We start from the raw sequence: 60948 nt of genomic DNA on the forward strand, positions 1-60948 counted from the left end.
AGCAGCGCTTCGGTTCTGTCCGCATCGCGTGAGGATGCGAAACAACGCATCCACGCGTGAGTGTGCGTCCCTTCCTCTGCACTGCTTCAAGTGTATAAATACACTTCCTCACTTCCTTCTCAATTCACTCCAGAAAGCAAAGCATTCCTTCTCCCTTGCTTTCTACTTCTTCTTCCTTCTTTCTGAGTTCTGAGGCTTGGTTCGCGATCTGAGGTTTAGTACGAGTGCGACGCTCGTTTTGGAGTGCACCTACGAGCGACGCGAGCGGTTGTCGGATCTTGGGAGGATTTTACCGGAGAGCCTCTGCACCGTGGGCGGCAATCAATTATCTAAAGACAGTCGGCACGTCCAACGCTTCGACCGGAGATACACAATTTCTTAACCCTTACTGTTATTAACGTTTATTGCATGCTCGTCATTTATTGGTGCAATTATAGATTACTGCATTAGTGTAATTAGTTCTATTACAATTACTACAAGTAGTTCAAGCCTCTCGAGAGGTGGTAGTGCAGGCAAGAAAAGGTTGGATGGATAGAGAGACTGCACCAAGGAGTGCACTGAGAAGACGATCCTGCTGCTTCCATGTTGAGTAGGCAAGATTTACAGTCAAGTTACCATTAACAGTGATAGTTGTTGCGAGACTAGGATGAGAACCATCAAGAAAACCATAGAGATCGTATCCTTCTAATAGACTTCGGATTTGGAGGCTCCACGTGATGTAGTTGGAGGTAGTGGTCAACTTTGTGATGTTTGTCGTGTTGATAGTAACAAGAAAATTATTTGGATCTTGAGTATTTTGAATGGTGGTATCAGCAGTGGAAGATGCAGAGAAGTCTCTGAAAGTCATTGTGATAGTAGAAAAACTAAAGAGTTTTGAGAGAGGGAGAGAAACAGGTTAAAGTCATTACTCTGGTACCATGTTAAGATTTAGAATAATGACTTATCATTTTCTTCATAAAGATAAGATATATATACAAGTATGAGATCGTATTGATTTCCCAATCATAGTAAATAATTAATCAAATATTCTAAACCTAATTAGTTGATTAATCTATGAGATTTATTATTATCTCAGAAAATTTACAAATCCACTATATGAAACTAAATAATTATGTAATAAATTAATTGCTCTAATGTCCACCATCCTAGCTATCTAAGGGGTTTTCACATGACCATCATATGACAAATGAGATAAAGGTGAAAGATAAATTATAGTGACATTGAAATCAATTGATGGTAGGCCAACTGACAAAATCCAATATATTTGCTATTGAGTTGAGGGCATTAATATGCAGTTTCTTATCATTTACATAAAAAAAAGTTTTAAAAAAAAGCCTGAGAATTAGCCAAAATTCAATTAATTTAGTGCATTCAAGTAATATTTTTTAAGATATGTTTTTTTACAATAATTTTTTTTTAATAAATTGTAAAATTAATTATTATTTTTTGAAATCAGTTTGTGTTTGAGTTTGAAGGTTGTAATGATATAGAAGTTCATGATTTGAAATTGATGAAGAAATCCTATTTTACTTAAGCTAATAACATCTGAAGTATCAAAAAATTTAAGTTAGTTGGACTTTGATAAAAAAAACTTAGATAATTTACCATCATAGGAAGAACTACAGTTTTTATGTAATTATTGGGAGTCTGGAAATTTTAAAGTTGATTTATTTTTATTACAATTTCTCAATTTGTAATCTTAATTTTATTATATGAGAATTACTAATTATTGGTTGCATTTTTTTAAGATAACTTTTACCAAAAATAAAAGAAATCGAGCAAAACTTTTGATTAGTTGATCTAAGAATACTAGGATGATAAAACGCTTATTTTAAATACTTCCTTATTTATCCTTGTTTTTGATAGAAAATTTCTATAGGATTAAGTTGATCATCCTCATAATTAGTGGGTTAAGTTAAATACTGGTAATAACTAAAAAAATTAAATAAATAAAATCTCACTTTTGGCAACAACAATAACCAAGCCTTTTCCACTAGGTAGGGTTGGCTGTATGAATCCTTTTACGCCATTGAACTCTATCTCCTATTATATCATCATCTATATTTAAATAAATTTTATCTTGTTTTATTATTTTTAATCAAGTCTTTTTTGATCTTCCTCTTCCTCGTTTGATCTACATGTTTATCATAGTTTCACATCACCTAACTGGAACATTTATTGGTCGTCTAAGTACATGTCCGTACCATCTTAAACGTGTCTCTCGGAGTTTTTCCTCAATAGATGCAACTCCAACTTTCTCTCTAATGCTCTCATTTCTTATTTTGTCCATCTTCATATGTCCACACATCCACCTTAACATCCTCATCTCTGCAACTCTCATCTTCTACTCATGTGCTCGAGTCATAGCCCAACATTCAGCTCCATATAACATAGCAGTTCTAACTGCGGTTTTATAGAACATACCTTTAAGTTTAAGAGGTACTTTACGGTCACATAAAACACTCGACGCTCCCCTCCATTTCACTCATCATGCTTATATTCTATGTAAGACATCTCTCTCAATCCCTCCATAATTTTGTAAAAATGATCCTAAATATTTAAATCTCTCGGTTCCGGGCAACTCGTCTTCTCCTATATTAACAATTGTTTCATTACTTCTAATATTACTAAACTTAAATTCCATATATTCTGTCTTTAATCTACTAAGCTTAAAACCTTGACCTTCTAGTGTTTCCCTCCAAGATTCTAGTTTAGCATTTACTCTTTCACGTGTCTCATCTACCAAAATAATATCATCTACAAACAACATGCACCATGGTACTGTGTCTTGAATGTGCGCAGTGAGTTCGCCCATAATTAGTGTAAAAAGATAGGGACTTAGAGATGATCCTTGATGTAACCCTATCTTTATTGGAAATGCTTCAGTTACTCCGCCTGAAGTCTTTACTCTGGTCGTTACATCCACATACATATCCTCAATTAGTTCAATATATGTTACGCTAATACCTCTCTTTTCTAAAATTCTCTATATAATTTCTCTTGGAACTCTATCATAAGTTTTTTCTAAGTCAATAAATACCATGTGTAATCTTATTTTTGCTCCCGATATTTTTCAATTAATTGTCTAAGAAGATATATAGCTTCTATTATCGACCTTTCAGACATGAACCCAAATTGATTTTCTATCACTGTTGTCTCCTTCCTTAATCTTTTTTCTATTATTTTTCTCAAAGTTTCATAGTATGACTCATTAGTTTAATACCCCTATAGTTTGCACAATTTTATACGTCTCCCTTGTTCTTATATAACGGAACTAGAGTACTTATCCTCCATTGATCAGACATTTTTTTCGTTTTCAATATCATATTAAATAATTTTGTAAGTCATTCAATACCTTGTTTCCCTAAGCACTTCATACCTCTATCGGAATATCATCTCGTCCAACGGCTTTTCCATTGTGCATCTCATTTAAAGTTTGTTTTACTTCTGAAGTTTGAATTCTACGATAAAAATTAAAATTTCGATGCTCATTTGACCTAATTAAATTACCTAAGTTAAGTTGGTCACCTAAACCTTCATTAAAACGTTGATGAAAATACCTCTTCCACCGCTCTTTTATTTCTCCATCGTTTACTAATACCCTATAACATTCATCTTTAATACATTTTATTTGGCTAAGATCTTTTGTTTTCCTTTCTCTCACTTTAGCTATTCTATAAATGTCTCTTTCCCCATCTTTTGTATCCAATTTTTGATATAACCGTTCAAAAGTTCCATTTTTTGCTTCACTCACTATTTTCTTAGCTTCTTTCTTGGCTATTGTATATTTTTTAAGTTTTCCTCGTTCTTACAAATATATAATTCCTTATAAGCTATTCGTTTTTCCTTTACTTTCTCTTGTACTTTCTCATTCCACCACCAAGATTCTTTACTTAGTGGTGCATGTGTTAGAGTGTATACTAAAAGCCTAGCTTTTGGTATAAATATTTATCTAGAAATAAGAATCACATTGGTCAAATGTCTACATTTATGATAAATGTAGTTGCTCAATTAATTTATATTGTAGATAACATGGTGTGTGGTGTCACACACAGAAGATCATGTTATTGGTTCCTTATAAATTATAAACAGTAGCTCACGACCAAGATGGAAAGGAACAAACCATTGGAAGGTCGTAGTGTAATTAGGTATTAGTTTATCTTAACTATATAATTACACTAGTACACTTAGAGTGTATTGAGTAGGTGCATTTGAGGTCGTTCCTTTTATACTGACTTTATGAAGGAACAAAGACCTCAGTTATTATGGAAGTGTGTGCTCTTAATCCTAATATAATAACAAGCACATATATTTGATATTTATTTTTTTAATTTATCAATGGATGAGATTTAGTTCGATGAATCAATAAGCCCGATAAGTTAGGAACTGATATCACTTATAGTGTGTGTTGTTGATTATAGAAGGAAACTGTGTCCTAGTAATCTAGGTTGAGAATGTTCCCAAGAGGAGCTCATAAGGATTGTCATGTTAAACCCTGCAGGTGGACTTAGTCCGACATGATGAAGAAGTTGAGTGGTACTACTCTTGGAGCTAGATATTAATTAAGTGAGTTGTCAGTAACTTACTTAATTAGTGGACATTTGTTATCTTAAACACAGGGAGATTAACACACTCATAATAAGAAGGAGCCCAAAATGTAATTTGGGATTGGTGCGGTAGTTCAATAATAGTTCTTTAGTGGAATGAATTATTATTGATGAAATTAAGTTGTGTGTTCGGGGCGAACACGGGATGCTTAATTTCATCGGGAGACCAAAACTCATTCCTCCTCTCGGTCCCTATCGTAGCCTCTAGTATATAGAGATTTATACCCACCGCATACCCACATTCTTACCCATCCAATGGGGCCGGCCAAGCTAGCTTGGAACCCAAGCTAGGGCCGGCCAAGATCAAGTGGATGAGTCATGTAGGTGGCCGGCCAAAGCTTGGGTCCCAAGCTTAGGTGGCCGACCACTAGAATATTAAAAAGAATTTTTATTAAAATTATTTCTTATGTGGATATCATGATTTTAAAAGAGAGTTTAAAAATTAAAAATTTCCTTTTATAGCTTTCTACAAAAGATTAAGAGAAGAGATTAATCTCTTTCCTTATTTGTAGTTTAAAAGGATGGTTTTAATTTTTGGTAAAAACTTTCCTTATTTGTAAATCATCTAACATGTTTAAAAGAGAGTTTAAAATTTAAAATCTTTCCTTATTTGTTGATTAAGGGGGATTTTAAATTTTAAGAAAACTTTCCTTTTTAACCATGTTCATGATTTAAAATAGAGTTTAAAATTAAATATTCTCTTTTATAAGTTTCTACAAAAGATTAAGAAAAGATTTGATAACTTTCCTTATTTGTAGATTAAAAGAGATTTTAATTTTTAGAGATAACTTCCTTTTTATCCACATGTTTAAAAGAAAGATTTTAATTTATTGAATTTCCTTTTATAAACCAATCATAAAGGGATTAAAATTATTGGAGAAATTTTTATAAATTTCTGGAGACAAATTAGGAAGTTTTAATTAATTAAAACTATCCTTGTTTGTAGCTTTTATATGGTCGGCCAAATGAAATTGCGAAAGAAAATTATTTTTAATTAAATAAATTTTCCTTTTCAATGGCAAAAGAATTAAGGAAGTTTTTATTAAAATTTCCTTATTTGCCAAGATCAAGGATTATAAAAGAGGGGGTAGAGGAGGCTTCAAGGCTAACGAATCTATTCTATTTTTCTCCCTCTTTTCCTTGGTGGTGTGGCCGGCCCTTCCTTCTTCTCTTCTTCTTCTCTTTGTGGCCGAACCTCTTCATGCTTATGGAGATTTAATTGGTGGCCGGATCTAGCTTGAGGAAGAAGGAGAGAAAGCCTACATCCCTTGGAGCTTGGTTGGTGGAAAAGATCTTCATCTTTTGGAAGCTTTGTGCTTGGCCGAAATTTGAAGAAAGGAGAAGGTGCTTTGGTGGTTTCTCATCTAGGAAGATCGTTGCCCACACAACGTCCGATGTTAGAAGAGGAATACGGTAGAAGTTCAAGAGGTTTTTCTAAAAGGTATAACTAGTATTTTTTCTTTCCGCATCATACTAGTTATTTTTGGAAATAATATTAAATACAAGAGGCATACGATTCTAGAGTTTCGAATTTGTTTTCGATATAGTGTTCTTTTGTTTTTCTTTTCCTTGTGATTTGATTGTTCTTTTCGGTTAACCTAAAGTTATTTTAGGAAATTAAATATTAGCTTTCCATAAAAGGTTTTGTCTAGTCGGTGGTGGTTGCTCCCATATCCAAGAAGGTCATGTGCCTCGCCACGTCAGTACTGGGAACCAATTATGAAAATTAATATTTAATGGAATTAATAACTTAAGGTGACTTGGGTCGAACGTGTTAAGTTCCGCAGGAGATCCAAGTCAAAACCTAAAAGAACAAATAGATTAAGTTTTGGATCAAACGTGTTAAGTTCCGCAGGCGATCCAAAATTTAATTTAAAAGAACACATGGTAGCTAGGAAAAGGTTCAGACCTTTGTACAAAATTTTTGTACAGTGGAACCTCTATGTTTTCCGAGTAGCAACCAACAGCATGTCCCTTTGACTCCCGAGTACACTCTTAGCTACTATTTTCAACTTTGATATCATCTCATCCCATGTTGTATTAGAGTTATTGTATATTTCACCTAATGCTTGTACTTCTATCTTCTCTTTACATATATTTTGTTTCCCATCCTTTAACTTCCACCACTTAATTCTAGGAATCGTAAATATTTTCTTTCTATTGAGACTATGTTTGAGGCGTATACCAAACACTACTACCCTATGTTGGGTAGTTAAGCTTTCTCCAGGGACGACTTTGCAATCTTTACAAATCTTTCTATCCTTCTTCCTAACCATAAAAAGTCAATTTGTGATTTATTATTCCCACTTTTGAATGTAACTAAGTGTTCTTCTCTTTTCTTAAAGAACGTATTAGCTAATATAAGGTCATATGCTATCACAAAATCTAATATAGTTTTCCCTTTCTCATTTCTCGTTCCAAACCCATAACTTCCATGTACTTTCTCATATTCCTCATTTTTCACTCCGACATGCCCATTTAGATCACCTCTTATTAAAATTATTTCATTTGGTGGAATATTTTGTAATATTTCATCTAAGTCCTCCCAAAACCTTGATTTGGTAGCTTCATCTAATCTTACTTGTGATGTATATACGCTAATTATATTCATAGTTTCTTTCGCTACAATTATCTTAAGGGCTATAATTCTATCCCATTTTCTAACTACTCCTACAACTTCATCCTTTAACAAATTATCTACAATAATACCCACTCCATTTCTTGCTTTACTATTTCCAGTGTACCATAACTTAAAACCCGAGTTCTCTATCATCTTTGCTTTCTCGCTTGTCCATTTTGTCTCTTGTACACACAAAATACTAATTTTTTGTCTAATCATCATATCTACTGTCTCCATTGATTTACTAGTGAGAGTTTCTATGTTCCATGTTCAAAATCTTAGATTATTAGTTTTCCTATCATATTTATTCTTATCCAACCTATGGTGTGAGAACTCTTGCCTATTTAACACTACACCCAAGTTCTCATGGAGATGTAGCGGTCCTTGCTGAGACGTTATAACCCTGTAACGTAAACTCTTGCATATTTATCACTGTTGGTGCAATATTCCCAAGGTCAAGGTTGACCGTGTTGACTGAGCTTGAATTGAGTCAAGCTCGAGTCTTGATGTTGTGGTTTCGATGTTTGACAATACATGTAGTCAATACATGAAGATTGCAGGTGCAATTGTTCATGAGTGAAGAAGAGTCAAGTAGGTCAAGATTGACTGGATACTTGACTGGAAAGTCCTGGTGAGTGAAGCCAGGTGAAAGTCCTAACTGGGAAGTTAGGTAGAAGGAAATCCTGGTGAGTGAAGCTAGGTGATAGACCTAGTGAGTGAAGCTAGGTGAAAGTCCTGGTGAGTGAAGCCAGGCAGATGGAAAGACCTAGTGAGTGAAGCTAGGCAGAAGGAAATCCTGGTGAGTGAAGCCAGGTGAAAGACCTAGTGAGTGAAGCTAGACAGAAGAGAAGTCCTGGTGAGTGAAGTCAGGCAGGCATCAAGTCCTAGTGAGTGAAGCTAGGCAGAAGGGAAATCCTGGTGAGTGAAGCCAGACAGACATGAAGTCCTAGTGAGTGAAGCTAGGCAGAAGGGAAGTCCTGGTAAGTGAAGCCAGGCGAGAAAATCCAGATGGATTAAGGATGATTGGACATTTGATGTTGGGAAGTCCAAGTAGGTCAAAGGGATTGACCGGATACTTGGCACGAGGAAATCCAGATGCGTCAAGGTTGACCAGACATCTGGTGGAAGTTCAAGTGGGTCAAAGGGATTGACTGAACACTTGGTGAGCGAGTTCTAGCAGGTCAAGGTTGACCAGATGCTAGACACGATGAACCAACAGGTCATGGTTGACCAGATGTTGGTTTAGGAGGCTTTAGACTTGATTTTGGGAGAAATCATGAGCTGGATCGATCAACCGATCGATTGGCTCATGCCCAATCGATCGACCGATCGATTGGGCGAGTCTTCGCGACAAGCCTCCTCCCAATCGATTAGTGGATCGATTGGGACGAGTGCGCCGTCGCATAGAACAGTGATGGATCGATCGGTCGATCGATCCAGAGCTCCCAATCGATCAGTGGATCGATTGGGAGTCGCGATTTTACGCGATAAGCCCTAGATCGATCAGCCGATCGATCCAGGCAATTCTTGAAAGCACAGAGGCGCTCTGGATCATTCAGCCGATCGATCCAAAGCCTCCCCGATCGATTGAGAGCAATCCAATCGATCAGGATCCGACCGTTGGCATCATATTTAACTGCAGACGTTCGATTCCTTTGGTAGAACTTCGAGATTTCATTTCAGATCTTCATAGCAACTCCACAGCTTCTCCACTAAGTTCAGATTGCCATTTCTTGAAGGTTCTTGGAGGTTCTTCCAAGTCAAGAGGCGGATCTACAGCTGAAGAAGAAAGTTAGAGTTAGGGTTTCCTTGTGCAAATTTATAAGCTTCTGCTTGTATTTTGTTCCCTTTCCTTTTCTTCTTGTAGTGTGAACTTGTAGGGCTTCTCCACCTTTGGTAGTTACCATAAAGGAGTGTTTTCATAGTGGAGGGTGCGTGAGTGTGTGGATCCTTGGATTAGTCACCTCTTGTGAGGTGGATACCAAGTAAATCCTCTTGTTAGCGTTGTGTATTTTGTTTCTTTGTACTTTCCGCTGCACATCTTGAAGAAACAAGCAACGAAGAGCACAACGAGCGCACCGAGCTATTCACCCCACTCTAGCTACATAATCGGTCCCAACAAGTGGTATCAGAGCGAGGCCGCTCTTCACCGGAATCATCGCCGGAAGGGGCTAAGAGCTAGAGGGTATAGAAGTTGGAGCAAATTCTATCAAGTCAAAGACTTCATCATCAAGCTCAACTTCAAATGGAATTCCAAGATGGTCTTCGATTCGATACAAGGGTGCCTCCACCATTCACAATGATGAGCTTTGATCTTTGGAGATCAAGGATCGAGAATTTCTTGATGGTGGAGATAGAGCAATGGTTTGCTCTAATGGAAGGCTTCGAAGCTCCAAAGAATTCAAAGGGCAAAATTCTCAAGAGGAGCAAGTGGAACCAAGATCAAATCCAAAGATGTGAGGCCAATGACAAAGTGACCAAGCTTTTGGTCAATTTATTGCCGAGCAATATCTTGGAGTAAATTGGAGATGTTGAAGATGCCAAAGAGCTATGGAGCAAATTGGCCAAGATTCATGAGATCCCCTCCACTGTACCAAGCCAAGAAAAATCCAAAGATGGTGACTCATTGGAGCAAGATCAAGAGGAGGAGAATTCCGAAGGTGAGAGATGCTCATCTTCCGAAGAAGAAGTCCAAGAAGTTTCATCTTCAAAGGAATGCAATGAAGAGGGCAAGGAGATGGCATACTCCTTGTTCCATGTACAAGATGAAGATGAAGAAGTCTCCACCTCTAGGATTGAGGGGGAGCAACCTTTGGTGACGCCGGATCAAGAAGAAGGAGGAGCTTCTATATCCGGGTCAAATGGAGAAGAAGACGATGTATCCTCCAAAAATCAAGAAACATCAAATGGAGGATCATGTGCCATCCCTACACATGAAGGTATAACTAATTCAATTAAAAATAAAAACCACATTATATGTTTTGAGTATAGGGAACATAGGCACTACAAGAGCAAGTGCCCCAAATTGGCCAAGAAGAAGGGTCAAGTGGCATTAAAGGGCAAGGAGAAGCTCAAGGAGACCGCCCCTACAACAAAGAAGAGCAAGGAGCATATTGTGTGCTTCTCTTGCAATCAAAAAGGACATTACCGAAGCCAATGTCCTAAGGGGAAGAAAGCGGTCAAGGCTCTTGGAGGAAGCACAAGTCAAGGGGGAGCCTCCAAGGTAAAAAGAAAGGTATCATTTATTGAGCCTACCCCTTTAAATAATGGTAAAAAGCATGCTAGTTCTAATTTATATCATTTTAATGTTATTTACCATAAACATAGGAAGCATGATAGCATTAAGGGAAATCATATGGCTCTTCATACTAAAACTACCACACCTAGGGTTAGGAAGGTAGATAAGAATTTAGGCAATAACTCTAAGGGTGCGTTTGGTTCAAGTTATCATGTATAATCTTGGTTATGTGATTATCATGTAATCACATAACCAAGGTTATGGGGAATAAAGCATAACCAAATGTTGTTTGGTTCAACCTAGGTAATGCAAAAAAAAAAAAAAAATTGAAGGTTTTAATGAATACCCTAGTTTAATATTTTACCGTATTACCCTCAGTTACAAAACCAACTAAACATATTATTATTATTATTATTATTATTATTATTATTATTATTATTATTATTATTATTATTTATTTTTTATGTTTTTTTTTACTTTTCTTTTTCTAGTATATTTTTTTTACGTTTTTATGTGTTTTTTTATTTTTTTTAATGTTTTTATATTTTTTATATTATTTATATTTATATTTATATTTTTTACATTTTTTTACATTTTAATTTTTATTTATTTATTTTATTTTTAATTTTTTTATTTTAAAATTTTTATAAATTTTTTATTTTTTTTAACTTTTAAATTTTTTAAAATTTTTAAATTTTAAATTTTAAATTTTTTTATTTTTTTATTTTAAAAAATTTTAAACTTTTTTTTTACATTTTTTCTCTTTTTTCACGTTTTTTCTTATCGGAGGGTATTTTTGGTAAAAAAAATTCGTTAACCCCGGAATCAAGAAAAACCTTAGTTTTCTGAGGTTTTCCGATTCCCGGCTGCATGGCCCTTTTGCTGACGTGTCGGGCATGAAACATTACTCGGGAATTATCGAATACCTAAATCAAACAAGGTTTTTGTTGATAACCTTAGATGGATAACCAAGGTTATCAAAAATAACTTCGAACCAAACGGGCCCTAAGGATTTTAGTTATAAGCCTAGAAATAGAAATGCTCATGGATTTAATGAAAAACCAAAAATTAAGGATTTAATGATAGAAAATCAAGTTTTGAGATCAAGGCTTGATAAAATGGAAAATACCCTAAAAAGGATGAAAAATATCCTAAAAGGACAAAATGAGCAAAACCTAGGTCTAGGAGTACAACAAGGGTCATCCAAGGGCCATAGAGGTTTGGGATACAAACCTAAGGCTAAGAAGGATGTAATCTCTTGCCATAGGGTTCCATATAGTTATGGAACCAATCCTAGGTCAAGTGATCAAGTCAAAATACAAGGGAAGTTATCCCTAGAAGTATTTTTGCAACAAACGTGATTAAGACTTCTAAGAAGTCTAAGAAAGTCACTAACAAGGTCACAAAGGAGGTAATTCCTAGGGTTGACCTAGAAAAACTAACCAGGGCTTCTAAGAAGCCTAACAAGGTCACTAAGAAGGTATCTAGGGAAGTTATCCCTAGTGAGTACCTAGAGCACCCAAGGAGCACCAATAGGTTTTGGGTTCCTAGGAGCATTTTCTCTATCCCGTAGATGGGTTAGAGAGTGTCAACTCCGATTAGAAGGGTAGTTAACCCAACTTTGATGAAGTTGACACTCGAAGAGCATTTTCAAGGTTATTGTTAACCTTTGAAAATGAAAAAAAAAATTTATTTACTCTTATAAGAGTAAAATGTGTCACAACTTGATAAATTGGATGATATTTTAAGTGACACAAATTGAGAAAATCATAAGAACTACCAAGTTGGGATTTTGGTATGTTCTTGGGAAATTAAAGGTAAGTTATGCCTTAACTTAAAGTGGTTACTCTTTAAAAGAGTAAACTGTGCCAAAAATTTGAGGAATATAGTTAATTTAAATTGGCACAAATTAGGAAAAGCAAAAGAAATGTCAAAAATTGAATTTTGGCATTTTCTTGGAAAATAGTGGGCAATCTGGGTTTTAAAGCTTAAAGTAGCTAAGGCTTAAGGATACTTAGGTAGACAACCTAGGTGTTTCATTAATGCTAAAACTTGTCATGCTTTGTTTGCCCATCATATGTCATGACATCATGCTTATTATTTTTGCATTCATATTTTAGTATGAAAAACATAAAAATACCATGTCCCGAGAAGGTAGTTTCTTCTTCCACTTGATGGTTGGCCATTAGAGCTAGTCCTGAGAAGGCTGCAACCTCGGAATTGGAGGATGATAAATCATCCCATATGGCCTTCAGGGTCTTGTATTTGGAGGATATTGGTCTTTTATCTTTCTCTTTGTCTTCTTTCTTCAATTTTGGGCAGTCATCCTTGATGTGTCCTTCTTCGTTGCACTTATAACATCGGACCTTTCTTTTGTTTCGGTAATTCCTCTTTGTCTACGATTTAAATTTATTAGATCGAATAAATTTATTGAATTTTCTTACCATAAGGGTTGCTTCGTTTTCACTGATTGATTGTTGAAGTCTGAATTGTTTGTTCTTGCCTTCAGGGTAATGTTCTGACTCGGTTCTTTTCTTTGTCCTGCACACCGAGATTTGTGTAATACAAAAGTAGAGAAAAGACTTTCTAACATACTTACCTTGAGATCCTTGGATATATAGTAGGAGTCTACTATAGATATCCATTCAGATGTTCTTGGGAACACATTTAGAGCATACCTTTGTGCGTATCGATTCGTTATCGTTTCTCCGAGGTTTGTTAGTCCTGTGATCAGTTCCTTGATTCGTCCGTGTAGTTGTACTACTGACTCTCCTTCTTTCATCCGAAGGTTCGTCAGTTGATTCTGGAGCATGTCCCGTCTCGCGAGCTGTGTTTCGGAAGTCCCTTCGTGCAACTCCAAAAACTTTTCCAAAGCTCATTCGTGGAGTTGTAATTTTCGATCCGATTTACTTCCTAGGGTGGAAGCACACTAATCAGGTGGAACTTGGCTTGTCCGTTCGCTACGAAATCTGCTTGCTCCTTCTTGGTTCAATGATACTCTTATTTTTCTTCTCCTTGGGGGTTTTTGGGAGCTACAAAATCATATTTAATTATTAATAATATTTCAAAATCGGTTTTGAAAAATATCTCCATTCTTTTCTTCCACGACGCAAAATCTCCCTCGAATTTAGATGGGAAGATTGTCGGTCCGGCCATCGTCTTGATCTTGTTGCTTCAGACGACGGTTAATCCTTCTAAGGCGGTTGAGCTTTGATACCACTTGTTGGCGCAGTGGGCCGGCAAGAGGGGAGGGGTGAATTGCTTGAAACAGAAAAAGATACCCTTCTTGTTCTTTCAACTCTTCTTAAAGTGCTACAATAATAATAAAATAAAAATGATAAAACTGAGGAAGAGACTCGAGATTGACTTGGTTACAACTTAGGTGGTTGTTAATCCAAGGCGGTTGCAAAGCTCACTAAGAATCTCCTTTCTCTGAAGGTGGAGAAGTCTTTTACATACAATGAAAGCTCGAACAGTTGCTAGGAAGTTAATATAAGAGTTGATGTCTTATTCCCTAACTCCAAGGCACTTTTTATAGCTTTAGGAACTCTATTCGCAGCTTAAGGGCACCTCCCAAAGGCATGGAGGGTGCCTCCAGCGTGGCAGCAGCGGATAAGGTTTTATCCGCTGCAACGGCTAAAAAATTGGGTCGAGGGCGCCTTCCATAAGCATGGAGGGCGCCTCCTATACTTTATGGAGGGTGCTCTCAATGCCTCATGGAGGGCGCCCTCTATACCACATGGAGGGCGCCCTCTATACCTCATGGAGGGCGCCCTCTACCTGCAGGGTATAAATTGCTCCAGCCTTCCTTTGGTTCTTCCGCTACTCCATTCGCTTGGGTGATTGCGGCCAACCGAAATAAGGCTCACCCAAACCTAATTTCCTACCTTCTCCTCGAGCAGGCTTCCGCTCCGACTTCTCGTCCCTCGAACGTTGCATATGTTTTTCTCGTCCACCGGTGTACTTTTCCGCAGCTCTTTCGTCTCTCGGACGTACCGAGCCCGTCGACTCCCTTCCCGTACCATCCTTCTCGCTAGCTGCGTCTCCCGCTCGACTTTCTGTGCTCCTAAACTCCTGCACACTTAGACACAGGGATCAAAATCAAACAGGACTTAACCTAACTTAGTTGATCACATTAAAACTGTTGTTGCAATATCCCTAGGTCAAGGTTGACATGTTTGACTAAGCTTGAGTTAGCTCAAGCTTTAGTCTTGATGCTTGAGTTTCAATGTTTGACAATACATTGAGACAATACATGAAGATTGCAGGTGCAATTGTTCATGTGGGGAGATTGTGAAGGAGAGTCAAGTAGGTCAAGGTTGACTAGATACTTGACTGGGAAATCCTAGTGAGTGAAGCTAGGTGAAAGTCTAGGTGAGTGAAGCCAGGCAGATGGAAAGTCCTAGTGAGTGAAGCTAGGTGAAAGTTCTGGTGAGTGAAGCTAGACAGATGGAAAGTCCCGGTGAGTGAGGCCGGGCAGTGGGAAAATCCTAGTGAGTGAAGCCAGGTGAAAGACCTAGTGAGTGAAGATAGGCAGATGGAAAGACCTGGTGAGTGAAGCCAGGCATGTGGAAATCTAGGTGGGTCAAGGTTGACCGGACACCTGGTGAGATGGTAAGTCAAAGTGGGTCAAGGTTGACCGGACACTTGGCGCAAAGAAAAAGTCCAGATGAGTCAAAAGTTGACCGAATTCTTAGCGGTCGTAAGTCCAATAGGGAGTTGGCATGGAACTAGGAAGTTCGGACGTAGTAAACTTCCGAAGGCCATAACTTTTGACTTGGATATTGGAATGAGGTGATCTTGGATGCGAAACGAAGCTAATTTCAAGCTCTATCCAGTTTTCTGCTTTCCAATCGATTGGCCAATCGATTGGGGGGTTCAATCGATTGGTCAATCGATTGGTTGATGCGAATTCATGCAGAAATGGGCTGAATTGATTGGGTAATCGATTGAAACTTCCCCAATCGATCGGTCAATCGATTGGGAGAGTTTTTGAGCGAACAGTGAGCTTTTGAATCGATCAGTTGATCGATTGAAACCTCCAATCGATCGGCCGATCGATTAGAGCGCTGGAAATCTCTCGAGAAGCCTTGAATCGATCGGGTAATCGATTCAGGGCGATTCCAAGAGCACAGAGGCACTCTGGATCGATCAACCGATCGATCCAAAGCCTCCCCAATCAATTGGGAGCAATCCAATCGATTGGGATTCGATCGTTGGCGCAGATAAAGCCGTTAGCGAGCATTTTTCTGCGCAGTTCTTCCATCTCTTCTCAACAGGCGATCACAGCAAACCTCCACAACGATCTTTTCTTCCTCACCGCCAATTCTTGAAGGTTCTTGGAGGCTCATCCAAGTCAAGAGGCGAGTTGCAACAAGAAGAAGAAGAAGCTAGAGTTTTCATTGTAATCTTGTAAGATTCATTTGTATTTTGCTTCTTTCTTTCTCATTGTTGTATTGTGAGGTTGTAAGGCTTCTCCGCCTTCGGTAGTTACCGAGAAGGAGTGTTTTTATAGTGGAGGGTGCGTGAGTATGTGGATCCTTGGACTAGTCACCTCTTCTTGAGGTGGATACCAAGTAAATCCCTAGAGTTAGCGTTATTGTTTGTGTTTCTTGTATTTGCGCTGCACATCATCCCAAGAAGCGAGCAACGACGAGCACAACGATCACGAATAGCTATTCACCCCCCCCCCCCTCTAGCTACATTTCGGTCCCAACATGTAACACCCCACCCTCCACTCTACTAGTCTGTGAGGGTGGGACGTTACTAGACTATTAACTTTACTTAACTAGTATTGCTCACATGTTGATAGTTATACTTATAACTCTTTACAAACTCGAAACATGCAATAAGTAACAGCTGAAAACATAAATAACTCATCTATACATTCTACTCAAGCATTTGTTCTCAACTAAAACTATATATCAATTTGAACATGCATGCAACAATAATACAACTCAAATAATGGAACTAATGTGCATAGCAATTTAAGTGGAAAAATTCTAAATACATAAAAGCATTCTATGAATAAACCATCAACACGAAAGAATAGTTCTAACAATGAAAAAAAAGAACATAATCCAACTAAATTTCACTAACAATCTAAATACAAAATTTTAATAAATTCTTTAAGAAAATCCCAAGGCTTCCATAGTCCAGACATCACACATCCATCTCACATCTCCTTGTCGTCTTCCTTCACTATAGCTTTCCTTTCCCTTTATCTGCAGTAAGAGGAAAATACAACTATAAGCGAATGCTTATTAAGCACTATCTAACTCACAAAACTCGGATATACATGTGAACAGGAAGAAATCTAAAACTAAATGCTTTAAAAGAAACACTACTCATGTTCATCTAATAGCAAAGGAATCAAAACAGACTGAAATGCTAAACATGTAAAGCTGCTCATCTAATAGCAAATAACAGTAAGGAAACCAAACAACATGCTAGAATAGAAGAAAACTAAACTTGCTGATTTTTAAACCCATGTGAAGCTTATTTCATTTGTTCCCAATACTTATACTCTTATATTTCAAAATAATAATCTCTTAGGCCCAGGCTTAGTACCATTACGCGCTCCCTAATAGAAACTGAGGTAGCGAGCCACCAGTCCTACAAGGATAAAGACCTTGGTCTTACCAGGGCCGAGACCTCGGAACCGGTCACCTGGATTTGTTTAACGATAACCTCGGAAGTAGGGTACTAGCCTCTTCAAGTAAAATACTTGTTACTTGTTAATACTTCTAATAAGAAGAATGCCTCGGCAATTACACAGTAAGCTTAAATAAACTGTTCGTATTCATTTCATATATATAGAAAACTAAAACTAAACCATTTCATGTTCACTGCCTGGCCACCAAATCCAGAACCTGCAAGGCTCAAAATGATCCGGCCATGCCCTTTGAAGTAACAACATGTAGAAATCTAAACAGGAAAAAAAAATATGGACAGTATACTAAAGAGGAACGGTGCATGCTTATCCAATCAGCAAAAGAATAAATCTGCACTTTTATTACAAGCTGTTCATGCTTGGTTACTGGCAACGAAACAAAAAGGAATTCTGGCTGCATACTAAAAGAAACTGTGCATGCTTATCAAATCAACAAAGAAATAATTCTGAACGAAAAAGAGGATGGTGACAATAGGTTTAACAGCATGGTTAACACACAAGTTGTTCCTACTAAGAACTTCCACAGAAAATTAAGACCGCAAATCTAAATAGCCTGTTAAGCGATCTAACTGAAATACTCCCAGAACTAAATCTGTTCATGACCATGGCATAGCACAACCCGAAGCTAAAATAGTAAACTCCAAAAGGGTTGTTCGTGCCCCTTTTGTAGCACAAGTCAACCTAAAAAAAAACTGCTGGAATACTAAACCACATGCCCAAACTAAATAATTTATTCTTTTCCCAAATCCAAACAATCTGAATGAAGTTTCTCGACAGTAAGCTTCAAAAACAACTTCTTTACAGCATGCTTTGGGAATCAAGAAGAACGAGAATCCGAAACTACTCCTACTGCAGGTGAGAAGCACTTACCTTCGTTCTTGGACTTACAACCGAAAAGAGAAGCTTCTAGGGTTTCGGAGGAGCTTGAGATTTCAGCAACTTCTTCACATCTACGTGCTCTCCTTGACAAGGGGATCACGATAGTGTGGAAGGCTCTCGGAATCGACCCTTGGCTGGTCGCCGGAGTCGAAGCCCTAGTTTTCTCTTTGTTTCCGCCCAAGCAAAACGTCGTCGCACGCGAGAAGAGAAGAGGAAGGTTTTGGTCACGGGAAAAACCTAAGTTCTCTCTTAACTTATCTCCCTTTATAACTAGGGTATTCTGTTATCTAACTATTGCTTAAATTATTTTCACCCCTTCTTTGATTAGCACGGCCCTGTTGGGTTCCTGGTCATCCGAAACAACTTAAGGCTTTGCTTAATCAGGGGTCTCCGGTTCGAACCTCGGCCCAACCTCTTTTTGCCTCAAATTTGTTTCTTTTGGTAAAAATACCAAACGAACTCCGAAAATTGCATAAAAATACTCTAAAAATTTCTAAAAACCTCTAGAATATTTCTAAAGCATTTCTAAATATTTTCAAGTACTATCAGGACTTGTAATGAGGAAATTTGGATTGTTACACAATAAGTGGTATCAGAGCAAGGTTGCTCTTCACCGGAATCATCGCCGGAAGGGGCAAAAAGCTAGAGGGTGAAGAAGTTGGAGCAATTCTACAAGTCGAAGATTTCATCAAAAGGCTCAACTTCAAGATGGAATTCCGAGATGGACTCGGATTCGACACAAGGGTGCCTCCACCATATGTATCCACGAGTTTCGATTCTTGGAAATCAAAAATTGAAAATTTTCTTATGATGGAGATAGAGCAATGGTTTGCTCTAATGGAAGGCTTCAAAGCTTCAACAAGTTCAAAGGGCAAGATCCTCAAGAAGAGCAAATGGAGTCAAGAGCAAATTCAAAGGAGCGAGGCAAATGATAAAGTGACCAAGCTTTTGGTCAATTTGTTGCCAAGCAATATATTGGCTCAAATTGGAGAATTTGAGGATTCCAAAGAGCTATGGAGCAAGTTGGCCAAGCTTCATGAAGAACCCTCCACTGTACCAATCCAAGAAAAATCCAAAGAGGGCGACTCAATGGAGCAAGATCAAAAGGAAGAGGATTCCAAAGTTGAGAGATGCTCAACTTCCGAAGAAGAGGTCCAAGAAGTTTCATCTTCAAAGGAATACAATGAAAAGGGCAAAGAAGGAGCATACTCTTTGTTCCATGTACAAGAGGAAGATGAAGAAGCCTCCACCTCTAGGATTGAGGGGGAGCGACCTTTGTTGACATCGGATCAAGAAGAAGGAGAAGCTTCTACATCCGGGTCAAATGGAGAAGAAGACATTACATCCTCCAAAAATCAAGAAGAATCAAATGGAGGAGCAAGTGTCATCCCTACACATGAAGGTAAAAATGATTCAATTAAGAATAAAAATCATATTATATGTTTTGAGTGTAGGGGAACATGGGCACTACAAAAGCAAATGCCCAAAATTGGCCAAGAAGAAGAGCCAAGTGGCACTAAAGGGCAAGGAGAAGCCCAAAGAGACCGCTCCCGAAACAAAGAAGAGCAAGGAGCACATTGTGTGCTTCTCTTGCAATCAAAAGGGACACTATTGTAGTCAATGTCCCAAGGGGAAGAAAGCGGTCAAGGCTCAAGGAGGAAGCACAACTCAAGGGGGAGCCTCCAAGATAAAATGCAAGGTATCATTTGTTGAGTCTACCCCTTTAAATAATGGTAAAAAGCATATCAGTTTTAATTTATATCATTTTAATGCTATTTACCATAAAAATAGGAAGCATGATAGAATTAAGGAAAAACATGTAGCTCTTCATGCTAAAACTACCACACCTAGGTCTAGGAAGGTAGATAAAAATTTAGGTAAGAATTCTAAGGATTTTAATTACAAGCCTAAAAATAAAAATGCTCAAGGATTAAATGAAAACCCAAAAACTAAGGATTTAATGAGAGAAAATCAAGTCTTGAGGTCAATGCTTGATAAATTAGAAAAGACCCTAAAAAGGATGAAAAATATCCTAAAAGGGTAAAATGAGCAAAATCTATGTTTAGGACAACAAGGGTCATCCAAGGGTCATAGAGGGTTGGGATACAAACCTAAAACCAAAAAGGATATGCCTTCTTACCATAGAGTTCCATATAGTTATAGAACTAACCCTAGGCTTAGTGGTCAAGTCAAAAATACAAAGGAAGTTATCCCTAGAAGTATTTTTGCAACAACAAACGTGACTAAGACTTCTAAGAAGTCTAAGAAAGTCACAAAGAAGGTCACAAGGGAAGAAATCCTTAGAGTTGACCTAGAAAAGATGACCAAGGACTCTAAGAAGCCTAACAAGGTCACTAGGAAGGTATCTAGGGAAGTTATCCCTAGCGAATACCTAGAGCATCCAAGGAGCACCAATAGGTTTTGGGTTCCTAGGGGCATTTTCTCTACCCCTTAGATGGGTTAGAGAGTGTCAACTCCGATTAGAAGGGTAGTTAATCCAACTTTGATGAAGTTGACACTCGGAGAGCATTTTCAAGGTTATTGTTAACCTTTGAAATTGAAAAGGATTTTGATTTACTCTTGAAATGAGTAAAATGTGTCATGATTTGAGAAAATTGATTTTAAATTAAATTGGCATAAGTGAGAGAATCCTAAAAAAATGTCAAGTTGGGATTTTGGCATTTTATTGGGAAGTTAAAGGCAAATCTAAGCCTTATTTTAATTTGTTACTCTTTAAAAGAGTAATTTGTGTCAAAATTTGAGGAATATGCTTAATTTATATTGGCACAATGTAGGAAAAGCAAAAGAAATGTCAAAATTGGGTGTTGACATTTTCTTGGGAAATATTGGGCAATCTAGGTTTAAACTTTAAGTTAGCTAAGGCTTTAGGATACTTAGATAGGAAACCTAGGTATATTTTATTTTTGCTAAAATTTGTCATGCTTTGTTTGCCCATCATATGTCATGACATCATATTTATTCTTGCACTCATGCCTTATTATGAAAAATACAAAAATATCATGTCATACATACATCATGTAGTCATAGAAAATTTTCTTTTGAAAATTATTTATCTTTGATGTATGCCATAACATATCATGCATTATGTCTAATTCCTCGCAATTAAGGACAAATGACATTTATTAACAAATAATATCCTTGGTGGTTGTTCCTAACCTCAAAATGTCTAGATAGATATGCATGATCCCTACATTAGGGCAAAACCAAACTTTACATCTCACAAAAGAACTATAAGGTGACTTGTATGTGTTTTAGTGCACATTAGATACAAGTGAGATGTTAGGATGATGAACAAAACTCAATATGTTGATTTAGTGCATTCTTTTGAGTTTTAAGTTCATCAAAATATATAGGTATGTGTTTTCCAATCATTGGGAAAACCAATGTACAAGTCATGTGCATTGAGCCCAAAGAACATGGTTAAATATTAGTTTTGAAAATCATTTTAAAATACTTTTAGAAAACCTTGATGAAGACTATCTTTTGATAGTAATCATCATTGAAATGTTAGACACAAACTAGAAGAAAACACTAAAGTATTTACAAGTTTTCAAGTTTGTGTCAATCTTAGAAAATAGAAAGTATTTTCATAGGAAACTATTTTTCCTTGATAGTATATCCCCTAAGTAGTGTTTACATGAATTTTCACGATTTTTAGAATTTTGTAGAATTTTTGGGGAGTTTTTGAAGTTGACTGAAATGGAATTTCAGCAATTTCAGAGTTTCAATCGATCACCCGATCGATTGGAGTTCCTCAATCGATCGGGCGATCGATTAAGAAGGCATTTCTCGCGAGCAAAAGCTCGTTGGATCGATCCACACTAGCTGAATTGATTAGTGGATCGATTCAAGCAGGTTCAATCGATTGAGATCCAACTCCAATCGATTGGGGATGCTGATTTTGGCTGGGAAAGCTTGTTTTCAGCATTCTAAACCATTTTTAGTCTATAAAACCACTCCTAACCCCTCAAAACACATTTGTATACATTTAAGGGGAGTTTTCATGATGAAAACAAGGATGGATTGGTTAAGGATGACTAAGTAGAAGTTTAGGTTGAGGTTTGGTTTCAATATTGAATTTTTGAACCTCAAAACTTCTAAATTTGGGTTTCCTATATGTTTAGGGATTCCAAGTCATTGTTGGTGCAATGACAGAAGTTACGTGCATGTCTTTAGGGGGAGTTACTCTTTAAGGACATGAAAATTTATTTTTTTTATATACCTTGGAAGGTGGTTAACCTTCTTTCATGAAAATGCTCAAGGTTGGGCATTTGAATACAATGGAGAGTGGATATCTTCATTGTTTAAGTGGTAATGCTCAAGGGTGAGCATTAAGGAAAATGAAAGGTATGAGACTTTCATTATCGTGTTGTGAGCCACGAGTGAAGTTGTGAATAACACTGGGTAACTCTTCAAGGGGAGAGTTTTTGATGTATGTCAATAGGGGGAGAATGTGTAGTTAAGTTAGACTTTCATTACCTAAAGAGGGAGTTTGCTCTCTAGAAAAGGGGAGGGGAATGAAGGAAACCATCATTCATACATTGGCATGAAGAAAGAAGGAGGCTATGAGATTAGCCTAACTTAAAGGTATTGTTAAACATCAAATATGGGGAGATTGTTGGTGCAATATCCCTAGGTCAAGGTTGACCTGTTTGACTAAGCTTGAGTTAGCTCAAGCTTGAGTCTTGATGCTTGAGTTTCGATGTTTGACAATACATTGAGACAATACATGAAATTTTAGGTGCAATTGTTCATGTGGGGAGATTGTGAATGAGAGTCAAATAGGTCAAGGTTAACTGGATACTTGACTGGGAAATCCTAGTGAGTGAAGCTAGGTGAAATTCCAGGTGAGTGAAGCCAGACAGATGGGAAGTCCTAGTGAGTAAAGCTAGGTGAAAGTCCTGGTGAGTGAAGCTAGGTAGATGGAAAGTCCCGGTAAGTGAAACCGGGCAGTGGGAAAATCCTAATGAGTGAAGCCAGGTGAAAGACCTAGTAAGTGAAGCTAGGCAGATGGAAAGACCTGGTGAGTGAAGCCAGACATGTGGAAATTTAGGTGGGTCAAGGTTGACCGGACACCTGGTGAGATGGTAAGTCAAAGTGGGTCAAGGTTGACCGGACACTTGGCGCAAAGAGAAAGTCCAGATGGGTCAAAAGTTGTCTGAATTCTTAGCGATCGTAAGTCCAATAGGGAGTTGGCATGGAACTAGGAAGTTCGGACGTAGTAAACTTCCGAAGGCCATAACTTTTGACTTGGATATTGGAATGAGGTGATCTTGGATATGAAACGAAGCTAATTTCAAGCTCTATCCAGTTTTCTGCTTTCCAATCGATTGGCCAATCGATTGGGGGGTTCAATCGATTGGTCAATCGATTGGTTGACGCGAATTCATGCAGAAATGGGCTGAATTGATTGGGTAATCGATTGAAACTTCCCCAATCGATCGGTCAATCGATTGGGAGAGTTTTTGAGTGAACAGTGAGTTTTTGAATCCATCAGTTGATCGATTGAAACCTCCAATCGATCGGCCGATCGATTAGAGCTCTGGAAATCTCTCGAGAAGCCTTGAATCGATCGAGTAATCGATTCAGGGCGATTCCAAGAGCACAGAGGCACTCTGGATCGATCAACCAATCGATCCAAAGCCTCCCCAATCAATTGGGAGCAATCCAATCGATTGGGATTCGACCGTTGGCGCAGATAAAGCCGTTAGCGAGCATTTTTCTGCGCAGTTCTTCCATCTCTTCTCAACAGGCGATCACAGCAAACCTCCACAACGATCTTTTCTTCCTCACCGCCAATTCTTGAAGGTTCTTGGAGGCTCATCCAAGTCAAGAGGCGAGTTGCAACAAGAAGAAGGAGAAGCTAGGGTTTTCATTGTAATCTTGTAAGATTCATTTTTATTTTGCTTCTTTCTTTCTCATTGTTGTATTGTGAGGTTGTAAGGCTTCTCCGCCTTCGGTAGTTACCGAGAAGGAGTGTTTTTATAGTGGAGGGTGCGTGAGTATGTGGATCCTTGGACTAGTCACCTCTTCTTGAGGTGGATACCAAGTAAATCCCTAGAGTTAGCGTTATTGTTTGTGTTTCTTGTATTTGCGCTGCACATCATCCCAAGAAGCGAGTAACGACGAGCATGACGATCACGAAGAGCTATTCACCCCTCCCCCCTCTAGCTACATTTCGGTCCAAACAAAAATAACCATGGGGTCCAACATAGGCCACCGAGAGGTTGAACAAGGACGGGACCTTTAAGATCAAAGAAATAATCAAAATCAAGAAGCAAAAAGAGAAAGGACTTATTTGTAAAAATTAAAACAATTTGAAGTCTATAGAAATCTTAAGATTGAGGAGAAACTTTTTATTTTATTTTAAAAATTATATCAAATATTTTGAAAAAAAATTATTAGTTAAAATTTATATCCAAAAGATTTTTAAAATAATTCATAAACATATGAATACATCTAGATTTTTAAAATCCATAAAAATCATTCAAAATATTTTCCGGAATAAACCCGTCTCTGCTCACGCACGGAGACAGAATAGGCGAAAGGAGGATGGAATCGCAGGGGGAAACGCCGAAGGGAAGGCGAATAATGGTGACATTCGATATCGATGGGACGCTGATCCGCAGCACTGGGAGCTCCTCCAACCATCTCCATCGCCAGGCCTTCGCCCACGCCTTCCTCCAAGTGTTCGGCCTCCAAGACGCCACCATCGACGTCGTCCAGGTGCGCTCTCTCTGAGGATTAGGAATTCAAGATTGATAAGCGCTTGTGGATGTCTTGTTCCTAGAAATGACACGTTTCCCACAAGGAAAATGAACTTTTTTGGAAAACCAAGCGACATCTCATGCGATCTAGTTCCTACTCCTTTGCAGAAACGTTCTATCTGGTTTTTGGTGTCGTATGTACATCGTGAGTACATTTAGAACAAATATGTCTTTTCTACCTAACCTATCATTTATTTAGTTTTTTTTTGGACGTCTATGATTCAAAAGCATTCGAAAGTAGTTTTTCATATTTTGTTTGTTGCATTTGAAGGCAGATCCTGAGCTTGGGAGAGAGTCCAGCCACGAACTGTAGAAAATTGATCTACTTTTTTTTTTTTTTTTGACGCTCGAATCATTGGAAGCAGAAAAACTTCGATTCTCTGTTTTTGGAATAAAATTTTAATTTAGTGCAAATTGGATTAATATTGTGAGATGATAAATTTTCCTCAGCGTAAGACTGGAAACCTCACCAAGGAAATGGATATTCTAAGAATCTAATAAAGAGCATTACGACAGTCTGCCATCTAACAAAATATACCAACATTTTCTCAAAACACTCTGTTTTGTTGTTCTTGCAAGAAAAAAAAATTGTCTAACATTTTTGAAACTTCTTTATCAAATAAAACCTCAAAAAGGATGTTCTAAGTGCATAATGTATTTTGGGCTCAAACCATTGTCTTGCAGGATGTTCTAAGTGCATATAGCATTAATGCTTGTTCTCACCAAACAATTTCTCATAGAACTAATGGGTCTCCATCAGGTGAGATATACAGCTAGAAGGGAAAAAAAAGAGAGAGAAAAATGGGCAAAACTAAGTCTAACACCACATATATTTTTTCTCTATGGGATTAGTAGGTAGTCCTCTCCATTCTTGTTTTGTTTTTTCCCCTTGTTCCATTGATACATTTATACTTTATTTTTTTCTTATTTGTTCTTATTTTATCTACAGCATCATGGACAAACAGATCCCTTAATTCTTGTGAATGCAGCAATTCACTATGGTGTACCTCCTGATGTTAGTAACCTCTGAATTTGTATTTATTTTATTTTACTTTATTTATGTTATTGAGCATTAAACGCTGCTTATCTTAGTAAATTCTTTTGTATATGTTTGTTGTGTAGTTAGAAGGTGGAAAATAAAAAAAGGAAAGAGAACAGTTCCAATAGAATGTTAACATGAATAATGAATTTGCAGTTTTGCAGAAATTGGGGATATTTCTTTGATGGTAAATTCTGAAAAGTTATAGCTTGAACACACATTAGAGAATCAATATATCTTGGTAGCTGATCCCATTTAATTTGTGCATAAGCCATTATTGTGCTCTTGTCATTCATCTTACAAGCGATTACAAGTTCAGTGTCCAATTTTGTTTTAGCATAGTTGAGACCACACAACTTGCATGATATTTTAGATTTTCAAACTTTGTGGTCACAATTGATGACTCTATCCCTGTAGTTCAATCACAAGTATTCATGCAATTGCCCTTCTGATTTTCATAACAATATTCCACTTGATCACTTATTGACATTTCATAAGTGTTTCATATTTCAGTTCATATATTTGAATAGCATAGTTGATGGGCTTCAGAATCTAGTTTGTATGCAACAGATAGTCACTGCTGTCCTCAAAAAGAAGCAAGAATCAATTTAACATGTCTACTTGGATCAGATGCAATCAAGTTTTTTTTTTTTTTGTTTTGATGAACATCAGTCATTATAATTTAAATATTCCTCTCTTTCTGTCTCCATGTGTGTGTTTGTGTATGTGCCTGAGTTGGTTTTATTTAGGTTGCTAGAGAAAGACTCCCAGAAATGAAGTTGAAGATGATTGAATATGCTAAAGAACATACAGGAGAAGTTGGAGAAGGATTAGAGGTTCTTCCAGGTGTCACTTCTTTGTTGGATAACTTATCTTCCAACAACGTGACTATTGGACTGGTAAAGTGTTTATCTTGATATTTATCATACTCTGATTTTCATAATGTATGCATGAATCTAGTTTTTATTAGCTGAGTTGTTTTTTCTGCTCACATGGAGTTTGTTTGTTGCTTTCTCCAAGACAAATCTCATGTATCCATCTCTCAAGTCTATGTTAAAGCATCCATACTCTTTTATTCAATCACGTTTTTGACTTATTGTTCACTTGTTTTTTGAATCCTTAATTAGCTCCTTGAATTTTCTATTTAGTTTATTTTTGTATTTTTAAGCATGGTCATATATTATAGGAATAAAAAAGAATGTGTCACCACTACAATTCAACAAACTAGGCACGGTAATCTTGTTGGTGTTAGACTCTAATATACAATACCACAAATAGGGATAACAATTTTTCCTACCTAATCAAGACCTACCCAGATAAGTTCATTCTACCATCAAAAGTAGGAACATTTGTTCTACCACGCATAAATGCACAATAATTATTATTTTCATGAAAATAATTTAATTTTTCTCTAGATATGGGACCAATAGTTGGTGCAAGGAGCACTAGATGATCGAACCTAAGTTTTGATAACGACAAAGGGTTCGAAATTAAGGTTTATTGTGATCTAACAAGTTTAACTGAGTGTGCAGGAAAGTCCTAAGTGATCTTAGGCAAAGTGAAAGTCCTAGTTGAGGTTAGCTAAAGAAGTCCTAGTAGACACTAGGTAGGTGGAAAGTCCTAGTTGCGACTAGGCAATGAAGTCCTGGTCCGTGGGACTGACAAGTCTTGGCAGGTCGAAAACGTCGGGTGAAATCCAAGGTCGAGGACACTAGGTGAAAGTCCTTAAGTCTTAGATGCTAAGCAAAAGTCCAAACGGTCTGAGGACCGGTTTGACAAAAGGTAATCTCTCCTGAGAGGAGTAGGTGAGGACGCGTTCCTCGTAAAGGGAACAGTAGGTGTCGATCCAATGTAGAGTTTTAGTGAAATTTAAAGTCATGATTGGACAGTTCGAAGACTGTCGAAAACTACCTTACTTTATGTGTTATTGCTTGGTTTTTTAACTCCGTGGTGCAGATGATTGAAACTATAAGGTGGTTGAAAAATAGGGCTCTAGGCACCCAAGTGCCCGGAGTTGCTCCAGGCACCTGGAGGTCCGAGCACCCAAAGTTGCTCTAGCGCCCGGGTCAGGGGCTTTGAGGGAGCACCTGGGCGACCAGCCTCCGTCATCGCAGGCACCCAGACGGTCCAAGCGCCTGGAGTTTCTCTAGGCGCACAAATCTGCAAAATTCATCCGCAGGCTAAGTTGGAGCACGTCGGCTGTATGTCAGTAGTCCGGGCGCCTAGAGGTGGCCTGGGCGCCCGGATATGGATAAACATCCTGGATGAAGTTTCGATGAGGTGCAGCTATGTCTACCCTGTGGGGGCGCCGGGGAGGGATCCAGGCGCCAGAGTGGGCAATAAAAAGAGGGTTCGACCAATAGCTCAAGGACATCTTTCTCTACGACTTTGTTTCCTGTGCGTTGCTCCAGAAACAATTCTACGACGCCGAAACGCTGGCTCGTAAACTTCAATTCGTTAAAGTTGTTGGTATAATTTCATTACAACATTCAGATTATTGTGTATTCTTGTACTTAATTCTTGTAACCATATTCGATTGATTAGCGATTGCCCAACAAAAGTACTCTCACGTGCGGACCTTAGAGTATGAGTTATCATATGCTCTAAACCAAGTAAATCAAAGTGTTAGCGATTGATTTCCTTTACTATTATCGATTGTTTTCCGATAAACATGAAAATCCATGAGCGATATTCACACCCCTCCCCCCCTCTAGCGCAACGATCATACACCAATAGCATAACCAAGATTTTAATCCAAAGGAAACGAATTCAATACAACCACACAACAACAACCAAGTCTTAATATACCACAAAATTGAATTATCCAACTTTAAAAACCCAAAAATACTTAAAAAATAGAAGCTGAAATTTTCAAAAATTTTAAACATTAGTGTAGGTCTATTTTCACAATCCAAAAGCCTAAAATTCAAATTAAAGAGCTGAAAACGAACTTAAATTTGAAAATTTTAACCTTAGCCTGCGTTCTAGTTGAAACAACGATCACTCAATCCCGGAGCTTATTTATGACTCAAAGTTGAAAAATCATTTGTGATCTTGCTTCCTTATAATATTTAACATTCCTATATGTGAGACCTCCATTCTGATCTAACCATCCTAACTAGCAACTTAATAAAATAAAGTTTATACTTTACAACTCTCCTTTAATTAATGGAACGTGAAAGAAGAAAGGAACAACTTACTCCTCTTGTTGTTGTTGTGGTTGGACAAAGGGGGAAAAGAGTTGCTTGTAAAGAGTTGTTCGCTGGAAAACATAAAAGGAAGATCATTGCTTTTGAGGAAAGTAAAGAAGAGAAGATAGAGAGGAAGAAACAAAAGAGGAGAGCTTTACCTTTTTCGTTAGCAACGTTGACTAGCTTCTGTGAGCTTGGCAACGACACAAAGAGAGCAAGGCAAGGCAAAACAGTGCTATTGTTGTGGTGCCAACAAGGAGATGCAAGGGTTGCTCTTGTTGCTGGAAGAGGGCAATTGATGCTATGTTTCTTGCTTGTTGGAGAAGAGAAAGGAGAAGAAAGGAGAGCTCTTGTCCTGAGAAGAGGAGAGAAACAAACTGTAGGTTTATTGTCGTTGGAGAAGAGAAGGAGAAGAAGAAAATGGGGAAGAAGAGGAAGGGAAAAATAAAAGAGAGGGATGGGCGAAGGCATGACGGTAGCGTAAGGCAAGGCTGGAGATGTTGCGTGCATAGGGAGAAAGGGTGAAAAAAAAGGAGGAAAGAGAAGGTTTTCTCAAAAATACCATAATTTGTTTTAAACCGATCGAACCCGTTTAAACCTCAAACTTGGTTCATCCATAATTTGGCCAAATCAATCCCAGTGCATCTACTTGTTGGATTTAGTTCGAAGCGCGTCTACTTGTTGGATTTAGTTCGAATCTAATTTTAATTTAGCACCCTTACTTCGTGTTCTACGATTTAGTTCATCTGTTTATTATTATTATTATTATTATTATTATAATATATATATATCACACTCCTCCCCCCCCCGAAAGGGAGCCTTGGCGCAATAGTAAAGTGGTTGCTCAGCATTTGCATGAGCATAGTTTAAATGATAACATCCACTCATAAAATATGTATATCTCATGTATTTAATGGTAATTGGAGAAGTATCTCTTATCATGTTAATCTAAGAATTACAAGTAATGATGATTCTAAAGTAAAGCAATGATAAATGCAATGCATGAAAATATGATGGATGATAAACAAATTAAGCTGAAATAAAAGAGGATGAATGTTCTTCTTTTTCATCAAGTGATGGATAAACTAAATAGGAAACAATATGATGGGATTGTGATTTTTATGAATGATATGTGATGGTATGCAAAACTTGTGAGAAAACCAAAATTATAAATTAACAACTAATTAAATAAAAATTAACTGTGAGGAAAACTAGTTAAATGCAACAAATTATAAATTATCAACTAACCAAACAAAATAAATTTCAAAGATAGAGGTAGCAATTATACTGAGATCGTGCGAGCTTTTTTCGATGCTGAAGTTGTCACAAGATTTGATTTAGACTAATGGATGAAGATACTTGATACTGCAATTTTAAAGATGTTGAAGAGGTGTCAATTAAAGGATGTTACAATCCCTATGAAAAAAAGGGTAAATCCATTACCTTAACTGCCCCTAGTGTCGGCCCCACGGATATGGAGAGAGATAAATATAGATACACAGGCGTTAGACACACGATGGGGTAAACCTTAGGTCGTCTAGTAGATGAAACACAACAATATATATATTTTTCCTTTTGTTGATAAGTTTTTCCCATTTTATTGACAAGTCTCTCTTTTTTTAATTTTTCTTGACAATTTTTTTTCATTTTGTTTTGACAACTTTTTCTCTTTTTTTTTCCTGACAAAATATCTCATTGCCTTCTCTCTCTCTCTCTTTAAGAATTCTCTCTTTCTATTTTTTTTCTATCACAAACAACTTTTTTTAAAAAAAAATTTGTTAGATATTCCTTATTACAATAATCAATTTTTTAAACAAAGAACTAAAATATGAAATTATAAAAAAATTGACTAAAATGCAAAATGTCAAAAAGTTTTAATTGATTCTTTTAGGTTTTGACAGTAGTGTGTGGGGTGTCACAGTGGTGTGTGGCCAGTGTTGTTGGCGTCATTATTAGTGGTGGTCTGGGAGGTGATGCTGATGGCACTAGAGGAGTTCTTGATGTGTTGTTGGCTGGTAGGCACAAATGTGCATTTGTGCAAGAGGATCTCAAGGTGGTGGCTGAAGATTGAAGGAGCTTCAACTAGTGTTTGATAAGTGAATTATTGTAGCACATGTGGTAGAGGGAAGGTGTGGTTGTGCTATAGTTGGTGTTGGTGTAAAGGAGGCATCAACATTGATGTTGAGTGATCAATGCGTGCTTGGATGTGACTAGGTAGTTGCTATAGAGAGAAGTCATGCTGACATGACCCATAGAGAGGCACCTTGCAGAGAAAAGAGCTCTATAGTCAATGGAAATTGAGTAACAAACGAAGGATGTGGTTGCAGTTGCATGGGTAGTGTTAACACAAAGGAGGGGATGTTTGCGTTCACGTTTCTTTGTCAAGAGGTTAGGGAAGAGTGGGTAGTGATAGCCGTGGGTCTGTTAAGGACAAGGAGCAGTAGCAACATTGTAAAAGGCAGAGGATGAAGCACTCTGAGGAGGAAGAGGATGTGCAACACATGAGAACACTCATGGGGAGACAAACAAATCAGTAGCAGAGGGAAGGAACAAGAGACGTGGCGAGCAAATGTGGCAAGGAAGGTGGTGGACAAAAAATGAGTGACGAGGAAGGAAACAGTGATTGAAGAAGGAGGATATATAGAACCAAACGAGTTCTCAACTCTGATATCAATTGATGCAGCACTAAATGTCCAACCACTCAGGGACTTGGACAAAATTGATGATGTAAGCATGAAGAGAAGATTAGGAAAAGCTCTTACATAGAGAATTGACGGGTGGGATTCTAACCCTTTTTATTAATCAAGAATAAGTCTCGTTCTTCATAAAATAAAAAGTCAGATTATCCCAATTAAACTTTATTTAAAAACTAAACAACTTTTTAAAACTTCTCTTGCTATTTTATAAGAAATATAACAAACTACGAAAATTTGACAACTTAGATAACTTTGAACCTCTGAACAATTGATTTAAAATCTCAACAATTTGATTTAAATTTTTGACTATGTTACTTGGACCCCTATAATAACTAAAAAAGACTGTTGCAAATCATTGGATGCTATTTCTAGAAAACTTTCCTGTTTCATTGCTCAAGTTATGGATATAGTTAATCCATATTTTTTTAGCGTTCAACACATAATTTGAAAGTTCTGGTCGAATTTTGCATTGTGAGAAACACAATACTGGTTCTATGAACTTTCTTCATGCACAGGTCACAGGGAATTTAGAAGAGATTGCTTGGATAAAGATGGATGGGTTGGGTATCAGAAAATATTTCACAATTCCCAATTTTGGAGGGTGCGTATAAATGTTTTGAGTTCTTTACCATTTTCATTTTTGTTGTTATGTATCTGTCATATATGTTTCCTTGAACAATTATAAGCATGTTTTATTCTTTTGGCTGCTAGATTTGGAAGTGATCATACTGATCGTGGGGAGCTAGTGAAGATTGCAACAGAACGAGGTCAAAAGATATCCACTGAACTATTCGAATTGCGAGTACACGTTGGAGATACAGTATGTCATTTTAATTCTCCCCTATGGATCTGAATATTTTTATAGAAGATAGGAGAAAAAAGAAGATTCCGTTATTTATATTTAATTTGGTGATTCTTTCTCTCCTTTCTTTTATATTTTCCATCCAACTAATTGGACCCAAGTGTAAGCCTCTCTTCATTTAGGAATGACATGCATAGGATTATGTTTCTCTATTTCAAATTGGTATCTTATGAACAGTGCACCATTTTTGGGTGCTGATCTTAAAATGCATTTTGCTTCGTGCATAGGAAATCAACACTACTTTGTTCATAACATGAAGCAGAGAAATTTACCTATAACAAATCTGCAAAGCAAACAAATTACTTATCAATCCCGGCATTTCAGTACACCATTTGATGAATGAATTTGACATGATTAAAATGGAAATTTATTTTAGTCTTCTTGTATACAACTAGATAAACGTTACGAGTATGTATGGTGTTGCAACATGCTGAGAGTCAAGATCAAGACACGGGCTCGATATTATTAACTTATAATCTCTTTGATGTTGTTTTTGAAGCCAAATGACATTAAAGCTGCAGAATATGGAGGAGCTCTTGCTGTTGGTGTGTGTACAGGTATATTTACTGAGGCAGAGCTGAAGCAAGCGAGTTCTGGAACTGCAATCATACTTCCTGATCTTACCGATAGCAAAGCTTTCATGAAGCTACTGGGAATTTAAATCTGTAGTTGAAGTGGATCTCTTTGTGATTCTTCTCATAAAAGCTCTTGAGACCGTATACGAGTTACACTTTGCATTTAAAGCTCTTTATACTCTAATGTGAACTGCAATAATGTTCCAGAATTCACAAAATTGGAATGGAGCCGCATTCAGTGGTACTTTAAAGTCTCTGGTTTCAGTGATTGTTAATGTTTTGCTGCTATATGTAATGGTTCTTTTCTAATAATGCTTTAGGACTACAATAAGGCTCCTTTGAAATAGTTGGAACAATCTTCTTGAATATGGTAAGAAATTTGACATAGAATGTTCTGCTGACACTGAAGAGGATGTGTCTGGTAGTGGAGAGAAGTTCTAGAGACAGGTGCAACCCAAGGGCACTTATTATAGTGAAAGGGTCAGTGAGTAGGAATTTGGACTTATTCTAGCTAGCATTGTCTTTGCTTCTTAGCTTGCATTGCCTTTGATTGAGAAATTAGTGTGAAATTTGCTCACTTTGAATGAGGTACTCAAATTGCCATGCTGCCGTCGTCCTTTCAAGGAATTTTTTTAGATCCAAGTATAGGTAGGTTGACCATATTAGACAAAGAAATGCTTTTTGTTAAAATGAGGAAGTCCTAAAGAGGTGACCTTTTGATAGAAAAATCTTTGTAAAATGAGAGTAGTGATTTGTACTTTAGATTTTTTTTTTTTCGTAGACTTGGTTTTAAAATTGATTAAAGTTGATAATCTAATCAACTGAAGATTGAATTTAGTCGATTAGTCAATTAAGCAGTCACTTAAATTAATTTACTAATGAATGAATTTTTATGTTTGTGTTCCTATGTCTGGTAAAGGGAGTCGGAAATATTTTTGTTTGTGGCAAAAGGTGAAGCCCAATGTCTCTGTCAGTCCGTTTTAAGATTAACATGGAAGAGGTAATAATGGTGACTGAGAAGATAAATGGATGAGGGAAGTTATACTGAGTGTAAAGGTTTATGTCCCGTCAGTCCTGAGATTTGATCTCTTAATCTCAAATGGTAAATCTTCATTCATTTATCAGCTGTGAAGTCGTAAATATTTCTTTCTTAGTTATATCTGTGAAGTTATAAATATTTTTTTTATGTGGCAGAAGGCGATTTACTCATCCTAGCATTTTCGTCAATTCATCCCTAGGCCAATACCGAAGGGATAAATCATAGAGGGCTACTAGCCGTGTTTACGTAATAATCAAGGCATGAGAAAAGATATACTTGGACACGTTAAATTTTGACTTCATGATTTAATATAACAACATCCCAAATTTTAACTACACTAACATCTTAGTGGACATAAATATTTCTTTTTTTGTGACTATGACATGTAGTCATTAAAATTCAAATATCATAGAGGTTAACCTTCAAATGTATAATCTGTGCTTTGAATTACAGAGACGATGAGCATGTCTATTATAAGAATGGCACACATAAATTGAGAAATGCTCTAAACTTTATTAGTCGGTGGAAAATTAGGGTGGATCCAAATTCGCTATTACTTGGTTTATCATTCTTGTGCTTCGAATTACAAATCTACTATACTTTTGTTTTGAAAATTTTTAAAGAAAAACTAAGGACAGTAAAATACAAAAAATATATTAAATTTTAAGGTAAATTAAACGAAAGGTCCCGGAGAAATGCAAACAATCATAATTAAATTAGTTATGATAATTAAATGAGTTATCATAATTAACTATTATTTTATGGGAAAATTTGCATGCAGTCCCATTGACAAACATAATTTTGCATGCACTCCCCATTAGTAAAATTTAGTAAAATTCTTTATTTTCACTCCCTAGTCTAATATACTTACCTAATTGTCCCTGATATTTTAAGTATAAAAAGTCTAAAAATGAGTATAAATCCTCTTAAATTCAGTATATTAAACTAGAATCTAGTATATTTTCTATCAAATTGAGTACGATTCTTTTTTCCACCTCAATTGGATAGAAAATATACTAGATTTTCTTTAAATAGTACTCAATTGGATGGAAAATATACCAGATTTTCTTTAAATGATACTCAATTGGATGAAAAATATACTAGATTTTTTTTTCAAATGGTAATAAATTTAGGAGGAATTATATTAAATAGGAAAAAAGTCATACTCAATTTAATAGAAAATATACTCGATTCTAGTTTAAAATGTTGAATTTAATAGAAATTATATCCATTTTTAGACTATTTATACCTAAAAAATATGAAGGGCAATTTTAATAGAAAATATACTCTAATATACTAGATTTTCTTTAAATGATACTCAATTGAATAGAAAATATACTAGATGTTCTTTAAATGATACTTAATTGGATAGAAAATATACTAGATTTTCTTTTTACATGATGCTGAATTTAGGAGGAATTATATTAAAATAGGAAAAAAAAAAATACTCAATTTAATAGAAAATATACTCGATTCTAATGTAAAGTGTTGAATTTAAGAGGAATTATACTCATTTTTGGACCTTTTGTACTTAAAAAATCTGAGGGCCAATTATGTCACAATATTTGCATGAGGGAGTTGAAGCAAATAAAATTTTACAAGCAGGGAGTGGATTGAAGATTTATTTTATCAAATAAAACAAATAACAAAATTATATATATATAATGCGGGAAGGGATACTTAGTCTGTAAATATTGGACCATCCCTTGATCCAATATTTACTTTGATAGAAGGTAATGACCCATGTGAAGGCCTCCAACCAATTCACTTTTTCTTATTCAAGAACGGATCAAGAAAGGTGGTCCAAGATCCCATTCCTTGTTATGCACGCACAACTTGTAAGACTTGACCTATTTTTAATGGAAAAGTATATTAATGTTTAATAATTTAAAACCGATGCGATATAAATCACCGACCCCGGAAGAATCGAGTCGGTCTCCAGCGGGGAATTGGCGATGGCTTCGTCGGCTTCCCAGTGGAGCGGTTGCTTTCTTCTCCTTTTCATCGTCCTCGTCCACTTACCAATTTGCCATTCCATCTACTGCGACGACGACGACTGCTATGATCTCCTCGGGTAAATCGACAATTCACTGCCCTTCCCCTCCGATCTCGCCCAACGTACAATTTTTTTTTCCTCTTATCTCCCTATCTACGTTCCTTTTCTAGGGTTTCTCAGAGCGCCAACGCATCCGAGATAAAAAAAGCATACTACAAGCTCTCCCTCAAATAGTACGCTTACAAGTTCGATTTAGCTTATTTGATTTCTTTTCCCACTTAGCTCTTTCCTTCCCTGATAAGCTTGTTTGTGTATGATTTTCTAGTCATCCTGATAAGAACCCTGATCCCGAGTCAAGGAAGCTTTTTGTGAAAATTGCGAATGCCTATGAGGTGGGATATTACTGTTGTTTCATTGTTTGGGAAACTGCTTTTGTTGGTGGTCCGCTCAAAGTTTCTGTATTTGAACTCAATTGGGCATACTCGTGGTGATGGAAATGGAATTAACATACGATTCTTTATAGTCTTACATAAGTATGTGTCTGGTGTTGCTATGTTTGTTTCCTTTCAAACAAGGTTATAAAAATCTACTGCATAACACATTTGAGGTATGAGGAGACATGCAATATCAAAATATATTTAGATCGATAAAAAAGATAATGTATATCCAAAAAAGTATTTTATTCATAATACTATATAATAAACTAATCATACAATGCAAAACACATTATATACCAATTAGTCATATTTAGAGGTAACTTGTAAATAATTAGTATATAATGTGTTTGCCATTTGCAAAATAAATGCTTAACACTTAAAAGTTATGTGCTATCATACTAAAAGTTTAATTTGGTCTTCATGAAATAAGGCCCTCATTAAGTCGCTCATTGTAAATAATTTGTCCTGATTTTTTCTTTTTTGTTGCATAGGTGGGTTAACTAGCCTGCTTAGGCACCTGAACTGCCTAGAGGGACAATTTTTAGATATGTGATGTGGTCCCTTGTCTAGAACTCTTTGTGCATTCCTTTCAAACACTAGGTCTTTGTATATACTTGAAAATTAGAATACTAAGTGTAAAAAGTGCTGCAAACCATAACTTTGTTAGTGAATAATGCGCTTATGCTTAGAATCATTAAGGCAAAATTTTACAGATTATTATTTCACCTTAACTAGATTTATACATTTGCTGGCTAAGTTATGAAAATAACACAGACAATAAACTTTTTTATCCAGTTTCATACAGAAATTTTCTATTGTCATAATTAAATTTTCATTTGTTTTATTTTGAAGATTTTATCAATTTAATTTAGGAAGCTAACAAAAAGCTAACTACGATGCCCATTGTTAAGTCAACATTTTGTAATACAATTTTTCAGTCCTTTGTTATCTTCTTAGTCAACTTTCTCTCTTTCTCATTCTTATTTTCTCACATGTCAGCAAGAGAAGCACACAAAGTATAGGGAAGGCAAAGAGTCTAATACTTATTATTTGTTGTACTACACAAATTTATACTCATTTAATAAAATGAGTGCCTGAATTGTTAAATGTCCATATAAATTTTAAAAACTAATATCTATACACACCTGATTAATTAAATAAGTTCCTAAAAACCGAATGGATATGTTAGGTTGTTGAAGGTGCTCAAATAATATTTTTTACCAAGGATGAAAAAGGATGCTGATTAACTTCAAGTAACAAACATAACATCACAGACCGGACCACGGTTTGAAACCGCCTGTTTGATGGTTCTTGGAAGGTTGACCCATAACCTTAACCATCTAAGATGATTACGGTTCACGGTTTGAATCCGCCGGTTCATGTTTCGCCGCGTTTTAAGATTATTATTATTATTATTATTATTATTATTTAAAAATTATTGAATTACAAAAAAATATAAAAAAGGCATGCACTTATTAAAGTTGCATACGTATCCCCTTAGGGTATAAGGGAATCATAGTCCACATAGTAGGAAGTGATGCTATTACTCACTATTTCCCATTTTTGTAGTGTTTGTTCCTTCCATATTAAATTCTTTTACTTTATCATGTGAAAATTGCATTCCTTGTATTTTTTTTTTTTGGCTCTTGTCCAATCATCAAGTAATGCTTGCGCTTTAAAAGAGTCAAAAGACAAAGTAGATCGATATTATCTCAGGAACTAAGCGTCTATTTTATGACAACGGTTGACACTAGACAAGCTAAATTTCTTTTGCGATGATGGAGAGAATGAGAAAACTTTGAACCTTCTGTGATCAATATCATAGAATATCAAAATCCGACTTGCTACTTGCTTCACTAAAATCAAAAGAAGTCATAAAATAATTCTCAAATTTCTGTCGGAAACTTGAAGATCCTCGTGGACATTTCATTCCATTCTTTTAATAAAAATTGTGCTTCTGTAAGTTTTAGATGACTAATAGTACTAAAATCTTGTGTTTCAAATATATTAATTTCTAATCCATATTTTATACTATAATTTTTATAAAGTTCATATAAATGATTTCTAATATCATGTATAATCTTAGCCGGATTAGGAGAAGAAGAAACTTTAAATGGAATTAAAACATCATAATACAAAACTAACATTTCTCGTAAAACTTCTAATATAAGTCTAGGTTCTAAAACAAATGCAACTAAATAAATTTGAGTAATATAATAAAAATATTTTTCTCATTTTGTTTTTATTGTTAATATGCAAGGAGGAAAAAATACATTCACACTATATTCATTTAAAATTAAAACTATACTACAAAAATTCACCATAATTAAATGAGAAGTAGGATAATAAACACTGAAAAGTTATCGGTTGCATCATTAATTACTTTTAAAATTTTACAAATACTACTACATATATTCCATTGGTGTGAAAATAAATATATATTAGTATTATTAATATTTTGTGAAAAAAATAAACTTAATAATTCTCTGTATTGAAATGAATCTGTAATAATTGATGTGTTGAATTCCAACGTGTTGGTACATCACATGGAAATTTTTTGTCTAATTCCATTTTTTTTATAAAATCTATCTCATTATTTCATTATAGTAGGATGCGACCATAAATAAGAAATAATAATTTTAATGGGTTTAATTTGATTTTCTAAAATATTTAATAATTCATCGTGAACACATAAATTTAAAACATGATATATGCAACGAATATGAAAAAATAAACTACATATAAATTTAAGTTCTTCAATATTAGTAGTATTAGAACTAATATTGTCAAATGATATTGAAAATATTTTAGAAGTTAATTCATATTCTTCTAAAATTAAACATAATAATTCAGAGATGATGTGAGCATTGCGTGATTCATTAAAAACTCTATAGGCTAATAAATGTTTTTAAATTTTTCAAGAGTTATCGATCCAATAGCAAGTTACACTCATATACGAATGTGTTTGCTAGTAATCACTCCAAATGAACATAAATAAACTTTATTATGTGAGCATTGTGTGATTCATTAAAAACTCTATAGGTTAATAAATGTTTTTTGAATTTTTCATGAGTTATCGATCCAATAACAAGTCACACTCATATATGAATGTGTTTCCTTGTAATCACTCCAAATATCAAAATATAAATAAACTTTATTATTTCCCAGCAGCCCGTTGCACGAAGCTCCCGCTATGCGGGGTGTGATCATACCAGCACTAATGCACCGGATCCCATCAGAACTTCGAAGTTAAGCGTGCTTGGATGAGAGTAATACTAGGATGGGTGACCCTGGGAAGTCCTCGTCTTGCACCTAATTTTGGGAGAAGGGGAGCCTTGGCGCAACGGTAAAGTTATTGCTTTGTGACCAAAAGGTCACGGGTTCGAATCCTGGAAACAACCTCTTGCAAAAAAATAGGGTAAGGTTGCGTACAATGGATCCTTCCCCGGGACCCCGCATAGCGGGAGCTTCGTGCACCGGGCTGCTGTGAAATAATAAAGTTTATTTATATTCTGATATTTGGAGTGATTACTAGGAAACATATTCATATATGAGTGTGACTTGCTATTGGATCGATAACTCTTGAAAAATTCAAAAAACATTTATTAACCTATAAAGTTTTTAATGAATCACACAATGCTCACATAATAAAGTTTATTTACGTTCATTTGGAGTGATTACTAGCAAACACATTCGTATATGAGTGTGACTTGCTATTGGATCGATAACTCTTGAAAAAATTGAAAACATTTATTAGCCTATAGAGTTTTTAATGAATTACGCAATGCTCACATAGAGGGGGTGAATAGCTCGCTTCGCTTCTTCAAATTTGATGTTGCAGTGGAAAACTTGAAGCGAAGACTCCACAATTCTAGCACTTGGATTTTACTTGGTATCCACCTCCTTGAGGTGACTAATCTCAAGGTTCACTCACTCGCAACTCCATTATGAATGTCTCCTCCTTAGAAACTTTCCGGAGACGGAGAAGTCTCCTACAACCTTTTTCGAAAATGATTTTACAATAATGAAATCTTGCTTAGCTTGCTATCTTGTTGCTTGGAAATGCCTCTTGATCGGTTGGAAATGCAACAACACTTCTTTTTAAACTTTTCGAGAACTCGCCTCTCGAAATGTCCACGAGAACCCCTTTTCTAGGGTTCCTTTTGGGCTGGAAAACTCCTCCCAATTGATTGCCCTTATCTCCAATTGATTATCATATCAGATTGACTGATTAAAACCTACAGAACGGTTCTTTTTCGCCCGACCAATCGATTGGTGAGCTATACTAATCGATTGATAGCTTCCTAATCGATTGAATGAATTGATTTTGAAGCCTTCTGTTTTCGTGAGAAAACACTCTCAATCGATTACATGTTGAATCGATTGCCCTAATCGATTCAACACTTTTCTGTTTCCTCGTGAAAACTGTCCAATCGATTACCCTAATCGATTGGTGATAATTGATTTTGGCACCTTCTGTGCTCCTCGAAAAAGCTCCCAATCGATTACACTAATCGATTGCTTTCGATAACACTAATCGATTGCCTAACTCTAAACTCTGAATCTGAGTTTAGGGTTCCTTTGCCCAACCCTCTATGACTCGTTGAGACATCCCGTTGCCTAACATCGAGTCAACCTTGACCCACCACGACTTCTTCTTAATGTCCATTCAACCTTTGACCCTACTTGGACTTTTCATCTCATGCCAAGTGTTTGGTCCTCCATGACCCGCTTGGGCTTACCGTCTTGTGCCAAGTATCCGGTCCTCCATAACTTGCTTAGACATACAGTCTCATGTCAAGTGTCCGATCCTCAATGACCCACTTGACTTTTTCCTAGCCCCGCTAGGACTTACATTGCCTAATTTTCAAGTTCCAACTAGGTCTTCCACTGCCTAGGCTTGCTAGGACTTCCATTGTCTAGTTCCCCACTAAGACTTTCACTGCCTAGCCCCACTCTAGTTAGGGCTTTTCGTTGCCTAATCTTTAGTTAGGACTTTCCTAGTCAAGTATCCCTCCCTTGACCTACTTGATTTTTTTCCTACACATTGTCAAACAAACTCAAGCTCGAACCAATCTAAGTTTAGTCAAACTGGTCAACCTCAATCCGAGGACGATTGCACCCATACAAGTAAGTGTTCTTCGAGGAACACGTTTAGACATGGATTAAGTGATTCTTGACAAAAATTTTCAAATGTGCATTTAGACATTAAACTAAAAGAAAGATATTCTACATAGAAAATTTAACTAAAGATTCCCTTAATTTATTATCAGAATACATAAATAAACTTGAATTGGTACCTTCATTAGTCGAGGAAAATTTGGACAATTGCATTTGAGAATATTTGATTCCAAATTCCGTTAGGTGTTTCGTTTTGACATGTCATTTCAATGACTCATAGTCGTCGTCTGATTAGAATTTGTAATAGGCTTTGCAATATTTACATTTTGCATGTATTTCTCTCGACGGAAAAATGATCTTCTCAAAATGTTTAGTAAAAATAGACGATTTTAAAGGCATATCCCGAACCTTAGAGGTATCGCCATCGTCCTTGTGTCTTGGGTGTCGAAACTTGCTCTGGCTCATCATCAATAAATTGAATATTGTCATAATCCACGTTCGGGTTGGCTATCTGTCTATTTCCTTTCCCTTCGGAAACTGAGATGATGAACCTCCTTCCATTCTAATTGGAGAATTGAAGTCGAAAGTGATCGAGATTTTGGAGTTGAGAAATGAAGTTTATAGAGCTGGGGGAATAATAGACATCGTAGTCATTAATAAAAAAACGGTCAAATAATTTTAACCGTTTAAAAAAAAAAACTCCCCCTCCCCCAATGGTCCAAACTGCCGGTTCCAACGGTTGGATTCACAATTTTTTTTAAAAAAATTTACCATTGGACCAGCATAGAGTTAGGCCAGTTACGATTCATGCCCGTCTAACCGGGTAACAAGGTCGGATCTACATCACATATTAGCCATCGCTTGTTGAAATCATCAATTATCATAAATACAACTAAAGGCTTTTTTTGGAACGAGTTATCACACTTTAGCAGGTAGGCTTGTGTGAGCAAGGCACGACTTGTGTGATGTGCTAGTAGGTGCACATTCATGGGGATGACAATATGTACCCTAATAATCATATACTGAGGGGTACCTGACTTAAACAACTACTAGTACCTAGAACGGGTCTGGTTTTGGGTACCTATTTAAGTTAGGTATCCATGGGTACGCAATTGTTAGTCTCACTGCTACCATCCATATGCTTGTGCACCTACTAGTATGATGCAAAAGTCGTGCCTTGCTCACACAACATGTATGTGCAAGCACTTATTGTTGGCTCCCTTGACACCACTTTAGTCAGTAATTTTGCATTCTCGCTGATCAACATACTTCTCGAGCAGCAAGTGTTTGCCTTACCCTCTGGCCTTGTGTTCGTATGTAGCGCTATATGTTTGTGTCTTTCCAGAATTGTTTGACACCCCCTGACCAGATTGCTTTGCCTCAAACAGATAAATCTATAACAAATAAAGGCCATAGTGGGCAGTGGAAACATCATCACGAGGATTGAAGAAATCCTGGAAGATGTGGAAAAGTAGGAACTCATGAATTTGGCAGGTGAGGTTAGATGAAAAGAAATAGAGGAAGAGTTACATGTGAGAAACTTGACCACATTGATTTAATAATAAGTTGACTAGGTATTTAGTCAGCTTACTAGTGAATATTTAATGAGTCAATGACCAAAATGAAATGCTCGTGAATGTTTAAAGAGGACGTTGAATTTAAAAAAATTTGTACACTGAATCAAAAAATTCTCTTTATGCCATTCTAAGGAACCTGCAAGAAGAAGCTTTACTTTGGAATAATGCACAAATGGCAGAATGGTATATAAGAGTTGGTCTAGGTAATGGGATTTAACACAGCCCAAAATGGATTATAACGATGTAAAATTGATAGGGACTTCATTATTTACTTGCTAACATCCCAAAATCTGCCAGGAAAAATTAGAAACCACGACTTGGAAGATCACCTGACAACATCCAATACGGGATTATATTTCTTGTTCTTTCAGTGCACACTATGTTCTGAACATGAGAATGAAGAATGGATTGCAGATCCAAATAAATACCCTAAGATTTGCTTGTATGTTCAGTGAGTTGCTTCCATATTCAAACTCAAGAAAAAAAGTACATACCGCATCACTATAATCTACCACATCTTGTAATTATTAATTCTAAATTAAAGAAACAGAAGTCATGCAACATGCACTCGTAGATACAACCTGATATCATTGGGGTCAATAGTGTGATTACCATTTTTTGTCAAAGGCATTAGACACTATACGGTTTCTAGGTTCTATAATGTTAGGGTCTTTAATGTGATAATTATCTTCTTAATCAAGTTTTGAAATTCACTGAGAAATATGGGACATGTTTCTGATAATTGCGATTTGTAATTGACACTAGAATAATTTAGTTCTTGCACCTTTGCCTTACATCCTCTATTTAATGGTGCTGATTTTTCTTTTGGTTCCTTGCCACTTTATTTTGGATGGCTGGAAATACTCTATTCTCATAATCCACTTCATTACTTGTTGAATTTAGATGCTTCTTCAATGAAATTGAAGTTTTGTAACTGTAGCTTAATTTCTCTAGTGCTTCAAGTTTTCTGAGTAGACAAATCTGATTTTCTGCATATAACTGAGAAAATATTTTATATTCCAGATTTTAAAAGATGAAGCCACAAGGGAGCAATATGATTATGCAATTGCACATCCTCAAGAGGTAAATCTTTGTTGATTATTTGATTTTTTGTATCAACTCTTTTTTCATGATATTTATTGCAGCCTTCATCAATTTATTTTTTCTTTCTTTTGTGAATACATAGTAAAGTACCTCCTGGAAATGAAAAATATTATATATTTAGACAATTTTTAGGATTTATGTTATGCATAATTTTGAAAAATAAAAAACCTTGGGTAGTTGTCCAGCTAAAACTTGATGGTTCTTTTATCCTCTGTATTTTCTTGATTTACTGTCTGTTTGTGTTTAACAAAGTATTAATCTGTGCGCTATGCTAAAAAGGGGCAGCCCGGTGCACGAAGCTCCCGCTATGCGGGGTCCCGGGGAAGGATTCATTGTACGCAGTCTTACCCTGCTTTTTGCAAGAGACTGTTTCTAGGATTCAAACCGACCTTTTGGTCACAAAGCAACAACTCTACCGTTGCGTCAAGGCTCCCCTTCAGTTTGTGCGCTATGCTATTTTCCAAAAACACTGGCCTGTCTCCAATTTTAGTATTTCTACTGTCATTGGGTAGACTGATCCGTGTTCTCCAATATTGTGGTACTTGATGTGGTGATCATGAGAGATCAGCCGCCAGCAGGAGAGAGAAGGTTGAGAGCTTCTATAGATTTTTTTTTTCCCTGTATCTCTACTTCCCTGTCTTTTTCTTTCTTCATATTTCTCTCTATGTATCCCTCTCCAGCCTAGCTTTTTCCCTTTTCTTTCTCTCTCTCTTTTTTAGACAACGTGAGGTAGTAAGATGTAAATGATAGGTTGTGCTCCAGTACAATCTGACCTGCTGCAATATGTAGATCATTCTTCTTTCTTTTTCCTTTCTCCCCATGTTTTGCCACATATATCATGTTACTGAAGGAATTGTTTTGATGAGTTTATTCACTATTCCAGATGCTAAATTGGATACTTATTGCCAAAATTTCTTCCTATTTGCATTAATAGAACATATGTTGCATAACCAGTGCCTAAATCACTACCTATCAGGTTTACTTTCTTCATTCTCTAACATTCACACCTAATCCTATCCCTTTCACAACACTAGTCCTTAGCTCCATGCACTTTACATGCTTGAACAGTTTCATGCATTTATGTAGGTGTTTGTGCAACATGATTTGATTATTTTCTTAATAGAATGTAATTTATGCCTGTAACACTATTAATATTTATTTTTTATAAAGTTAATTGATCTTGATGGCTTGCTTAATGCTTAAGGCCTGATTCATAAATATGTTCTTAAAATTTGATCTGTCAAATCAGCATCTTACAGTACATTGAACTCTATTTCAAGTTCTGTTTAAATGGCTTTGCATCTAGGTGGTCGTATTACTGGGATAATATAATTATCTCATACCAATTCAGGTTCTAATATTAAAGCTAACATGCAGAACTTAATCGATCTCTCAAAGAGGCAAATTCTTTTATTGTGTTCATGTAATCATCTGCGATATAAGTACTTTTTCTGTTTTTATTCAGGTGTTCTACAATACTGCTCGTTACTACCGTGCATATTACGGGCATAAAACAGTAAGACTATCATATAGTTTCACGAAACTATTATTTTGATTTTCTAGTTGGCACTTGATGTCAATATCCGTAGGATCTGATGATGAAGTTGCAATCACTACGTTCTGTCCTTTAAATGGCAGGATCCTCGTGCTGTCTTGGTGGGCCTTATTCTGGTTGTTTCAGCTTTGCAGTATCTAAATCAATGGTCAAGGTACACACAGGTATTGTGAGAATTTTAGATTTTCAAATTGGGAAGCTACAAACAATATGCAACGTTGTTCTCCTTTTTTGCTGAAGCAAATTTATCTTTGTTGCCTTTCTGTCTAAAATAAATTATTTTTTTCCCTATGACTGAAAATATGTTACTTTTACAACCTATTCGTTGCAGTGCAAGTGTCTACAGTTCGTAGTAGTTTATCACTATTAGCATAACACACTAAAAATTATGAGTTTGTTGGTGGATAGCATGTGATATATTTGAAATTTTTGTTCTAGAAAAAGATAATTATTTGTGAGGTTTAAACAATGGTTTAACCATTCATACGAGTTACATGCATCAAGGATTTGCTTCTGTGCCTCTGCATTTCTTTCTGCTTTTATGGACCACAAGGAAAAGTATGGTCCTACCTGCTTAGTATTAGGACACAATATAGCCTTCTTAGGAATAAGAGAGAACAATGAGCCTATAAAGTTAAATCTTACAAATCTATCTGGTCTATACTAAAAATCAGTTGTTTCTTGATCATCCTTGTATCGATGAATGATATAGATTGGTACTGTTGTTATTGAGAATTTGAAAGTAATCAAGAAGAGCAACTTGTTCTCACCTCCTGGGCAATTTCGAAGTATTTGCTTTGACTATTGGGATCATCATATATTGACGTTAAACTTAATTACTCTCAGATATTATAAGTTTTGTTTTATGATTTTTAATAACTCTTTGCATACATCTTAGCATACTCATCTTTGCTATATTAACCTTTAAGATTTATTGCTTCCAAATAGCTAATCAATTTGTCTCATAATGTATGTTGGTAAGCACCACAGTTTATCAAACTCTCTTTTAGCCCAAGAGGCAGGTGGTGATTACACAAAACTCTAAAAGATCAATCCTATTTTGATCATTCATTCTTTATTCTATTAATGACATCTCCATTAACACCCCATTCTTGTTGAATAATAGTTTTAAGATATCTAAATCTCTTACAAGTATTTTATGATCATCCAGCTCAACTATTTCATTGACTCTTTTATTATTGAAACGAAAATTTTAGATTTCGTTTTGCTCTAATTATCTTAAAACCTTTAGGTTATCTTGTAACTTTTGATTTGTAGTTGTAGAACTGTTAACCAGGAGGAACACTTCTGCATGCTAACCTTTTCACTTTTGGATCCTACTGTTAGTCTAGAAGAAGCAAGAGAAGTTGTTTTTCAATTCTTGATTGGCACCTTATCAGTTCATTGCTGTGTGCTTTTAGTGATGAATTTCCTTAATTTTATTGCAGGCTGTTGCCATGGTCAAGAAAACACCAGCCTATAAAAATAGGTTAAAGGCACTTGAACTGGAACGCTCTGGAAGTGGGACAAACAGGAAAAAGGGTCAGAAACAAATTGACAAGTAAGAGTGTGCTTCTTCTAAGTTTTTCTCCTTGCTTGCAATTTTGGAAATGCTAAAAACTGATATGCAATGGAATTTGAATAATTAACATATGTAGTGCATGCAATTCAAATTTTATACAGCAATTAGGACAGTATGCTTCACATATTTAATCATATCCTGATTTATCTCCCTTTGATATCATGAGATTCAAGGGAGTCTTAGTTTGAATCTCTAATTTGTATGTAGAGTTGATCCATCTTGAACTGATTTATTAGGAATAGGTTTTTATTTGATGCAGTCAGTTGATCAAATTAGGGAATCTTGTAGATCAAGTTTACAAGAGTTGTCAGTGAATTAGTATTTGGCTGATCAAGTTCTACTGAGAAGTGGTAATTGTTAAGCATTTCATGAATATGAAGATTAGTGCTTATAATTGCAGTCGTCATTGTCAAAATTGGTATGATTGGAAATGGATGGTCAAAAAAACAATATACTAGTCATATCAAATCAATAGAATTGATAAAATTGTAGTTGTTAAGGGAAAAAAATAGTCTGTTATAAAAAAGGATAACCCGGTGCACGAAACTCCCGCTATGCTGGGGAAGGATCCATTGTATACAGTCTTACCTATTTTTTATAAGAGGTTGTTCTAGTAAAAAAAAAATAGTCCCTTTATGAGATAACAAATCGTATCCATTCATAATAAAAGGAGAGCCCGGTGCACGAAGCTCCCGCCATACGGGGTTCCAGGGAAGGATCGATTGTACGCAGCCTTACCCTACTTTTTGCAAGAGACTATATCCATTCATAATAAGGATGTAAATTATGATTCATCAAGGATCATATAATTAACAATGTATACTATAAATAATAAATATTAGAACTAATAAAGTTACGTTAGTAATATATATTTCAGAAGTATTAGGTAATACTATATCAAGATGTATATGTCAATTAATATGGAAGTAATAAATAACATAAATATTTTATAAAAGATAATAAAAATAAAAAAATACCATGGTAAATGTTAAAATCACATTTATTGCTATAAAATTACTGAATAATATTGTATTATTAATTTTTCTTGATAAAATTACTTTATTATTTAATATTTCATATTATATGGTTTATTGGGACCTAAATTATCGCAGAATCAGTTCTATAAAAGTCCTCTCTATAAGTATGAGACAGATAGATGATGTGCTTGGTCTACTGGCTGTTTATAGCATGTAAGGTTGAATTGTTGATCTTGTGATAATCTCCCATGGTGCTAAGGTTGCGTAATTTAAGTTGAAATTCAAGAGGACAAAAAAGACTCGCTTGCCCTCTTGTATGTGTTTGCCAGGATTAAAGTTCTGACATCAAAAGGTTTGCTAAATCCTCGAGTTTACTGAATCAACCTAATTTAACCAAATTTCAACTGATCTCAGCCATTGTTTCTCTCGATTTGATAAAATTTCATTTTCATCTATTTTCTAGCGGAATTAACTCATTTCTATATTATTTCTTCTTTCTTTTTTTGAAACTTCTTCAATGATCTCTGTGAAATAACTGGTTGTTGGGAAAGATGGAATTAACCTTTGTCAATATCCATCCAACTCAGATGCTCTTAGCAACCATAGTTCCAATAACCATAACCGTGACCTAGAGATACAACATTCTCTTACATTGAATGTTAGGAAATTTGAATTTGCCTTCTTGATCAATGAGCTCCATCTATCCCTTCATCTGTTGTATTTGATGATTGTGTTTCTTAAATTTATGTTGCTAGTAAAGTGTTTGCCTTATTGTTTTTCTCTGATCTCGGGTTATTAGCGACACCTCCTGTTCAATTTTTTCACAAGTTAAACATCTGTCTTAGAATTTATATTTAATCATGTCAGGAAAGTTGAAGATGAGCTTAGTGGTGAACTTGAATTACATATTCAGGGAGCTGAGAGACCTTCCATCTGGAATCTTATTGGCGTGCAATTTATACTTCTTCCCTACACCCTTGGCAAGGTTTTTGAGTCTATTCAGAAAAGTGCTTAATCATAAACGTGAAATTTGTATTATACTGTTAATAATCCTTATCGTGTCTTTCTTTCTTGTATATTTCTTTAAGAATATGATTACTATGAATATCTAAGAACTGTAACCTTTTCCAGCTGTTGATTTGGCAAACATGTTGGTTTTGGAGATATCAGGTCAAAAAGCTGCCGTACTCATGGAATGATGCTTGTTACTTGACACAAAAGTCTCTCAGAGTACCTTTTGAGGCATGGAGAAATATTGGTAACGTGTTAGGCTGCTCCATTTTGAAATCATAGCGCTATCTGTCAAGCTAAAATTTAATTTGAACCATAATCTTTTTAGCCTTTAAATTTCTGAGAATTCCTAGTCACCATTAATTTTTCTCTCTGTACAACCTGTTCTAGAAAAATAATCTAATCAACTGTCGGAAGTATATAACTAGGAATAGATTAAAGGTTTAGAAGGTATATGCAAGCGGCAATTGTCAGATCACTGTATTAGAGCAACTACACTGCCTCCTTCAACCACTGTTTCATTGGCCAGATTGAACTACATTTGAAGGTTGTGATTCCAATCCAAGTAGTAGGCCAATTAATAAATAATCAAGTCTTAATGAAAGTTTTTAGCAGTCATGCATTGTCCATAATGTGGACGACTAAACCAATCAAGTTCTATATAGTAAACACATTTTCCTCACAAGATCCACTTAGGTCCTAGCAAACTTAGCCTTCCATTCGACCTAGACATCTTTTAACTTTGTTTTACACTGTCCAGATGAATCTATGAAGGCTAACCTCGTCCATAAACGTTTATGGGAGAAAACCAACATGGAGATCTACATGGAAGAGATGAGAAAAGAATCAAAACGCCGAAGATAAATTCCCATGAATATCGTTCTTGAAAAATGCATCTTCCTTTTTCTTTCTACAACTAAATCTTTTGATTGCTAATTCAGCCCATTTTTCAGAAAGGAAGCAACACGAGGCTGACACCTCAAGAGAGAGGGAATCTTTTGATTGCTAATCTCTTTCTACTTTTTTTTTGAGGGGGACTATTTGCATACTGAGTATTGTTTTTTGTTCCATACGAACCAAATTTTTTAGCAATTTTAATTTTTGGCTAGCATACATTTGGTACTCTATTTTCTCCCTGCTATTGTATTTTTGTTATACTTACAAAATATGATATTTATTTGTCCCAGAGGAAGTATTGTAATCTCACTATATATAAAGAGGAATGTGAAAATGAATAATATTTTTGAGTTATAAAGTTTCTTTGTGAATATCTTTACATATTTATTTGTTGTGTCAAGTTGGTATGAAAATGAAACAATTAATACGTATACAAATGAAGTTTCACAATTTAATCCATGTTAACTCTAACAATTAATATGCATTTAATAATAACTAATATGAATTTACTTATTGTATATGTTTTTTTATTATGTAGGATAATTAGAGGAGACTATACTAATTAAATAATATGTTTAATTCTAATAATTGCTCTGTATTTAATCGTTGTGCAAATTTTTTTTATTTAGGATAATTAAATAATATGTTTAGTACGTACTTAGTTTATACTTTCCCTTTGATTAAAATTTCTGTTAAGTACCGGAAACAAACAGATGAATCAAATTGTTGAACATGAAATGAAATGATGATAATTAAGAAACTCCACCGCCTCACGTGCAGCGCCGTCGGTCTTCTTGCACGCGTCAGCCCTCTTCGACGCGCCGATGGGTTCGGATCCTTTGTCCCCAGAATGCGTCTGTCCCCGTGTCCCAGCCAGAAAACGACAAAATTAAAACGTGCAAAACACGTGCTTCTGTGCCAAAACTCACTCACAGCTTCTGTGCCAAAACTCACTCACAAAATACTTTTTCTCCCCGAAAGCTTTTTCTGTGCCCTAACCCAAACTCCAGCCGAACCCCACTGCTTCCGTTGTCGACGGTCGCCGTCGACGCCATCTCCGTCCCCTCCTAAATTCGACGGCAGCCATCTCCTTCCCTGCCCGAACTCAACGACACCCATCAGCTTCATCTCCCGATCTCGACGACAAGCAAACTTCATCTCCCGATCTCGACGGCAAGCAAACTGCTTCATCTCCCGAACTCGACGGTCGTCGGCAGCTTCATCTTCGTCCAGTTCGGTACCTTTCTTCCTCCCCCTTTACCATTCTTCCTCCCCCTCTCTCCCCTTCTCCAGCCAAGATCTAAATGTCTCTGTTATTTGATTTGGGTGAAAACGAAGCATAAGAAAATGGAACCAAAGGAATTCTGTGTTTTGATTTTGATCTATATATTTGTAGTATGATTTACCGTACTTCTCTTTAGATAGTTTGTTGTGAGGTTTTTGAATCTTGTTGCTGTTGGGTTAGGGCACAGAATTCCTTTGGTTTATCATTCTTCTAGTAGTTTGCTTAATTGTCATTTGGTATTTGATTTTATAAAATAAATATTTGCATATCAAGTTTTGTGATATTTGCATATCTAGGTTGCTACCGCATTCCCTAATTTTTTTAAAATTTGCATTTCTTGGTTGTTTTTTTTTCCAGGATCAAGGTAATTATTATGGAATTGTCGTTGGGTGAATCTACGAGTTGTCGTAGGTTGAATTTTGATGTAAATGGAGATAGTAGAATATATGAGTTTGATGTTATTGATGAGGGTATGAACTCTAGTATGTTATTGATGAATTCTGACCCATCTATCACAGAAGAATTGATGCCCAAAATAGGTATGGAATTTAAGACAGAAGAGGATGCCTATGAATTTTATTTGAAATATGCTAAACAAGTTGGATTTGGCATTAGAAGGAGTAAAAGCCACAATGATAAATCTGGTAAATTAGTTGACAGGATTTTTTGTTGTAGTGCGCAAGGTAAAAGGGGAAAGGACAAACGAAATGTTTATGTGAAATCAAGTCGTCCTGAAACAAGGTTTGGTTGTGACGCTAAAATGAAGGTTAGTTGTCGAAAAAATGGCAACTTTAGGGTGGAGCAATTTGTTAAAGAGCATAATCATTATCTTTCAAGTCCAAACAAAACTCATCTCTACAGATGTCATAGGAATATATCTTCTTCTGCAGCAATTCAGATTGAGATGGCAAGCGATGTGGGAATCCCCCCAAAAACATCTCATGATCTTATGGCGAGATAAGCAGGTGGGAGGGAGAATTTAGGTTTTATTCCTGAAGATTACAAAAACAATTTGCGATCCAAAAGAACAAGAGATATGAAAGTTGGTGATACAGAAGGTGTATTGGAATATTTACAGAAAATGCAATTTGATGATCCTCATTTTTTTTATGCTATTCAAGTTGATGAAGATGATTTGATAACTAATATTTTTTGGTGTGATGCTAAGATGAGAGCTGATTATGTCAATTTTGGAGATGTTGTTTGCTTTGACACAACATACAAGAAGAACAATGAAGGTCGTCCAATTGCGTTGTTTGTAGGTGTTAATCATCATAAGCAATCCATAATTTTTGGTGCAGCTTTATTATATGATGAAACCTCTTTGACGTTTTAGTGGTTGTTTGATACATTTACCAAAGCTATGTATGATAAAAAACCAACAACTATTCTTACAGATCAAGATGCAGCAATGGCAAAGGCTTTAGCTTCCAAATGGCCTGAAACACATCATCGTTTGTGTATTTGGCACATTTATCAAAATGCCGCAATACATTTGAGTGGAGTTTTTTCTGATTTCAAAGAGTTTACTAAAGATTTTTCCTCATGTATATATGATTTTGATGAAGAGGAAGATTTTATTTCAGCTTGGAAAATGATGTTGACCAAGTATGCACTTGAAGACAATGATTGGCTAAGACGTTTGTTTTGCATAAAGGAAAAATGAGCTTTAGTATATGGACGACAAATGTTTTGTGGGGATATGACTACAACCCAAAGAAGTGAGAGCATGAATAGTGTTGTGAAAAGGTATGTCACGTATCAACATAAGTTTTTAGACTTTTTCAATCACTTCCAAAGATTGCTTGATGATCGTCGATATGAGGAGTTAAAAGCAGATTTTAGATCAAATACAAGTGTTCCATGTTTAGTGTATCCAATTGAAATTTTAAAGCATGCAAGTTGTATTTATACTCCTGAGGCATACAAGTGTTTTGAACAAGAGTGGTACAAATCTCATGATTCTAGTGTAGAAATTTATGAGCATGTTGAATCACATACAAAATACAAAATTACTTCTCACAAAAAGAGTTACCATCATATAGTTACACATGATTCATCGGGTCAAAAAATTGAGTGTAGCTGTAGAAAATATGATTTTGCTGGGATTTTGTGTTCTCACATTTTGAAAATATTTACGATGAAAAATATCATGAAGATCCCAAGTGAGTATATATTGAAAAGGTGGACACGAAAAGCAAAGGGTGGATACTTTGGAGTTATTGATTCAATTGCAAACAAAGGTAGTTTCGATCCAAAAACTTGCAGCAATATGCGATATAAAGAATTGAGTGGGTTGTCTGTTCAATTGGTTACCAAGGCAGCGGAGAGAGAAGACACTTATAAGGTTGTTAAAGATGGTTTGTTGAGTATGTTTAAAATTGTGGATGAGAGGTTACAAGTTAATGAACCAACTGTCCAACACTCAATTGAAAGAGAGTTCGAAATTGACGAAGGAAACTCTCTTGGAGTCAAAGGAATTAAAACAAAGAAGAAAACAGTTTCAGGTATGAGGTTAAAAGGTGCATTAGATAAGATTTCAAAGAAAAGGAAAGCAGCGAGGACAACCAACCAAACTTCAACAATTAAGGTTTTATCCTCATTCTTACTAAATTGCTCTTTATTTTTTGTCATTACCTTTGAGAAAGCATATAGAATTAATTCATTCTATTTTTTTTGTATAGCAGCCTATAGAAGAGCATTATGAAAGTTATTCCAGCATGCCCAATGTAGAATGTCAACGGATGATCCATCAGGTTAAGTATTGTTTTAGTATGATAAATTAAGATAATTATATTATCACTATCTAAAACTATAATTTATGGTTTTAGCCTACAAATCATAGCTATATTGAAGGTGTTATGACAAAGAGAAAGGGGTTTACAGTTTTGAGAAGAGCTTTTATTAGGATACATTAATGGTGTTTATGATTCATTCGTGGAGTGACATAAAAAGGCATAGTGAGGAGGTAGTGTGCTCTGTAATAATTCGGCATGTCTACTGGTGTTGAAACAATTGGGAATCCATGTTGGAAAGCATGTCTCATTCCATTTTGGCGCTTGATTTAATAAATAATTCCTTTTTTTACAAGGATTCTTCCATTGGTTGTAACTGGTACCATTTGTGTCACACTTTGATGATGCAGGTAGCTTTACCACAAGCTTCTATTTGTGTTTTGGCTTCTCAGATTTCAAACTGTGATGAGAGTCTAATTGGTGCTACGCTCCAAGACAAAGACAGTTTTTAATGGGTAAGGTGTTACCAAAATTATATGCTCCATATGTTTTTATGTAGTCAGATATTCCTTGTCTATTGACATAACGAAAATTAATTAACTTTTACTCTCTTGTTAACAGTTTAATGCATCAGGAAGGATGTAGTTTTGGGACAGACACAAGATCTCTTGTTAAGAGTTTACTCTCTTATTTGGCTTATTTTGCTGCACAGAGTTGGAACTGGTTACTGGAAGAATGAAGACTTGTTGTGCAGTTCGAAGTTGGAGTGGACATTGTGCAATGTGTGAAGAAGATGTGTAGAGTATTTTATTTGTTTGTAACTATGGATGATGTGGCTAATTTATTGGATCTTACAATCTTACGATACATTGACACAAATTTTTGAATCTTGCTAAATTCAGTTTGGATGATGTCGCTAAATTCTCAGAAAAATTGCTTTTTTTTATTGATAGAAGGCCAAGGAAAACTGTTATGTGCTCATTTAAATAGGATGATTCATCAGCACAAGCTTAGCAACTACAAACTGTTATGTTACGATCAGCAAGAAGTGATCAGAAGACGCTGGGACTCAAAGCGAGAGGGGGGATCGGTCTGTGGACCGATCCACCCACAGGCTGATCGGTCCACAGACCGATCAGACTCCTTTCAGACCGATCAGGATGAGTCCTGATCGGTCCAGAGATCTATGGATCGGTCTGTTGACCGATCCAGTGATACTCTGGTTATCTGGATCGGTCGGCAGACCGATCCAGTGATACGGTAGTCACCTGATCGGTCTCGTGACCGATCAGTGACCACACAGAAAGTCTCTGTGGGTTTTCTGATCGGTCTGGGGACCGATCAGTAACCACACAGAAGCATTCTGTGGGTTATCTGATCGGTCTACAGACCGATCAGATCAGCAAGAAGTGATCAGAAGACGCTGGGACTCAAAGCGAGAGGGGGGGTCGGTCTGTGGACCGATCCACCCACAGGCTGATCGGTCCACAGACTGATCAGACTCCTTCCAGACCGATCAGGATGAGTCCTGATCGGTCCAGAGATCTATGGATCGGTCTGTTGACCGATCCACAACATGTCGTTTGTTTCTGCTGCTTCTCTGATTTTGCTGATTCACTTCTGATTCACCTGATCGAATTATCTGCTGTGAGATCTTTAAGTTACAGGTTGCAGGTATCGTGCTATTGGTTAATTTCAAATGAAGCTCCATCAGAAGAATAAGAACAAGTGCCCTTTATGTTGTATCTCGCTGCAAGTGATGCAATTCGAGCTTCAACGTTCACTGGCCGTGATCAGTTGAGCTCAGAGACACCAGAGAAGACCATGGATGGTATTGGTGTGAGTTCAGAGAACCAGACCACATTGCAAGATCCTATTCACACCCCCCCTCTCTAGCCATCCCAAGATCCTAACATAGACCACATTGCACACTACAATCCATCACATGAGCCCACTACGGTCAGTGGTTGTAGTCATGAAACATGCTATACAAGTCATGCTATACAATTAGAATTATAGGCAGAAACATGTGAACACATGCTATATTAAGTCATGACATTTTGTTACATGAAATAGTGCATAAAGTTCATAATCCAGACATGAGCCCACTACGGTCAGTGACTGTAGTCATGAAAGATGCTATACAAGTCATGCTATACAATTAGAATTATGAGCAGAAACATATGAACACATGTTATATTAAGTCATGACATTTTGTTTCATGAAACATTGCATAAAGTTCATAATCCAGAAACATGATTAACTTTTCGTAACTTAAAAGTTTTGTAAGTTTGTATATGATGCACCAATGAGACATGAATACATCTATCTAAAATTGAATATAAAAGTTAGCGACAAAGTATATATGAGATAAAAATACTAATGATACAAGACTAATGCCCATCCATAAACAAAAAAAATTAAATGTCGACATCATCCATAATTACATTTTTTTATGACATTACAACATTAGCACTACTTAAACAAACCAACTAACAAACAGAACATGTATACAGCCAAAAGAATTAAGTTCACTATCACTAATATCGATATCATAGACGATACATTCCAATTCCCCATATTATGTCCAGGATAAGCAATGTATTCACTTTGTACCCTTGACTCCACTCTTGGCAATATCCTAAAATGTATATCACTGGTGTCTTTATTTGGTCCAGTATCAGACCTCACCCACTTTAACCATCCATGCTGCTTACATCCATAATATAGTCGTCCTGGATTCTTGATCGATCTAGAGACTAGCACCAATGCTCTCAGTCCGCAGTCCCTGCATCGTACAACTTCAAATTTGGTATGGTCGATATTGCTGTTACTTGATGATGCCATTCAATAGCACCTAAGAAGTAAAATTTGATAAAATTAAACTAAACAATAGCAGTTTGCATAAGTAACAAAAAATCACATAATTTTATGAATAATGTATAGTACTGTATGCCAAAAACTTGATTTACCATCTATTCATAAAATGTGTAACAATATGTTACATTAAAACTAATTAGGATAATCCTATCAGAGTCCCAAATTAGATAACAGTGTTATGAATGAGATAAAAATCAAATTGCATGTTTTAAGTGGAGAAAACTCTAATGTCAGTTGATGAAGAAGGTAGCATCCACATCTGAAATATTAATGACCAACAAGCACACAATGAGCTTCTTTTATAAAATTAAATACTAGATGACAAGTAAACTACTAAAGAAATGATATGCAAATATTCAAAGTAGCTACAACTTACATTAAAATACCTAAATTTTATGACACACCATCTTTTCCAAACAAAAAAAAGAGCTAAATAATATATAGTACAAAACTTGATCTGCAAATATTTATTTTATAAAATTAAATACCAAATGACAAGCAAACAACTAAAAGAATGATGTGCAAATATTTATTTTATATAGTTTTTTTTTGTAAACAAAGGAATTATGTTCCCTAACAACCAAGAAATGCAAATTTAAAAAAAATTAGGGAATGCGGTAGCAACCTAGATCTGCAAATATCACAAAACTTGATCTGCAAATATTTATTTTATAAAATCAAATACCAAATGACAATTAAGCAAACTACTAGAAGAATGATAAACCAAAGGAATTCTGTGCCCTAACCCAACAGCAACAAGATTCAAAAACCTCACAACAAACTATCTAAAGAGAAGTACGGTAAATCATACTACAAATATATAGATCAAAATCAAAACACAGAATTCCTTTGGTTCCATTTTCTTATGCTTCGTTTTCACCCAAATCAAATAACAGAGACATTTAGATCTTGGCTGGAGAAGGGGAGAGAGGGGGAGGAAGAATGGTAAAGGGGGAGGAAGAAAGGTACCGAATTGGACGAAGATGAAGCTGCCGGCGACCGTCGAGTTCGGGAGATGAAGCAATTTGCTTGCCCTCGAGATCGGGAGATGAAGTTTGCTTGCCGTCGAGATCGGGAGATGAAGCTGATGGGTGTCGTCGAGTTCGGGCAGGGAAGGAGATGGCTGCCGTCGAATTTAGGAGGGGACGGAGATGGCGTCGACGGCGACCGTCGACAACGGAAGCAGTGGGGTTCGGCTGGAGTTTGGGTTAGGGCACAGAAAAAGCTTTCGGGGAGAAAAAAGTATTCTGTGAGTGAGTTTTGGCACAGAAGCTGTGAGTGAGTTTTGGCATAGAAGCATGTGTTTTGCACGTTTTAATTTTGTCGTTTTCTGGCTGGGACACGGGGACAGACGCATTCTGGGGACAGAGGATCCGAACCCCGCGCCGATGGCCCACTGCACCAGCTTCCTTCATATCCTATTCTCCTTCTTCTCATCTCAATAGTAGGATAGGCAAAGTCGTTTCAACCATTCTTGAGGCTTATAAAAAAATATATATATTTTTAATAAATATTATTAAAACTATTTAATTTTATTAGTTATAGTAAAAAAATAGAATTTGTCATCCTAACAGTCCAACACGAGAAGCTGGAGTTGACCACTATGGGAAGAGTATTTTTCTTAATTTTGTCGAGATTCGACACTTTGTCCATTGTAACAATATCTACCCTGTATTAGTCAACTTAATCATATCCCGGAGACGACATTTAATTCTGTTAGTAATATTTAAAAAGGTATTTTCATATATTGTCAATGAGTATTCATATAATTAGAAGGAGTGATCAATTAGGTCACGTAGTAATAATTTTATTTTATGTCAAATCTTACTTTTTTTTATTATTAGTAAAATTTTAAAAATAAAAATTATTTATGTTATCTAATTTAGAAACAGTGATAAATTATTGTAATACTATTAATATATATTTTACTTATAATTTTTTAAAAAAAAATTGTGTGACTTAGAGGAAATAGATTCAAGTACTAGATGTAGTCATTACGTATAATAGACTCTTCCTCGAAATCCCTTATTGACGGGATCTTCATGAACTAAATTGTCTTTTTATCAATTTTAACTTTGATAAATTATTAATAAAATTTATTTATCCAAAAATATTTAGCTAGAAAATATTGATGGTGAATTATTAAAAAACAAGTGAAAAAAAAATAAAATTTAAGAAAGAAATAACATTATTATTAAATATATTTTTTACTTTCAAAAATATTTTTATAAAATATATATATATATATCAATTAAGTGTAACCCATAAATATTTTTAATTTATTAACAAAATTTAATTTTGATTAATAAATTAATTTTTTATCATTAAAAAATTTAAAATTACTAATTAAATTTTAATAAAAAAAATAAAAATAAACTACTAACTAAATTTAATTTTAATAGTAAAAAATTAAAATTATCAATTAAATCTAACATGAGTAAAAAAATAAAAATGATCCAAATTTAATCTATAAAAAAATTAAAATTTTTTGATCAAATATAGTTTAGCTAGTAAAAATTTAAAATTATCGATAAAAATAAATCTCGACTAAAATTTATTTAATTATAATTTTAAATATTTAATATTCATACTCATATATGTTTTTAAATTAATATTCATATTTAATTTATATATATATATATATATAATTTATGGATCCTAATATAATAAGACCTAGGTATAAATCTTAATAGTCTATATCTGAAACCGGCCCACAGGACTGTTTTCTTATCTGTGCCTCTTCTCGATCACCGAGAAAGCCTTTCATCTTCGTCAACAGCAAATTTAGTTGCTGATCTTTTCCAGTCAACAGCTGCCGAAGCTAGTTGCAACCACCGAGAAAAAGGGAAAAGGTTGGTATCGATTCGAAACTTTATGTAAATATAATTGGATAAATTCTATCCTTTAACATTTAAAAAAAAAAGATTAAAATGATATTTAAAATAATGGGGTTAATGTTAAAATAATTAAATCATTATATGTTAAATAATTGATATTATTTTATGTTCATATGTGAGTTTTATAAGGATGAAGATAGGAAAAGTTGCTCAAATTAATAAATAATTTTTTTTTCAATAAATAATTGACTTAAAAATTATTGTAAACTCTTCTTAATTTATCTTAATGATCGATAGAAAATTTTTATAGGATTAAATTGATCATCCTAAGATTAATCAACATAGGTCGGACACTTACTGTAAACTAAAAAAAAGAAAACGTTGTTTTAAAAATTATAATGAATATTTTGAATTACTTTATGTCTTTGAATTTGTTTGACATTCTATACTCATACTTTATATTGTTAATACTTGTGGCTTTATGCAATACAACTTTTACTTGTAAAACTTATGATAATATCTACTTGAATTATCATGATTTATATTAAAAATTAATTTAGATTGATTGTTTAGACTAACTAATAAGAGTGAAATAATAATGATGGTTAATGGAGAATACTAACATGTTAAAATTCTGAGTATAGTTTTATATTAGAGTACTAGAATACCCATAATACAGGTCTGGTAGTGAGTTGTCGCCCATTGTCTATAGTTTTTAACCGCCAATAGTGTTGGTCTGGTAGCGAG

General features: G+C 35.7%; 3 protein-coding genes and 1 non-coding gene across 4 annotated transcripts; all 4 read left to right on the forward strand.

The window, feature by feature from the left end:
• Positions 1 to 24537: 24537 nt before the first annotated feature.
• On the forward strand, positions 24538 to 33419 carry LOC122045476 (phosphoglycolate phosphatase-like). The gene is made up of 6 exons (XM_042605707.1): positions 24538 to 24764; positions 25755 to 25820; positions 26594 to 26743; positions 32247 to 32332; positions 32443 to 32551; positions 33093 to 33419. Exons 1-6 carry the CDS (start codon positions 24591 to 24593, stop codon positions 33252 to 33254), a joined length of 747 nt encoding a protein of 248 aa, XP_042461641.1. The 5' UTR covers positions 24538 to 24590; the 3' UTR covers positions 33255 to 33419.
• Positions 33420 to 36105: 2686 nt separating this feature from the next.
• Positions 36106 to 50818, forward strand: LOC122045477 (dnaJ protein ERDJ7-like). The gene is made up of 10 exons (XM_042605708.1): positions 36106 to 36281; positions 36374 to 36436; positions 36529 to 36595; positions 44362 to 44421; positions 45908 to 45958; positions 46081 to 46161; positions 47446 to 47558; positions 49424 to 49541; positions 49688 to 49814; positions 50328 to 50818. The coding sequence occupies exons 1-10, from the start codon at positions 36163 to 36165 to the stop codon at positions 50429 to 50431; spliced, it is 903 nt and encodes a 300-aa protein (XP_042461642.1). The 5' UTR covers positions 36106 to 36162; the 3' UTR covers positions 50432 to 50818.
• On the forward strand, positions 39839 to 39955 carry LOC122049835. The gene has a single exon (XR_006131090.1). It is a non-coding gene; the product is annotated as a 5S ribosomal RNA (ribosomal RNA).
• A 60-nt stretch (positions 50819 to 50878) lies between the features above and the next one.
• Positions 50879 to 55394, forward strand: LOC122049030 (protein FAR1-RELATED SEQUENCE 9-like). Its single transcript, XM_042610525.1, has 4 exons — positions 50879 to 54339; positions 54437 to 54505; positions 54895 to 54999; positions 55106 to 55394. The coding sequence occupies exons 1-3, from the start codon at positions 53437 to 53439 to the stop codon at positions 54994 to 54996; spliced, it is 1074 nt and encodes a 357-aa protein (XP_042466459.1). The 5' UTR covers positions 50879 to 53436; the 3' UTR covers positions 54997 to 54999; positions 55106 to 55394.
• The last annotated feature ends 5554 nt before the right edge of the window (positions 55395 to 60948 follow it).

This window comes from Zingiber officinale, chromosome 2B (genome assembly GCF_018446385.1).
Source record: "Zingiber officinale cultivar Zhangliang chromosome 2B, Zo_v1.1, whole genome shotgun sequence".
Lineage (NCBI taxonomy): Eukaryota > Viridiplantae > Streptophyta > Magnoliopsida > Zingiberales > Zingiberaceae > Zingiber > Zingiber officinale.

Coding starts and splice junctions, on each gene's coding strand:
- LOC122045476 (XM_042605707.1), top strand. CDS start 24,591: ATGGAATCGCAGGGGGAAACGCCGAAGGGAAGGCGAATAATGGTGACA. Junction 26,744..32,246: donor ACAACGTGACTATTGGACTG/GTAAAGTGTTTA, acceptor CTTCATGCACAG/GTCACAGGGAATTTAGAAGA. Junction 32,552..33,092: donor GAGTACACGTTGGAGATACA/GTATGTCATTTT, acceptor TTGTTTTTGAAG/CCAAATGACATTAAAGCTGC.
- LOC122045477 (XM_042605708.1), top strand. CDS start 36,163: ATGGCTTCGTCGGCTTCCCAGTGGAGCGGTTGCTTTCTTCTCCTTTTC. Junction 36,437..36,528: donor TACAAGCTCTCCCTCAAATA/GTACGCTTACAA, acceptor ATGATTTTCTAG/TCATCCTGATAAGAACCCTG. Junction 45,959..46,080: donor CATATTACGGGCATAAAACA/GTAAGACTATCA, acceptor TTTAAATGGCAG/GATCCTCGTGCTGTCTTGGT.
- LOC122049030 (XM_042610525.1), top strand. CDS start 53,437: ATGTTTTGTGGGGATATGACTACAACCCAAAGAAGTGAGAGCATGAAT. Junction 54,340..54,436: donor ACCAAACTTCAACAATTAAG/GTTTTATCCTCA, acceptor TTTGTATAGCAG/CCTATAGAAGAGCATTATGA. Junction 54,506..54,894: donor GTCAACGGATGATCCATCAG/GTTAAGTATTGT, acceptor TTGATGATGCAG/GTAGCTTTACCACAAGCTTC.